The sequence below is a fragment of the Nicotiana tomentosiformis genome, chromosome 5 (assembly GCF_000390325.3).
Source record: "Nicotiana tomentosiformis chromosome 5, ASM39032v3, whole genome shotgun sequence".
NCBI lineage: Eukaryota > Viridiplantae > Streptophyta > Magnoliopsida > Solanales > Solanaceae > Nicotiana > Nicotiana tomentosiformis.
Window position 1 is genome coordinate 18,000,710 of NC_090816.1, and position 72,089 is coordinate 18,072,798.

Sequence of the window (72,089 nt, forward strand, 5' to 3'; positions counted from 1 at the left end):
ATTTTCAAATAGCAAAATAAGAAAAGTTTGATAATTTTAAGAGACATAGAACTAAAATATGAATCCTATGTTTAGATGTTCCTAAAAGATGTAAATTTTGGCTATTCCAATAATATTCATTTTTTGATATTTCCAATTAGCAAATATGTGATACTTTGACTCATTATTTTGAGTTATTCTCAATCTTCATATATATGAATAAAACTTTAATCATTCATTTGTTAGAAAAATTTGACAAGATTCTTCCTATGATCTTGCCAAATATATCAATATTAATTATTTTTAAGAGCATATATATATTTTTTAATATTTGTTTTATAATTTAAATGTATTATTTAATTTTAATTTTATAATTATTTATATAGACTCCTAAATTAGTAAGAATTAAAATAAATGAATAGAGGAAAAGCTATTTAGTGCCCCAAAGTTATTCTTTCTTAACCCTAAACGTTATTTTTTCATTTCTAAAAGTTTACATGAAAGCAAAATCCTTGCCCTTTTTGGTTTTCAGAAATTTTAAAAACTTTCTAGCTTCTTTAAAGCTCTTTATCATAAGAGTAGAAAATTCCCTATATCAGTATACTACTATTTGTCATAAATTTTATTAAAGCATTTAAATAATTGGAAGCAATGAAGGTTTATTTTAAGCAAGGAAAGCGGCAAGTCGATCCTCCATAAGCAGTAACCGTGGGAAATATCGAAATTATATTCTTAGGTTTTCTTCGTTTGTAGTTCTATCCCTCTTTTTTCTACTGCTTGTTATCCTTCGCTATATGAACAAACTGATATATAAGGAGTCCTTTGTGGGAATTCTTCACTCTGTCAATTTCTGGAATTAACTTTGTTTGAAAGAGCATTTGAAATTCTTGGAGTAGATTGGAAGTATAGTCAAATTTGAAGGTACCCGTGGACTGGAGGATTGCTTTTGGAGATATATTCTAAAAGGGTTCATGTTAATTTATTTATCATTTTTCAATGGATAAATCATGGATTAGAAAGCCACGGAACACAAACGAATACTTGCTTGGTTTGGATAAATTTCTTGATTTTGCGTTTAAGAATGCGGTTGTGGAAGATACAATTAGATGCCCATGTCCTAAATGTGGCTTTGGCAAGTGGCAAACTAGAGAGATAGTGCAGGATCATTTGATTTACAAGTCATTCCCTCAAAATTATGTTATTTGAAATCTTCATGGTGAGAAACAGGTAGTAGAGCCTTCTGGAGATAGAGACGTTATGCAAGAGATGTTTCACCCAGAGAATCCAATAGAAACAATGCTTAATGATGTATTTGGGTACGATAGGCACCAAGCGGCTGATGTAGGGATATCTCAACCATTGAGTTCAAATGAAATATCAAACGAGGGGCATAGGGAGCAAGTATAAAAAGCTAGAGTTTTTAATAAAATTGTATCATATAAAGGTCTATTGTGGATTAAGTGACAAGGCTATGACTATGATAATAGATTTATTGAGAGATGCATTTGAAGATGCAAAGTTACCGTCTTCCTTTTATGATAATAGATTCCCCATTCATGTGGAGGATTGTTGAGATTTTTGTTATTTAAGATGAAATAGTCTTAAAATGAGGGTGAATGGGAAATGGAGGGAAAATGAAATTTTTGAGTAAAATTTTAAGTTTTCCCTCTTGACAATGAGACATTGTCCCATATTGGAAGAGGAAAAGATTTTTGGTGGGTATATATATAATTGCTCTTCTTGTAGCTCTTAAAGAGTTAAGAAGAAAGCAAGCCTCGTGCCATCATCGTCGTCACTCGCTCGGCTCGGCTTCGGCTTCGGCTTCGGATTCGGATTTAGATTTGGTCAAATGATCGATTGATTGATTAATTTTTTGGACCAAATTTATTTGTTAATAGTAAATATTAACGTAAGATTATCCGCATTTGTAATGGATATGTTTCAATCCGTGTATTGACCATCAGCTGCAATAGCAGCAGCCTAATGCTCTTCCTACCATGGCCAAGTGCTTGCTCCACAAAAAAGCTAGTGCATGCTCCACCATAGAGGGTGGAAGGTCTTTCATCTTCAAAGCTGACTGCTATAAATATATGCAGCAGCTGTTGAAGAATAAAAACAAACACCAAACTGAAAACGCTCAACTTTGGCTATACATTGTACTCCTTCCTCGCAGTATTTCCATACGATTTTCTGAGTTTCTACTCCTTTGTTCTGCATTGTTTTAACTTCAAACAAAGCAACTGTAAGTGTGATTTGCTACCGAACTTTGTATTCGCTGAAACACTGGGGTTTGAAGTACCGCTACACCAGTGTATGATTCGTTCTATTCTGGGACCATAACCTTGGGTACTAGGAGGGGATTAAATTCTTTAAGGAAACACTGTGAATTCAGTGGGCTCGAATTAATTACTGTTTCATTACGATAACTTATATTTTTCAGAATTATTATTTACAAATATAGCAATATTGACGGGACTAACAATCTTAAGGAATTTAATATTTATTTCTGTATTTGTGTTATTCTTATTATTCTGCAAACTAAAACATTTGTGGTTTTGTGTACACCCGTCTTGGAGAGTAAAGCCTTCGTGACGTTTTGTTGGAGATTAAAATCTACTTGATTTTTACTCCAGTTTGAAAACGTTTATTAAACGTTTGTTTGTGTCATTCTTTTACAGAAAAAATGACGACTGAAAGCGAAAACCAAGCTGTTCCGATGGTGACTGCCAACGCATCGACAAGCCGAACACCAGCGTTGGCACCGGCAGAAAAACTCAGAAAATTTTTCGGGATTGATTTCAAGCGCTGGCAGCAGAAGATGTTCTTCTACTTAACTACGTTATGTCTACAGAAGTTCATCAAGGAAGATGTTCCTGATCTGCCAGATAAAACTCCAGAGAATGAACGCTTTATCGTGATTGAAGCGTGGAAGCATTCTGATTTTTTATGCAAGAATTATATTCTTAGCGGACTGGATGATAATCTGTATAATGTATACAGTGGCGTGGAGACGTCAAAAGAATTGTGGAATGCGCTTGAAAAGAAATATAAAACTGAAGATGCCGGGATGAAAGAAATTCGTTGCCGCAAAAATTTTTGGACTACAAAATGGTAGATAGCAAGTCTGTTATTACCCAAGTCCAGGAATTGCAAGTGATTATTCATGATCTACTTGCTGAAGGTCTTGTCATCAATGAAGCATTCCAAGTAGCAGCAATGATTGAGAAGTTGCCTCCGTTGTGGAAGGACTTCAAAAATTATTTGAAACACAAACGAAAGAAAATGTCCCTTGAAGATCTCATTGTTCGGTTGAGAATCGAAGAGGACAATAAAGCTGCTGAAAGGAGAGGCCGTAGAAATTCAACAATAAGGGGAGCAAATATTGTTGAAGATAACAAAAAGAGGAAGAAGGCTTCTGTTCTGAAATACAACCCAAACAAGAAGCGGTTCAGTGAAAACTGCTACAACTGTGGGAAAATCGAACACAAATCTACGGAGTGTCATGCTCCGAAGAAAGATAAGAAAAGGGGTCAAGCAAACATGGTAGTAAACCATGATGATGTTGATAACTTGTGTGCCATGCTTTCTGAATGTAACTTGGTGGGAAATCCTAAACTGTGGTGGTTTGATTCAGGAGCCACTCGCCATGTTTGTGCAGTTAGAGAAGCTTTTGCTACTTATGCTCCTGCTGGACCCGGAGAGACAGTTTATATGGGAAATGCTTCAACAGCAAAAGTTGAAGGATATGGGAAGATATTTCTGAAAATGACTTCTGGCAAGGTCATGACTTTGAACAATGTCCTTCATGTTCCCGAAATGAGAAAGAATTTAGTCTCTACTGGACTTCTTGTTAAGCACGGTTTTAAGTGCGTTTTTGTGTCCAACAAGGTTGTCATAAGTAAGAATGAAATATTTGTAGGAAAAGGTTACCTCACCGAGGGCCTTTTCAATCTGAATGTAATGGTTGTGGAAAACAATAATAATATTTCAGCTTCTTTTTACTTACTTGAGTCAAATGATTTATGGCATGTACGTTTGGGTTATGTCAATTATAAAACCTTGCGGAAAATGATTAACTTGGAAGTACTGCCTAATTTTGAATGCAAAAAATCAAAATGTCAAACATGTGTGGAATCTAAGTATGTTAAACATCCTTATAAGTCAGTTGAAAGGAATTCAAATCCTTTAGACTTAATTCACACAGATATTTGTGACATGAAGTCAATACCATCTCGCGTTGGAAAGAAGTATTTCATAACTTTTATTGACGATGGTACTCGATATTGCTATATTTACTTACTGAATAGTAAAGATGAAGCAATAGACGCATTCAGGCAATACAAAAATGAAGTTGAAACGCAACTTAACAAGAAAGTAAAAATGATAAGAAGTGATAGGGGTGGTGAATATGAATCTCCTTTTGAAGAAATATGTTTAGAATATGGAATTATTCATCAAACAACAGCCCCTTACACGCCCCAATCTAATGGGATTGCGGAAAGAAAGAATCGCACATTAAAGGAGATGATGAATGCGTTGTTGATAAGTTCTGGTTTGCCACAGAACTTGTGGGGGGAAGCCATTCTTACGGTTAATCGAATATTAAATCGAGTGCCCCATAGCAAAACACAATCCATTCCATATGAAAAATGGAAAGGAAGGAAGCCTAACTTGAATTATTTTAAAGTGTGGGGGTGTTTGGCAAAAGTGCAAGTTCCTAAACCCAAAAGGGTAAAGATAGGACCGAAAACCGTTGATTGTGTTTTCATAGGATATGCGACAAATAGTAAAGCATATCGATTTCTGGTTCATAAATCAGAAAATCCCGACATTCATAATAATACGGTTATAGAATTAGATAATGTTGAGTTCTTTGAAAATATATATCCGTATAAAAAGGAATGTGAGTCGTTTGGTGAAGGATCTAAATGACCTCGGGAAGAAACAAAAGAAAGTATATGTAATCAGGAAGATCCAAGACGTAGTAAACGTCAAAGAATGTCTACTTCATTTGGACCAGATTTTGTGACTTTCTTATTGGAGAATGAGCCTCAAACATTTAAAGAAGCTATGACTTCTTCTGAATCATTGTTTTGGAAAGAGGCAGTCAATAGTGAAATAGAATCCATATTGAACAACCATACATGGGAATCGATTGATCTTCCTCCTGAAAATAAACCTTTGGGTTCTAAATGGATTTTTAAGAGAAAAATCAAAGATGATGGCACTATTGATAAATTCAAGGCAAGACTCATAGTCAAAGGGTATAGACAACGAGAAGGTCTAGACTACTTTGATACATACTCTCCAGTTACAAGAATTACGTCCATACGGATGTTAGTAGCATTAGCTGCAGTGTATGGTCTTGAAATTCATCAAATGGATGTTAAGACGGCCTTCTTAAATGGAGAGTTGGAGGAAGAAATTTACATGGAACAACCTGAAGGGTTTGTGGTTCCAGGTAAAGAAAAGAAGGTATGTAGACTTGTTAAGTCTCTTTACGGACTAAAACAAGCACCCAAACAATGGCATGCGAAATTTGACCAAACAATGTTGTCAAATGGTTTTAAGATAAATGAATGTGATAAATGTGTGTACATTAAAAATGTTCCAAATCACATAGTCATTGTTTGCCTATATGTGGATGATATGCTGATAATGAGTAATGACATTACCAATATAAATGCTACTAAGCGTATGCTCAATAGCAAGCTTGATATGAAAGACTTGGGAGTTGCTGATTTAATTCTGGGAATTAAGATCCATAAGACTCCTCAAGGTCTGGCATTGTCACAATCTCATTATATTAAGACAGTACTTGAAAAATTCAAGCACTTGAGCTTTAAAGTTGCAAAGACTCCAATTGACGTGAATCTTGCATTAGCAAAGAACAAAGGCAAAAGCATATCACAATTGGATTATGCTCGTGTGTTGGGATGCTTAATGTATATCATAAATTGTACACGACCAGATATAGCTTGTGCTATAAGTAAACTGAGTCGATATACGAGCAATCCAGGCCAATCTCATTGGATGGCAATGAAACGAGTTTTGGGATATTTAGAACATACCCAGAACTTTGACTTGCACTACAGTAAATTTCCTGCGGTGATTAAGGGATACTGTGATGCAAATTGGATCACCGGTTCAACTGATTCTAAGTCCACGAGTGGATATGTATTCACTATTGGTGGAGCAGCGGTATCTTGGAAGTCATCCAAACAAACATGTATTGCCCGCTCTACAATGGAGGCTGAATTCATAGCCTTAGATAAAGCCGGTGAAGAAGCTGAATGGCTCCGGAATTTCATGGAAGACATTCCATTTTGGCCCAAACCGTTGGCACCAATATGCATATATTGTGATAGTCAAGCGGCAATTGGAAGGGCTGGGAGCGTTATGTATAACGGTAAATCTCGTCATATACGACGAAGACATAAAACCGTTAGGCAATTACTCTCTAGAGGAATTATCACGATTGACTATGTAAAGTCAAGTGATAATGTGTCGGATCCACTTACAAAAGGCCTAACTAGAGAGGTAGTTGAGAAATCATCAAGGGGAATGGGGCTATGGCCGAGAACAAGTCATTGTGGCGGTAACTCTACCTAGAAGACTGGAGATCCCAAGATCTAGGTTCAAGGAGATCAAACAAAGTCATTAATGACGGTTCAACATTGTCAAATAAAATTTTAGTCCGTTCTCGTGATGAGACAATGTTCAGTACCAAGGATAAAGCATTAAGACTTTTTAATGATTTCTAAATTTGATACGGGGTATATCAAATAGTGTATCTACAGGATGACACGTTTAGGAATCACCTATGTAAGTGTGAAGTGTTAGCCGCTTCAAGGAGAACTTTGTACGGCCAGTTCTCTACGCACTTATGAAATCAGGCGGTGTTCATGGCTGAAACGAACACAACAATGAGAACCAAAGACGTTTAAGGGTTGATTGTGTGACTTATGTTTGTCTAGGTATACACCAAAGATCGACGGTTCAAAGATATCAAATCTACTAATTGACCGAGTATATCCGACATAAGTTCACTATGGAAAGTTCAAAGGGAAACCTACTTATCCAGATGCGATTAATCCTTGCTTGCAAATCACACAGTTTTTCCATGCATACTTCCGTGATATAGCCATTCCCCATTCATGTGGGGGATTGTTGAGGTTTTTGTTATTTAAGATGAAATAGTCTTAAAATGAGGGTGAATGGGAAATGGAGGGAAAATGAAATTTTTGAGTAAAATTTTAAGTTTTCCCCTCTTGACAATGAGACATTGTCCCATATTGGAAGAGGAAAAGATTTTTGGTGGGTATATATATAATTGCTCTTCTTGTAGCTCTTAAAGAGTTAAGAAGAAAGCAAGCCTCGTGCCATCATCGTCGTCGCTCGCTCGGCTCGGCTTCGGCTTCGGCTTCGGATTCGGATTTGGATTTGGTCAAATGATCGATTGATTGATTAATTTTTTGGACCAAATTTATTTGTTAATAGTAAATATTAACGTAAGATTATCCGTATTTGTAACGGATATGTTCCAATCCGTGTATTGACCATCAGCTGCAATAGCAGCAGCCTAATGCTCTTCCCACCATGGCCAAGTGCTTGCTCCACAAAAAAGCTAGTGCATGCTCCACCATGGAGGGTGGAAGGTCTTTCATCTTCAAAGCTGACTGCTATAAATATATGCAGCAGCTGTTGAAGAATAAAAACAAACACCAAACTGAAAACGCTCAACTTTGGCTATACATTGCACTCCTTCCTCTCAGCATTTTCATACGATTTTCTGAGTTTCTACTCCTTTGTGCTGCATTATTTTAACTTCAAACAAAGCAACTGTAAGTGTGATTTGCTACCGAACTTTGTGTTCGCTGAAACACTGGGGTTTGAAGTACCGCTAAACCAGTGTGTGATTCGTTCTATCCTGGGAGGAAATAATCCATAACCTTGGGTACTAGGAGGGGATTAAATTCTTTAAGGAAACACTGTGAATTCAGTGGGCTCGAATTAATTACTGTTTCATTACGATAACTTATATTTTTCAGAATTATTATTTACAAATACAGCAATATTGGCGGGACTAACAATCTTAAGGAATTTAATATTTATTTCTGTATTTGTGTTATTCTTATTATTCTGCAAACTAAAACCTTTGTGGTTTTGTGTACTCCCGTTTTGGAGAGTAAAGCCTTCGTGGCGTTTTGTTGGAGATTAAAATCTATGTGATTTTTACTCCAGTTTAAAAACGTTTATTAAACGTTTGTTTGTGTCATTCTTTTACAGAAAAAATGACGACTGAAAGCGAAAACCAAGTTGTTCCGACGGTGACTGCCAATGCATCGACAAGCCGAACACCAGCGTTGGCACCGGCAGAAAAACTCGGAAAATTTTCCGGGAATGATTTCAAGCGCTGGCAGCAGAAGATGTTCTTCTACTTAACTACGTTATGTCTACAGAAGATAATCAAGGAAGATGTTCCTGATCTGCCAGATAAAACTCCAGAGAATGAACGCTTTATCGTGATTGAAGCGTGGGAGCATTCTGATTTTTTATGCAAGAATTATATTCTTAGCGGACTGGATGATAATCTGTATAATGTATACAATGGCGTGGAGACGTCAAAAGAATTGTGGAATGCGCTTGAAAAGAAATATAAAACTGAAGATGCCGGGATGAAGAAATTCATTGCCGTAAAATTTTTGGACTACAAAATGGTAGATAGCAAGTCTGTTATTACCCAAGTCCAGGAATTGCAAGTGATTATTCATGATCTACTTGCTGAAGGTCTTGTCATCAATGAAGCATTTCAAGTAGCAGCAATGATTGAGAAGTTGCCTCCGTTGTGGAAGGACTTCAAAAATTATTTGAAACACAAACGAAAGAAAATGTCCCTTGAAGATCTCATTGTTCGGTTGAGAATTGAAGAGGACAATAAAGCTGCTGAAAGGAGAGGCCGTAGAAATTCAACAATAATGGGAGCAAATATTATTGAAGATAACAAAAAGAGGAAGAAGGCTTCTGTTCCGAAATACAACCCAAGCAAGAAGCGGTTCAGTAGAAACTGCTACAACTGTGGGAAAATCGGACACAAATCTACGGAGTGTCGTGCTCCGAAGAAAGACAAGAAAAGGGGTCAAGCAAACATGGTAGTAAAGCATGATGATGTTGATAACTTGTGTGCCATGCTTTCTGAATGTAACTTGGTGGGAAATCCTAAACAGTGGTGGTTTGATTCTGGAGCCACTCACCATGTTTGTGCAGTTAGAGAAGCTTTTGCTATTTATGCTCCTGTTGGACCCGGAGAGACAGTTTATATGGGAAATGCTTCAACAGCAAAAGTTGAAGGATATGAGAAGATATTTCTGAAAATGACATCTGGCAAGGTCATGACTTTGAACAATGTCCTTCATGTTCCCGAAATGAGAAAGAATTTAGTCTCTACTGGACTTCTTGTTAAGCACGGTTTTAAGTGCGTTTTTGTGTCCAACAAGGTTGTCATAAGTAAGAATGAAATATTTGTAGGAAAAGGTTACCTCACCGAGGGCCTTTTCAATCTGAATGTAATAGTTGTGGAAAATAATAATAATATTTCAGCTTCTTTTTACTTACTTGAGTCAAATGATTTATGGCCTGTACGTTTGGGTCATGTCAATTATAAAACCTTGCGGAAAATGATTAACTTGGAAGTACTGCCTAATTTTGAATGCGAAAAGTCAAAATGTCAAACATGTGTGGAATCTAAGTATGTTAAACATCCTTATAAGTCAATTGAAAGGAATTCAAATCCTTTAGACTTAATTCACACAGATATTTGTGACATGAAGTCAATACCATCTCGCGGTGGAAAGAAGTATTTCATAACTTTTATTGACGATGGTACTCGATATTGCTATATTTACTTACTGAATAGTAAAGATGAAGCAATAGACACATTCAGGCAATACAAAAATGAAGTTGAAACGCAACTTAACAAGAAAGTAAAAATGATAAGAAGTGATAGGGGTGGTGAATATGAATCTCCTTTTAAAGAAATATGTTTAGAATATGGAACTATTCATCAAACAACAGCCCCTTACACGCCCCAATCTAATGGGATTGCGGAAAGAAAGAATCGCACATTAAAAGAGATGATGAACGCGTTGTTGATAAGTTCTGGTTTGCCATAGAACTTGTGGGGGGAAGCCATTCTTACGGCTAATCGAATATTAAATCGAGTGCCCCATAGCAAAACACAATCCATTCCATATGAAAAATGGAATGGAAGGAAGCCCAACTTGAATTATTTTAAAGTGTGGGGGTGTTTGGCAAAAGTGCAAGTTCCTAAACCCAAAAGGGTAAAGATTGGACCGAAAACCGTTGATTGTGTTTTCATAGGATATGCGACAAATAGTAAAGCATATCGATTTCTGGTTCATAAATCAGAAAATCCCGACATTCATAATAATACGGTTATAGAATCAGATAATGCTGAGTTCTTTGAAAATATATATCCGTATAAAAAGGAATGTGAGTCGTTTGGTGAAGGATCTAAACGACCTCGGGAAGAAACAAAAGAAAGTATATGTAATCAGGAGGATCCAAGACGTAGTAAACGTCAAAGAACGTCTACTTCATTTGGACCAGATTTTGTGACTTTCTTATTGGAGAATGAGCCTCAAACATTTAAAGAAGCTATGACTTCTTCTGAATCATTGTTTTGGAAAGAGGCAGTCAATAGTGAAATAGAATCCATATTGAACAACCATACATGGGAATTGGTTGATCTTCCTCCTGGAAATAAACCTTTGGGTTCTAAATGGATTTTTAAGAGAAAAATCAAAGATGATGGCACTATTGATAAATTCAAGGCAAGACTCGTAGTCAAAGGGTATAGACAACGAGAAGGTCTAGACTACTTTGATACATACTCTCCAGTTACAAGAATTACGTCCATACGGATGTTAGTAGCATTAGCTGCAGTGTATGGTCTTGAAATTCATCAAATGGATGTTAAGACGGCCTTCTTAAATGGAGAGTTGGAGGAAGAAATTTACATGGAACAACCTGAAGGGTTTGTGGTTCCAGGTAAAGAAAAGAAGGTATGTAGACTTGTTAAGTCTCTTTACGGACTAAAACAAGCACCCAAACAATGGCATGCGAAATTTGACCAAACAATGTTGTCAAATGGTTTTAAGATAAATGAATGTGATAAATGTGTGTACATTAAAAATGTTCCAAATCACATAGTCATTGTTTGCCTATATGTGGATGATATGCTGATAATGAGTAATGACATTGCCAACATAAATGCTACTAAGCGTATGCTCAATAGCAAGTTTGATATGAAAGACTTGGGAGTTGCTGATTTAATTCTGGGAATTAAGATCCATAAGACTCCTCAAGGTCTGGCATTGTCACAATCTCATTATATTAAGACAGTACTTGAAAAATTCAAGCACTTGAGCTTTAAAGTTGCAAAGACTCCAATTGACGTGAATCTTGCATTAGCAAAGAACAAAGGCAAAAGCATATCACAATTGGATTATGCTCGTGTGTTGGGATGCTTAATGTATATCATAAATTGTACACGACCAGATATAGCTTGTGCTATAAGTAAACTGAGTCGATATACGAGCAATCCAGGCCAATCTCATTGGATGGCAATGAAACGAGTTTTGGGATATTTAGAACATACCCAGAACTTTGACTTGCACTACAGTAAATTTCCTGCGGTGATTAAGGGATACTGTGATGCAAATTGGATCACCGGTTCAACTGATTCTAAGTCCACGAGTGGATATGTATTCACTATTGGTGGAGGAGCAGTATCTTGGAAGTCATCCAAACAAACATGTATTGCCCGCTCTACAATGGAGGCTGAATTCATAGCCTTAGATAAAGCCGGTGAAGAAGCTGAATGGCTCCGGAATTTCTTGGAAGACATTCCATTTTGGCCCAAACCGTTGGCACCAATATGCATATATTGTGATAGTCAAGCAGCAATTGGAAGGGCTGGGAGCGGTATGTATAACGGTAAATCTCGTCATATACGACGAAGACATAAAACCATTAGGAAATTACTCTCTAGAGGAATTATCACGATTGACTATGTAAAGTCAAGTGATAATGTGTCGGATCCACTTACAAAAGGCCTAACTAGAGAGGTAGTTGAGAAATCATCAAAGGGAATGGGGCTATGGCCGAGAACAAGTCATTGTGGCGGTAACTCTATCTAGAAGACTGGAGATCCCAAGATCTAGGTTCAAGGAGATCAAACAAAGTCATTAGTGACGGTTCAACATTGTCAAATAAAATTTTAGTCCGTTCTCGTGATGAGACAATGTTCGGTACCAAGGATAAAGCATTAAGTCTTTTTAATGATTTCTAAATTTGATATGGGGTATATCAAATAGTGTATCTACAGGATGACACGTTTAGGAATCAACTAGGTAAGTGTGAAGTGTTAGCCGCTTCAAGGAGAACTTTGTAAGGCCAGTTCTCTACGCACTTATGAAATCAGGCGGTGTTCATGGCTGAAACGAACACAACAATGAGAACCAAAGACGGTTAAGGGTTGATTGTGTGACTTATGTTTGTCTAGGTATACGCCAAAGATCGACGGTTCAAAGATATCAAATCTACCGATTGACCGAGTATATCCGACATAAGTTCACTACGGAAAGTTCAAAGGGAAACCTACTTATCCAGATGCGATTAATCCTTGCTAGCAAATCACACAGTTTTTCCATGCATACTTCCGTGATATAGCCATTCCCCATTCTTGTGGGGGATTGTTGAGGTTTTTGTTATTTAAGATGAAATAGTCTTAAAATGAGGGTGAATGGGAAATGGAGGAAAAATGAAATTTTTGAGTAAAATTTTAAGTTTCTCCTTCTTGACAATGAAATATTGTCCCATATTGGAAGAGAAAAAGATTTTTGGTGGGTATATATATAATTACTCTTCTTGTAGCTCTTAAAGAGTTAAGAAGAAAGCAAGCCTCGCGCCGTCGTCGTCGTCGTCGCTCGCTCGGCTCGGCTTCGGCTTCGGCTTCGGATTCGAATTCGGATTCGGATTTGGATTTGGATTTGATCAAATGATCGATTGATTGATTGATTTTTTGGACCAAATTTATTTGTTAATAGTAAATATTAACGTAAGATTATCCGCATTTATAACGGATATGTTCCAATCCGTGTATTGACCACCAGCTGCAATAGCAGCCGCCTAATGCTCTTCCCACCATGGCCAAGTGCTTGCTCCACAAACAAGCTAGTGCATGCTCCACTATGGAGGGTGGAGGGTCGTTCATCTTTAAAGCTGACTGCTATAAATATGTGCAGCAGCTGTTGAAGAATAAAAACAAACACCAAACTGAAAACGCTCAACTTTGGCTATACATTGCACTCCTTCCTCTCAGCATTTTTATACGATTTTCTGAGTTTCTACTCCTTTGTTCTGCATTGTTTTAACTTCAAACAAAGCAACTGTAAGTGTGATTTGCTACCGAACTTTGTGTTCGCTGAAACACTGGGGTTTGAAGTACCGCTACACCAGTATGTGATTCGTTCTATCCTGGGGGGAAATAATCCATAACCTTGGGTACTAGGAGGGGATTAAATTCCTTAAGGAAACACTGTGAATTCAGTGGGCTCGAATTAATTACTGTTTTATTATGATAACTTATATTTTTCAGAATTATTATTTACAAATACAGCAATATTGACGGGACTAACAAAAATACCATTAGCAAACTTGGCCTTGACTATACCAAAATACTTACATGTCCAAATAATTGTATGCTATACTGGGAAGGTGATTCAGAATTGGAAGCATGTAAGCATTGTGGTACATCTAAACGGAATCCTAACAAGAAAAAAAAAAAGCAAGCTGCTAAGGTTTTGCATTATTTTCCATTGAAACCAAGGTTGAAACGATTATTTATGTGTTGTAAGACTGCTGAACATATGAGATGGCATGCTTCATGCAATAATGTTGATGGGTTGATGAGGCATCCAAGGGATGGTGAGGCATGGAAGACATTTAATCGGACTCATTCTGGATTTGCTTCGGATCCTCGAAACGTGCACTTAGGCCTTGCTAGTGATGGTTTCAGTCCTTTTGGAACAATGAGTACTACCTATAGTATTTGGCCAGTCTTCTTGATTCCATACAATCTTCCTCCTTGGATGTATATGAAGCACACCTCTTTCATCTTATCAATGATCATTCCAGGAAAGCTTGCCTGGAAATAACATAGATCTGTACTTACAACCCCTCGTGAAGGAATTATGTGAGTTATGGAATGATGTTATTGAAACTTTTGACTCATCATTGAATGAAAATTTTAGAATGCATGCAGCTCTTATGTGGACAATCAGTAACTTTCCTGGGTTAGGTATCCTATCTGGCTGGAACACACATATTGATTTGCTTGCCCAACTTATAACTTTGACACAGAACCTTGTCGTCTTCGTCATAGTAAAAAGTGGTGCTTTATGGGTCATCGACGTTTTCTGAGAAGAAATCACAGGTTTAGGTTGAATCGAGTACGCTTTAATGGAAGTACAGAGGAGCGGAATCCATAATTAAAATTATCAGGGTCTTCCATTTTGAGACAAATCGAAGAAGGGAAAGGAGCAGGGTTGAATTGTACAGGGAAAAGATCTAGACGAGCAACTAAGCAATAGAACAAGAGAAGTATATTCTTTGAACTTCCTTATTGGAAATCTAATTTGTTGCGTCATAATCTAGACTTTATGCATATCAAAAAAAAAATATGTGACAATATCATATATACACTGCTCCATGATAAATCAAAATCAAAAGATAATATTAATGCCCGAAAGGATCTAAGAGAAATGGGCATAAGGCATGATCTTTGGCCGGATGATAGTGGAAAATATCACCTTTATGTGTTTTCACTTATGACTGATAACAAAAAGAAGCTGGACTCTAAAAAGTTGTTCCTTACAACTTTGAAGAATATTAAAGTACCAGATAGCTACTCAAGTAACATTTCCAGCTGTGTTGATTTGGTACAGAAAAAGATTTTTAGGCTGAAAAGTCATGATTGCCATATTATTTTAGAGCAATTGCTACCATTGGCGATCCGCAATGTGTTGCCCGACCATGTAGTTGCAGTTTTGGTGGACGTTTGCTCATTTTTCAGAGCCCTTTCTAGCAAAACCTTGAATATTTCAGAGCTTGATAAGCTCCAAGAGCGCATTGAAAGCACACTTTGCCACCTAGAGATACTATTTCCCCCATCATTCTTTATAGTAATGGTTCATCTGTCTATCCATCTAGCAGAAGAAGCAAAACTCGGAGGTCCAGTACATCATCGAAATATGTATCCCGTCGAGACGTAAAACAATAACATTTCTGATTTGAAGATACTTGTATTCTGGTCACTTGAAATATTTTTTACACTTATGGCATATTATTTTGGAAGAGAATTAGGCCATTTTAAGTTCTTTGTACGGAATAAAGCACAACCAGAGGGTTCTATAGCTGAGGGTTACTTAGCTGAAGAGTCTCTTACCTTTTGTTCTCGGTATATTGAAGATATTGAGATAAGATTCAATAGACCTCGGCGTATTCGTGATGACCCAAATGTCACTGAGCCTTCTGGAACGTCCTCTATATTTCCTCAATTAGGTAAACCCGCATCAGCTTCGATTACATTCCCTTTAACTGATATGCAGAAACTACAAGCTCATCGATATGTGCTTCTGAATTGTGCAATAGTCACGCCATTTGTGGAGTGAGTAACTCATACAAACTTTATATTCTTTATCATTGTAATGTTTGAGCGGGCTAGTCTTGTCCTTTAACATTAATGTAATTATTTCATATAGCAAATTTAGACAGTACATAAGGAGGAGTTCAAGAAGAAGACCTTCACCTACAAAGATAGAGAGGAGAGTTAATAAAGAGTTTGTTGATTGGTTCCAAAAATGGGTGAGTAAGTAATCATTAGTTATTGTTTACATTTGGTTTGAATGAACAAACTTCACTAAGACAATTTTATTTTGATTTAGATCATGAATCCAGACACAATAGATACAATGTCTATTGATCTAAAGTTTCTCGCACGAGGTCCATCGGTAGTTGCAAGACGTTTTACTGCATATAACATCCATGGGTCCAAATTTTGAACTTTGGCTCGAAGGGAGAACACAAAATAGTGGAGTTTTCTTAACCTCTAAAACCTCATGTGTTGCAAGTAGTATTGACGGAAATTTAAGGCAAGCAGACTTACCATATTATGGGAAGTTAGAAGATATTCTTGAGATTAATTATTATGGTCGATTCAAGGTTGTTCTTTTCAAATGTAGATGGGCTGATACTGTTCGAGATAGAGGATATAAAAAGGACAGTTGGAACTTAAATTGTGTTAATTTTGATAGATTGATTCATACCGGTGAACGTGAAGAACATGAGCCTTACATCGAAGCATCTCAAGCACAAATGGTGTACTATGTGGATGATGTTGTCAATAAAGGGTGGAGTGTTGCTATGCATCTAAAGCCAAGAGATCTGTATGATATGGGAGAAGTAGCGGAAGATGAAGTATATGAGAATGAACCATACCAAGAGTAAGAACTAGAACAGTTTTTTGGTGATGGTGATGAGTATGTACAACTAGCTACGGACCATATAATTGATGATGTAGTAGAGACAATTGTTGCTACTAACTTAGCAGCAGATACATACATGTTTGAATAGAAAATTTATTTAATATGTTGCTTTATCTGAAGGTAATAGTATTCCATAACTAAGTAGTGTTTATTTTATTTATTTGATGTATAAGTATGTTTAGAAATGGTATTCATATTTGGTTTGAAGGCATATTTAAAAATGATATTCATATTTGATTCACCTTTATTTATTTGATTCACCTCTTTTTAATCTATGGTATTCGTATTTGTTTGCCATAAGAGGATCTCTTGGAAAAAAGATGAAAGTATTGCAAGAACTGAGAAAGAGTAAAGAGGACAAAAAGAATAGTTGGAAGAACAAACGAGGTTGTTAAGAGAGGTTTGACTGTAGTTCATACTGGAATATGTGATTTGCATGGTGCAGGGTGCCTTTGTGCTTTGTCGCCTATTTGAGAAGAATGATTTGAAGCAGGATGAGCATATTGAGAGTTCCAATTTAGATGATGCTGAACTAAATGCTACAGTTTCTGATTTGGATTGCTGCAGGGGCTTTATACCTATGTGCGGATGATGCTCTCAACACAAGTAGGAGAACATCAGTATTAGTGAACATCAGTATTAGTGTGAGTTGCTTATGATATGAAAGGCTAATTTACCTGCTCAAACAAATATAGTCTCTTCTAAGTGCTATAGGTGTTGGTGAGAAATCCGCTACTGTTATTGGGGCAACGTTTCAGGTGAGTTCACATCTTTTTTTTTTCCATTGTAATTTACGTTTTAAACTAGTGTGATGACAATGGTTTTAAAAGATTTCAGTGGTTCTTGTGAGATTTAACTGGTATGGTTGGAGGCGTCTTGTTCACATGTTACCAGGTTTCTTTCGTCTTTTCTGGCTTAATTTTCCGGTATCATATTGATCCTATTGTGTCAAACAATGCATGCCTTGATTCTTTATAAAGACCGAAGCTACAGAAGCACCTCAGCCCTCCGAGGATAAATGGTTTCCCATCAGACTTACATTGATGCTAGTTTCTGTTTCCACTTGAAACTATAAGCCAGCCAAATGCTCCTTTTCCATAAAGAAAAGGAAATGATGATCTCTTTCCTATAATAAAGTTACCATGGCAGCATATATGGGGCGAAATAGAACATTCTTTGGGACAGTGATATTTTTGACTTGCCTCCTACTACCAGCCTCCTGTTAATGATTTTTGAATCATAAGTACTTGTTGGAAAGTGACTGTTGCTTTTGCTTTCTTTTTCAGGGTTCTAATTTAGACAGTAATGCCAAAATGTGGCGTTTAGTGGCAGATCTCATGAATGATCTCGGTATGCCCTTTCACCTGTATGTTGTGTGCATTATAGTCATTTTTGCGCTTTGTATCGAAATTATATAAAAAAGAACTTCTTTTCTCAGTCTTTTGACTGGCCAGTGGCCGGAGTTTAAGATGTTCTTTGACTTGCACTTGGTTTTCGTGACCCTAAAAAAAGAATAGTAAAGTTATGGTAGAAAAGATAGTTTGATAGCGAAGATCACATCCAAGGTTAATGAACAGTTTAACGAATTTGAAAGTTAAAAGTTGTATAGAAATTCAATGGTCAAACATTTTGAGACATTCTGAAAAGGAAAGAGTATTATATATGGCAATTCAAATTTTGGATATCCTTTTTGTCTCTTACAAATGGCAATTCAAAGAGTATTATATATGCCTGTTTGAGATCACAAGTGGCCACTCATTTGCATTTTGGATATCCTTTATGTCTCTTACTATGCTCCATATGTATGGTTAGTTATGCTTTGCTTTCAATTTCCTGTTTCCATGAGTTTTAAAGTGCAATGCCGAAGCATTCTTAATGCAAAATGTAGTAACTTTGTTGTATCTGGCAGCAAACTATATGGCTGTCTGTAGTCTTTCACTGAATACCCTGAACTTTGAAAGATGCTCCATTGTTTTATCACAATTCTTCAAGACGGGCCAAGGTGAGTTGTACATCTTAATATTTTCAGTCATAGAGTGAATAACTGTATCCATCTCCTAGATTATCATCTGAGTAGGAGTAGTATTTATGACACTGTGTTGCGATGCTAAAATGGCTTAAATTTTCTGTTGATTTTATCTTTTGCGATTGAACTATTAATTTAGAGTTCCTGCGTGTACTAAATGTTTCACACGAGTCGTTGACTAGACATGCAGAAAATATTATGTAAATCTTGAGCTTTATGACATAAGGTTGCTAATATGAAGGTTTCACACATTGGTTCCAGTTCTCTCTCCAAAACAGGTCTCCTCCATGGAGCATGTTCTACCTTCACAACTGACCTCATGGACCTCAAAGAGAGTGATTCTCTATACAAGCAAGTACATTAAGGTGTCAAAATTTCTTCATTTGGCAGCCTTGCTATGTGAGATTTTCACCTTTGTTATTACTAATTTGCACCCATATCTCGCTCGTGGTATTAGCAGAGAAGAATATTTGGGTAGTTGAGTAACGACTTGTCTTTTGATCGATAGGGTCAACCTCTTACAATCTGCTGGATCAAATACATGTTCTAAGACATGTTACTCAACTATTTGACTCTTACATGTTCTATAAAATACTCGGTCAAAATGGGCATAAGGCGTATATTGTTTTGTTTTTCTTGTTTGGTAGGGTTAGGGAGGGTGAATTGAAGCCCATGGATGCAGAGCAACAGAGAGTGTATGGTCACAAGATGGTTAATTTCATTGCTGGTAATTACAAGAACAATGAGATACGTTCTCAATCAAGTTCCGATTTTCACAACAACCTATCAATTTCTTTTTGTATCCTTACCATGCACTTGCCAAGAGTTAGTTGTTTCCTCCTAGAAGGTTTAGCCCTTGCATGACAATGTTATTTTGGCAGAGTTTGTGGAGACTTGGCTAGAAAAAAATACTCCATTATATTCTGAACCAAATTAGTAAAGCTCAATCTTTTAATGAATACATTTTTACTATCCTAGCTGGTTGGTGATCATATCATATATCATTGCTCATGATATAAAATTTATTTAGTTCCATGAGGATTTGAATTTGTAATGTTTGTCACTATGGTGATTATTTATGAAATTTGATTTATGTTGTAAATTATTTGATAAAATTATTTATTTAATCCTACAAATAAAAAAATATTCAAATAGAAAAAGAGTTTCAGCAACAAAAATATTGTGGCAGAAATAAACTTTTTTGGGGGTTTATAAAAAAAATAATACGCTGAAAGTTCATACACAGGTGCTTCAATATTTAAAAAAAAAATATTGTGGCAGAAATTGTGTTGGAAGTTGTGGCAGAAACTAGAAATTATGCTGGAAGTTCATACACAGATGCTCCAATCTCCAGTATATTATGCTGGAACTTTCCGTATGCTGGGGTTCTAGCATAATATGCTGGAAGTTCATACACATGTGCACCAATTTCCAGTATATTATGCTGGAACTTTCCGTATTATAGTAAAATAATGACTATTTTTCAATGAGTTTGCAAACGCTGGCTATTTTTCAATTACCAGTCCGAAAACTGGCTAGCCCATGTTATTTCACTTTTCAATCTTTTTTTTGTTGTTGTAAGATTTCCTTTAATCTATATTCGAACCTAAAATTCTGCAAAATTTATTTATATTTGTAATATATGATGATGTGTTAGTAAATTAAAATTGTAATGGCATAAAGTTTACAAGAAAATATGTCAATATTACATAAAGCTTCATAGTACTCGAGAAAATCAACTTTATTTGCAACAAGGGTTTAGCTGTTAATAAAACTTTAAAGTTGTCAATTAAATTCTAGGGTATTACCGATCAATAATCAAAATAATTGAAAAAATACTTCATAAAAAGAAACCTTAACCCAAGCCATAGACATATGTAAATAAATAAAAAGCTATACAATAGTCACATACATATAGAATATGGTTAATAGAAGAAGAAAAAAAAATAGAGGGTTCCCAATATAGCAACATGAACTAAATTATTATATTTTATTAACAAATTTTGTTACGTCTATAAAATACTGAGACTATTCAAAAACACAATAACTAATTCCAACTACGAGATACAAAATATTAAAGTCAAGCAAATTCATTTCAAGAAATTGTATCCCAACAACTCAACTGAAAAGACTCATTTAATTAAGTATTTTTTTTTTTTAAAATTAAGTGTTTATGAGTAAGACTCGTCCCTTTGACTCTTTTTAAATTTCAAATTTTAATTTTAAATTCGAATTAATTTTTTTGGTCCATGAACCGGCTCCGACCCAGCCTTCATCGAGCCCAAAGGGTCGGCGAGCTAACTTGAATCGGCCGTATAAGCCTCACTTTTAAATGGGCTAAAATAATCATAGCTCAACCTGCTCAAGCAGCAAGTTGGATTAGGGTGACCTTATGGGTCAAGACCATTTTGACGCCTTTAATTATGACTAGATCATAGAAGATGTTTTTAAGTAGTTGTACACTAAGCTAATCAAGTACTCCCTTGCTTGTCCATTATACTAAAAATATATTTTTACTTTTATTTGTCCGCTATATTAAATCAAGAGAAAGACAATCTTTTTTTTCTGTTTTATCCTTATCATTAATTATTTATTTCCCAAATCATTTTCCATGATTTTTAGATATGTTATTATTATTATGGGTAAAATTGAAATATCTACTTCATTTATTTTTTATTAAAGGGAGTGCAATGTCAAAAATGGACAACTAAAAGTGAACGGATAGAGTAAAGGATATTATTGGTCATTGATTTCAAAAAAATAACCAATTCATGATTAATTTACCTGATGGGAAATGAGTTGAGAATATAATATCTTACGAAAATTATTTAAGTCACTTAAATAGGGTGACGATAGAGGACCCCGATAATATTTAGAGGTTTTTTCTTATATACGCTAACATTGTAAAAATATTTATATTATTAATATAACTCAACATTTTGTAATATGTTACCTAACCTATTTCACTTTAAGTGCATATCGGTATAAAATTACTAGTATAGGTTGAAACTAAAATTTATGTCCCATCTTGTATATATATAGTTGAACTAATGAATTTAATATCTCACCATAAATATTTGCATTGTTGGTTCAACGTTTATTTTTTTTTTTCCGGTTAACACCAAGTTGAACCAAATATTTTCTGTTTTTTCCTTTCTTAATTGATTTTTGGTTGCAGTTGAGGTCGGCGATTGTAATTCTTGACACAACTGCCTATAAATAGACACCACGTGTGTATTGTTCAAGAATTCAGTTTTAACAAGATAATTTTCTTCTCGTTTCCCGCTCAAATTCTCTCCCAAATTTCCAAATTTAATCTTCCTTCCAATTCTTCAGCCATTGACAGTTCCATCAATGGCTGAAGAAAAACCTCTGATTACAATGAAAAAGACATTCTTTTACAAATTCATACCATCAAAAGCTGAAGAAGAAGCATGCAAAACTAGCAACACCGAATATATACCGACTCGTAAACTAATAGAGATAAGAGACATATACTCTGCCCCAAAAATTGATCTGAAAAACCCATGGCAAATCAAGAAAAGGATTACCCGCGATGAAGTTGTTTTTGGAAAGCTAGTGATTCCATTTTTCGACACGTTTGAGTACATTCTTCGTTACTGGAATTTGAGCAAGGCCAAAAGTTTGGTGAATGGGGTCGGTATTTTTGTTATCTTGTGGGATGTAACTGAGGAGAATGACCCTAAGATATATGAAAGTGGAAGTATTTGCTTTGAGATGATGTGTAATGATGACTATTCTCTATTGTGCATGCCATTGTTCAATGATCGTGGATTGGCTGTTGGTAATGAAATTGGGATATATTGGGATCCTAGGTGTTCAAGTTTTATGTTCAAATTACTTTCTCAGGTTCGTGTTTAGTGAAATACTGTAAACGATTCAAGAATTAGGACGCGAAAATGATAGTATATCATAGTATTTTTGTTAGGATTACTTTTCATATAGGAACTATAATTTCAAGGTTCAAAGATAATGATTCAATTCTGTATTAGGGGCAGTGACCAATTCGCTTTAAAAAATATCTAGAATATGATGATTCTTGCATTGCTATTCTCAATTTGGTTTGTGTAATCTACTTTTTATACTTATATTTTCATTCCCAAGTTGTTCTTGTAGTGCTCTTAACACCGTGCTATTCAGATCAATGGCTAGTAGTAACAATTAACTAAAATGTAATTATCAGACTGCTTTGCTCTCACTGTTGTTAGTATTTCAAATAAGCATTGGCTGATAGAACTTTATTTGGAACTTTCCGGTTTTATTCTATGGCTGTAAACTGTAATTGAAGTATGTATCTATGTCCAATCTTTTCTTGGATAACTTAAGAACTGATTTTGTGCTTCAATGTATATGCGCAGGCCACTATCCCGAATTCAGGGTGTTTTTCTGAATGATCAAAGCAATGATTCAATGTAAATGAATCAAGAATTAGGTCCAAAATGATGTATCATAGTGTTTTTGTTAATATGACTTTTGATTTTGGGGAAAAGAAAAGAAAAGATGCTGCTTCAGTACATGCTCATGTCAATAAAAACAACAACAACAAAATCTGTAGAGGGTAGTGTGTACGCAGGCCATAACCCTATCCTGAGAAGTAGAGAAGTTATTTCTGATAGACCATCGCCTCAAGAAAAATTAAAGAAACAATAGATTCAATGCATGCTCATGTTATTATTGGGAATTCATGGTTGTATATATTTTGAATGTCTTGGTTATGCATTTTAACATTGGCATAATGGAGCATCTCCTCATTAAACTAATGTGGTTTTACCTTCAAAGTATAAATGACTGTGACTGATCTTAAATAGTCAACAAATTCCTTCATGTGAGGTTTTCCATTTGGTAAAAAATATTAATAATCCTAATAATAGAGGAAAAAAGGCGTCGTTTTGCTGATGCAATCAGCAATATAATTATGTAAGTTGCAGTTTTAGTGCCTGAATAAGTAAGAATTGAGTTAGAAATGAGTAAAAACTGGCACTTCAAACTGTTTGATTACAGTTTTGCCCGGATTTGTCCTAGTGCAGGCACTCTCTTTCCCATTTACAATGATTCTTTTGACAGAACTTTTTCTGCAATTTTCTGTACAAGATAATTATCGTCGTCACAGTTCTTGAATCTGCTGTTCTTTATTTGCTTTGTACTTGAATTCCAGTAGCCGAGTGTCTTCTCTAAGCAATAGTCGTTGTAGTTTTCCGCATTCACTTAACAGAATATGCACAGCAGTTACATCAAGGAGAAGTTGTCTATTTTGTTGTTTCTGTGCTAGTGACTGCACTAAATGTCTTTGTTACTTGGAGTCAGAGCATATAAAGCATTATATTGACTTATTGAGTCATTGAGTACACTTTTGAAGCAGCAATCAGATTCATAATTCTGCTAAGCAAGTTAACCTCAAGAACTTTTGTATTGCTTATACTAAGGTATGAGTACAATAGTACTGGAGTGAAATATAGGAATTATCTCTCAATGAATTCTTTATTCATTGAATCAAATCCTTGCCCTTATTTTGATTTATCAAAGAAACTTTTTGATGTGTTCAGTTTCAAAACCACAGATGTTGCTTTACTGTTGATTAGCGAGCTATTTGGTGAATTAGTTAAGTGTCGTTATCAAAGAAAAAAGGAAATAACATAACTCCTAGTAACACTTGATAATCAGTTTTTAAACCACAATGGAATAAAAGAAATGGATTGAAATAACTGGAAGAAGGCTTATATAAATGTATATCATTTGAAGCCTCAACAGGTTGATGTATTGGCCAAAGTAAATTGTATGCCAACCTTTATATGCACTCTGCAAACAAGATTATAAGGTTAAAGTAATTGGAAAAAAAATATACTGAAAAGGAACTTAATCTACAAAAGAAGTTAATAAATTCATATATACTCACAGAGATGATCCCATTTCGCGCAAGAACTCACTACTGCATCACTGCAAGCTTGTCTTCTCCCGTCATATCTGCAACATATTCCTTAACCTTTAGGGCTGAATCTTTTAGTTGAGGGTTGCTCAAGACTATGATAGACTTTAATGAAGCAATATCTCCAAAACTTTCCGGGATCTCCATAAGATCGTGACAGTTTAGTATATACAATTCCTCGAGCACAGGAAAGGATTCCTCTCCAACCTGCCATTCAGAAAAAGACACATTATACAATGTTAGCACTTTGAGATTCTCGAAGGTGACTTGTTCCGTGTTCCATTCTTCCATGTTTCATTCTTTCCCCTGGATGATTGCGATTCATAGACACAAGTCTTGAAGGTTGGGTAATCTCGCGATTTTTAACAGTGAATCGGATGTCAGATTAAAGTTTGTCAACTCTAGTTCTTTCAAGCTCAAAGGGAAGTGAAAGTCACAGTACTGATCTTCTGGTGCATGTTTACTAAACGGAGAGCAATGAAGCTGTGCATAAACTTCTTCAAGTTCATTAAGGAGATCCAATCTTGGAAAAGACATCCGCTCTGATGAACAATCCCATGGTTCTCTGATGTTGAATTTAAGGCTTCGAATATTAGGAAACCTTTTGAAAATATCCTCATTCGAATAGGAATGGTTGAGCGAATGTAATATTCTTAAATTCTCTAACTTTGAGTCCTCTTCTAAAACTGTTGGTTCATCAGTGTACAAATCAAAGAAAGAACAAGTATAGATGTCCACATGTTGCAGCTTTGCAAGACTCCAAATGCTAGGTGATAGTACCATGTTTGATCCCCGGTTATCCACCAACAGAGTTTCTAGATTCAAGAGGTTTGAAAATGATGGAGGGAGAGCTTGTGCCTCCATTCGAATGTTTAAGTACCTCAAATAAACAAGCATTCCTATTTCATTCAGCAAAGAATCCGTCAAAATTATTTGGCGCAGCTCCAACCTTTTAAGAAGCCTCAAGTGTCTTAGGTGACAGTTGGAGGAAAGATAATAGCGCTTCCCATACTCGCCATCATCATTCATGTATACCTTCAAAGAGAGGATGTGTTTAACATAAGGATTTTCCTTTTCTGCATTAAACAGGACAAAATTTTCATCCGAATGAAGGAAATGTTGATCATAATGAATGGTCATTGCACGTGGCATTAGATCCGAAGAAGAAGAAGACGGAGCGCTTGAACTTATGAAGTCAAACAACTTTTCCTTTCTAGCTTTTCTAAAACAAAAATCATGAACAAGATCGTGAATTTGACAACTCGGATATGCACCTCTCTCATTGGGAACTATTACCAAGCTACTGGAAATTAACTCATCCACATAAACCTCCATCTCAGTCTGTTCCACAAGCCCTTCAGCACTCCATAAATCTGTCAACTCAGAGATTAGAATATGTTTGTCCTTTGGATAGCTTGCAAGGTAAATCAAACACGGTTTTAAGTGATCAGATAAATGGTCGTAACTTTATTGTATAACCTTCATCACTTCCTCTTCATCCTTAAAAATAAAGGAAGTCAAATTATTTAGAACTTCAAGCCAAAAAGCCTTAATCTTTTCCTTCCTTGCAATGACTCCTCCGATCAGATCAAGTACCAAAGGAAGCCCATCACATTTTCGGGCTATTTCTTCTCCAACATCCAATAGTTCACCTGGACAACGTTCTTCTCCGAATACCCTTTTCTCTAATAACTCCCAACTTTCCCCTAGTGTGAGAAACCGAAGATAAAGAGGATCACTGTGGCGTTTTCCTTGCAAAGCCACTTCCTTTTTCCGACTTGTTAAGATAATTCTACTTCTTTTCTGAAATTCAGAAAAAGGTCTTGTTAGCTCATCCCATGTTGCAGTATCCCACAAGTCATCCAAGACAATAAGGTACCTCTTTCCAAACAGTAGTTTCCGTAGCTTATCAGCAATGTCATCATCTCTGTGATCCTCACTGAATGTGTCTTTCAAACCAATAACTTGATTGAAAATTTTCTGCAACAACTTTTTCTCATTACGTTCTTGGTCGACTGTGCACCAAGCACGAACATCGAAATAATCAACAACAGTTTTATCATTATATACTCTATCAGCCAAAGTAGTTTTTCCAAGCCCCGGCATGCCAACTATGGAAATAACATCTACCTCAGCTGGTCCACTGGTGAGTTTCCTAACTATCCACTCTTTCTCCTCCTCAAATCGTGCAATTATTTTACTAGCTATTGATGACTTGCTTTCAACTGGCTTGTTGGGAGAGTTCACAACAACAAGGCCCCTATTCTTGGGGATCTTTTCTAGTACCTCTTCTTTGATAAGTTTGATCTTTTCTACTATATCAGGAAGTAAGAAGATAAGCTGCAAGAGACCATGATCTCTAGCAAGAATAGAGTTAATGGCATGTTCCGCCTCATAGGCCACATCTAGAACGCGAGTCCAAAGATCTCTATTCAATTCTTGCTCAACATTCCCGATCTTATGAATTCTAGATCTTCTTTCACATACCCAATTTCTTTCTTTATCAAAGCAACTGAATAAGCATTAGAATCGAACAAATCACTTAAGTTTCTGAGTAAAAGATTCATGAAGAGTGGTCCATCACTCTTGGAGAAACAGCGTTGAGATGAGTCTTCATGGGCTTTTAAGTAAATATGTTTGAGCTCTTCATTCAGAAGTTCAATATTTTCCAACAAGTCTAGAGTTGCACATTTTGTTCCATCCGTATTCTCTTCACTCCTTGATTTCTCCTCTAAGTCGCGAACAAGGATTGATGCCTCCTTGTTAAGTACTCCAACACGTGCCAAGAGAACAAACAATTTGTCTTGATGAATAAAATCCTTGGACAGATCGGTGAGAATTATCAACAGGAACTCTATCATGACATGAATGTTTCGAGCTGAAGTGCTAGCACAAAGAACAGTTACCATGTGCGCTTGTAGATGAATCAGATATTCTCTGAGAATGTCTGGAGAGGTTTCTAGAAGTTGCTTAATGAAGCGTCGAACTTCAGCTGACTTTGAAACTTCAAAATTTGTGGAACATACGTGCATAACCTCCAGTTCGACAGGAATAATCTCCACAAGTAGATGAGCTAGCATGGAATTGACTTGAGGGACTTCTTCAAGTTTATCATCAAGTTCATCTATTTTATCAAGTTGATACGCCAAAAGGACAGAACAGAAGTGTCCTACTCTCTCAGCCATAAGTTGAAACTGAGGTAAGACATAATCAACTATCTCATGCTCAACACAACCATTTACTTTTAACCCATGAAAATCTCTTACATTGCCACATACATATTGACTACGTCGTACTGAGTCATCAATGGAAAAATTAACTCAGCGCAAGGATTGGGAAGATCACAAAGATTTATGACGAGCGAGTCCAAAAGTTCAACCAACTTCTCCTCAGTCATGGTGGCATTTGATTCGGGACAACTAAGTGAGCTGATATACCTATCGATATTTTCCAAGAGGCAACGAACGACATGATCCATGCCATATTTAACCAGCATGTGTTTTCCACTCTGATGGAAAACTACCTGAACCAGATAAAAGACACGTTCTGCTTTCCGAGACATTTTGGCATTAAAACCATCCAATTTGGAATAAGAAAGCAGAGGAAATGTCGACATATAGGTCAGCTCCAATTTCAGCTTTTCAATTTGATCCATGTCAACATCAATTTGATCTTCTTCATTCTTTAACCTCTCTATGAAATCCAGAAGATTGAAGGGTAGATAACTAGATTTGACACTAAAAAAGTAACTAGATTTGACACTAAAAAAGTAAGGCGAAGAATAACAACAAAAACAATAACAACGTCTCAATCCCATAGAAGTTGGGACTGAGATGAATCATCACTAACCATGTAGTTCAATTTAAGCTCTACTCAGTCCCATACTACTCAAGATAAAAATAAAAATATACTAAAAGGTTCTTCATATTTTTTACTAGCATATAAATCTCTCACAAGACCAAAAATCTTGTAACTAACATAAGACCTAAAGTAAACATATTAACATGACTAAAACTTAATCCCGCCTAATTGGTATCGTTGCCTATAACAATCCTTTCTTTCACTGTACCCTATTTTTGGCTAGGTCTGCATAGATTCCAAGAGATTGTAAGTCCGAGACAACTTCCTTTCATGTCATATTAAGTCTATCTCGTCCTTTTTAATTTCTTCACTCACCATGATTTCACACCTAATGACTAGTACATCTAGAATTTATGTAGGACAAAACAAACCATGAAGCAACCGTCTCTTATTTTATCCTCAACGTATACTACTTACACCTTCTGTCAAATGTGGTCCTTTTGAATCTTGTCTAATCTTGTATGATCATATATCTAACTCAGCATTCACATTTGTGGGGCACTCATCTTGTGAATATAGTGGACTTTAGCAACCCAACATCCACTGTCATAACAAAATTGTCGGTCTTGTAGCTGATCTATATGACTAACCTTTCACTTGAGTAGGTTTTCTTATATCATATAACACTACAATAGCTTTTTTCGTTTTAACAATCTTATTTGTAATGACCAGACCGATCGTTTTGAGCATTTACGCTCTTTTCAACTATTTGAAGTGTTGAATAACTTCTTACGAGGTATTATGACTTGTGAATTGTCGGTTTTGGTTTTAAGGTATTTCGGAGTTAGCTTGGAAGAATAAATTTCATGTTGAAAATTTAAGTTAGAAAAGTTGACCGGATGTGGACTTATGTGTAAACGACCTTGAATCTGAATTTTGATGATTTCAATAGCTCCGTATGGTGATTTTGGACTTAGGAGTGTGTCCGAAAAATTTTTTGGAGGTCCGTAATGAAATTAGGCTTTAAATGTCGAAAGTCGAATTTTCGAAAAGTTTAACCGGGGGTTGACTTTTTGATATCGGGGTCGAAATCCGATTCTGAAAATTGAAATACCTCCATTATGTCAATTGTGACTTGTGTGCAAAATTTGAGGTCAATCGGACGTGATTTGATAGGTTCCGGCGTCGTTTGTAGAAATTGGAAGTTTCAAAATTCATTAGGCTTGAATCTATGTGTGATTCGGGTTTTTAGTGTTGTTGGATGTGATTTGAAAGCTCGACTAAGTTCGTATAATATTTTAGGACTTGTTGGTATATTTGGTTGAGATCCCGGGGGGCCTCGGGAGAGTTCGGATGCTTAACAGATCGAATTTGGATTTGGAGGAGGAGCCGATGCAGCTGGGCATCTGGTATGATCGCACGTGCGAGAAAACGGGCCGTAGGTGCGAGCTCGCGGATGCGAGGCATTAGTCGCAGAAGCGAAAATGCATGGGCTGGCCAGGCATCGCGGGTGCAAAAACGTTTTCCGCGGGTGCGAAGACTGCAGGCGCGAAGAAATCATCGCAGGCGCGGACACCGCAGGCGCGAGAGTTTTGCCGCGGCTGCAAAGACCGCAGGCGCGAAGAAATCATCGCAAGTGCGGACATCGCGGGCGCGAGAGTTTTGCTGTGGGTGTGAAGACCGCAGGTGCGAAAACCCTCGAGCAATACAAAAACAGAGGGGTTCCGAGCTTTTGCCATTTTTGGGAATTTCAAGCTCGGGTTGGGCGATTTTTTAGTAAGGTTTACACGAAAAAACTTGAGGTAAGTCCCTTGTGATCATTTCTGCTCCGTAATCTTGAATTATCATCGAATAATCCGACTAGATTATATGTTTTTGAGGTGTAAATCGGGGGTTTGAATTTAGGGATTTGAAAATAAGATTTGAAGATTTGGAGGCCAAGTTGAGGTCGGATTTTGGTAAAATTGGTATGGTTAGGCTCGTGGTTGAATGGGCTTTTGAATTTTGTAACTTTTGTCGGGTTCCGAGACGTGGGTCCCACGAGCGATTTTTGAGCTAAATTTCGAATATTTACGGAAAATTAATATTTTTTTATTGAATTAATTTCAATACATTTTATTGACTGAATCAAATTATTTGTGGCTAGATTCGAGGCGTTTGGAGGCCAATTCACTAGGCAAAGGCTTAGCGGAATAAGAATTTCACGGTTTGAGGTAAGTAACAGTTTTAAATCTGGTCCTGAGGGTATGAAACCCTAAATTTTGGTGTCGTGTAATTATTTTGGAGGTGACGCACATGCTAGGTGACGGGCGTGTGGGCATGCACCGAGGGGATTGTGACTTGGTCCGTCTTGTGAAACTGTAAAGTTGAATAATCTGTTGTTATCTGTACATTCTCCATGTAGTAGAGAAATTGAACCACAAATCATGTTTAGATTATATATTGGCACTGTAGGGACCCACAGAGGTCGTGTACATGTTGAACTATCTGCTTAATTATTGTTTTGTACTCAGTCACAGTTTACCTATTTATTTTATCTTAGTCTATATTGTTCATTATTGATGCACCATATCATTATTGTTTGGGCTGATTTCATGATTTCTAAGAGCCCGAGAGACTGGAGAGATTTATGACTGAATGAGGCCGAGGGCCTGATTGTGAGATATTATTATAGCACGTGAGTTGTCCGTGCATCACATGAGTTATCCGTGCGGATCTAGATATTACTATACTATAGCACGTGAGTTGTCCGTGCAGATCCCGATATTATAATATAGCACATGAGTTGTCCGTACGGATCCAGATATTGATATTGTAGCACGTGAGTTGTCCGTGCAGCACGTGAATTATTTGTGCAGATTATAGCGCTTGGGCTGTAGGAGCCCCTCCGGAGTCTGTACACCCCTAGTGAGCGTGAGTACCCATTGAGTGTGAGTGCTGAGGTCTGAGAGCCGAGTAGTTGAGCTGTTGTGACCAGTTGAGTGACTATTGCCCTGAGAGGTTGTACTTGCTTTTCATTTGTTGTTGAACTTAGTTTCTATCTGTCATTGTTGTGAAATTCTTTGAAAGATTTTGTATCTGGATTACATGAACTTGAACTGGATAAAATTGATTTTACTTATACTGCTGGATTTGAAAGCATGTCTATTCTTTACTGGAATTACTAAAAGTGAACTATAACTGTGTAGCTCGTCACTATCTTCAGTTCCTTACTTATTATTGTTACTTGCTGAGTTAGTTGTACTCATACTACACCCTGCACTTCCTGTGCAGATCCAGGTGTTTTCAGATATAGCGGGTGCTAATTCTCTCGCACAATTGATTTTTCGGAGATTCAGATGTAGCTGCCTGGTTTCGCAGACCTTGTCTCTCCTTCCCTATCTCCTTGTTTACTGTATTTAGTCTTAGACTATTATGTACCGTATTTTTCAAACATGTATTCATACTAGATGCTTATGTACTCAGTGATACCAGGTTTTGAGAGTATTTATATTTGTACTTGTGAGATTTCTTCCTCTGAATTTAATCATTCTATTTTCAAACTTAAAAGAAATTGTGGTTTATAGAGATTGTCGGTTTGCCTAGTTTTGAGATAGGCGCCATCACGATGGGTGAGATTTTGGGTCGTGACAAATTGGTATCAGAGCACTAGGTTCACTTAAGTCTCACGAGTCATGAGCAGGTTTAGTAGAGTCTTGCGAATCGGTACAGAGACGTCTGTACTTATCTTCGAGAGGTTACTGAACCCTTAGGAATTTTTCACTTTCTTGTATTCTATAGTGCAGAATTGATTCAGCTTGAAACATAACTCTTTGAATTCCTTTCGTGTATTCGCGTGCGCATGTGAGCGCTCGATATCAGTTGTGCATCGCCGGCTTATGATTCCATGAGCGAGGTTCGAGATGTGCATTTTGTATTTTGGTGATGAGTCAGTCTGGAGGACTTGAGGCCAAGGTTAAACCACAACTTAAACTCAGAAATTTCGATCGTGAGAACTTGTACATTTGGACTCACATGTCCGGTAATGCCTCTATGAGTGGAATTTATGGATCGATGAGCGGTTAAATGGCCATATGATAAGTATGATGTGACAGCGGGATGTGTTTAGATAGTTTGAATGTGACGAAAACAGTTTCTCGAGATGTAAAAAGGGGCATCAGATGCATGATTTCTGTCTTGATTTGATTTATAGTCTTGAGTTACGAGAGTTTTGGAGGATCTTTCACGTTGTTAAATTGTAGGACAAATTAAATTCTCGTGTCTTGATAATAAGTTTGGACTCAGAAGGAGTAAGTGATTGTGTAGTAATTGTGGTTGTGAAAGGGTATAACAAGATGCCAATTTGAGGCTAAGCAGGTAGGTTATCTCCTGTAGAGTAATCTATGTAGGTGTGTTTCTTATAATGTTGAGTGGAGAGTTTCTTTTCTACCAACAGGGCGTATGTGTTGAGATTTGAATTTGAATTTGGTTGAGAAAGTTGACTTGATTGTTGCGAGAATAAATGTGAACTTAGCGGATGATTGAGGTATTTTATGGTGGGTGTTGCATAAGCTTGAGAAGAATTTTCGTTGAACTGACTGCAGTATTATGGCAGTAATAAAGTATGGGTATTATGAGTTATCGAGTGTTTTGTTCTATGACTTTGAGCCAAGTGGGGGAGTCTGCTATTGACAATTCAATTTCATGGATATATGTTAAATTTTAGTTTTGGTTTGAGGCATACTTGTGGGTTAGTTATGACTTACAGAGGTGGAGATCAAGGATGGCTTGGGTAAGTAAATTTCTAGATACGGGTTAGATTGGACTTATGAAAATATGAAAATTATGGAATGATTAAGTTGTTATTTTGAAGGATGAAGTGCGCACGAAGTATGAATTCGATTAGTCGTGTTAAGATAGGGTTACTTCTTTGAGTGTTGATTGTGCTAAAGGTGCACATGTCTTTCGGCCCGTTTGGGGCGGAGTAAATTAGATTTGAGTAGAGTGGATGACTCTCGAGAGGGTTCTAATGGATTCAAAATGTATATGTGGAAATTGATTTTTTTTTAATTTGTATATCACTAGAATCAGTTACTTACATTGGATGGTATCGGGATGTGCGGTAATTCTGTTTGACTATGGATTCTATATTTCAGTATAAGAAAGGAAAGAGGAACAATTTTAAATTTGCATAAGGTATTTTCATAGTGAGTGTTACGATTGGGGTATTTATAAAGGTGCTTAAGAAGAATACAATGGCTTATGGGCCTTAGGGCGATGTGGTTTTATGTTAAGATGTCTTGTAGTGAGCTTTGGGTAAGGATAGTAGTGTTCTGACAAGGAGAAATGTCAACTTAAGGGTAATTCAGAAGAAACTTGGAGAAAATAGGAAAAATGGGTAACATGTTGGATCAGTATGGTAATGGTATGCTCGGTTCTTTTGGTTCTTATGATGAGGTGGGGCTTTACGGGTGTTTTGTGGCAATACTCTCAGATTTGGAAACCTGTGTGGCTTGGTGAAGTTAGAGGAATTCAGTTCTGATAGATTGGTTATGTGCAAATGGATTTCAAAGTGTTCATGATGGTTTCTACCATGGTTTGAACCAGATATTTTCTACCGGTGTATGGAACGTATTGTGTATTGTGATTTCCTCCTGGAAAGAAGTAAGAGAGAGGTTTCTAACTAATAGGGTATGTAATTTGCTGGTGACTTAGAATTTATAATGAGATTCTTGTGCCTTTCACATGATAGATGTGGAGTGTTATGCGGGATTTAGATTTACTTGCACAAGGTGGCAGTTCATTCTTGAAAGGAAGATCACGAATTTTGGACAGAATGGTCAGTTTCAGATATTTAGATGAATGTTATAACTGCTCGATGATCCATGAGAAGGGTGCGCATTTCAAAAGGTGTATCGTGTTTTGACTTACGGATGTTCATCAGTATTGCGGTACTCACCTGGTTAATAGACTGCTGATATTCAAATTATTGCTATGTGGTACGGAAGAATTATGAAAGTATTCCTCGTGGGATGATCGTGAATGGAAGATGTGTTAGTCATTCTAGTGCTGGAGTTAGGATTAGTACGGTGATTCATGTGTTCGATTAATTTGGAGACTGGGAGTTCTCAGAAGTATTTTGTTTTGGGTTGCGGCCTGTTTGAGGTGAGTATATTATTTTAACTTAGTTGAGGCACTAGTTGCATTACTTATTTGTGATAGCTACGTGCTATAAGTGTGCATATATGTGAGGTTTGAGCCAATGTGCGAGCATCAGGGAAAGTATTCATACTCGAAAGAATGCTTAGGCTATGATATGGCTAGAGTTGACTGTTAAGCATAAAGTTATAACGTTTCTCGTATTCATACCTTTGTTGAGAACTATCTAGGCTACATTTGAGGTTACAAAGAGGCTAATTCCCCTGAATAAATTGGGTAGTTACTATTTATGCGTTAAATTGCCGATTTGAAGTGTGATAGCATACTTTGCACATACTTACACTATGGCGTGTTATTTATACCAGTCCAGAAGCATGAAAATCTTATTTCATTATTATATACAAGTGTACTTGTTTAATTACCCCTGTATGATATGCTGGGACTGGAGGCCTGTGATCATGCCAGGCGATTCATATTATTGGCACGTAAGTTGTCCGTATCGCGTGTGGGAATTTTATTTCTATGATAATTCATCTGATTCATTAATTTCCTTCCTCTACAATTGTACACATGCGCCTACGGTTATCCTCTTCACGAAATTTGAGGAGTTGGTTATAACATTGTGGTTGTGGTGGTGCTTGTTGAACTTGCAATACGATTCTCTTCCTTGAGACATCTCCCATATTTGGGTACATAGATTGCGCAGTTATGGCTTGAGTTATATTGATGTGGCGTGTCTGTGAGATAGTTGTATTTAATAAAATAAGGTAATTGGACCTAGAATGGGTACTATCAGACTTAATTATGGTTTATTCGGGAGGATAATATTGAAAGTCGGCTTAGGAGAGGATTGTGGTTCTGGTTGGGGCGAGAGAGTTCCATGGCTAGTTGATCTAATGAGTGGTTATGAGTTTTTGATTGTTTCTTTCATCTTTGGCAGCGTACAAAGGTTTTGGAATAGGGTGGCATGGGATCACCCCCGGTACGTGCGTGGTAAGATGGAATAGTTATTTAATGGCTTAGGAACAACTCTTGGCACGTTCGAGGACGAACGTATATTTAAGTGGGGGAGATTGTAATGATCCAACCGATCGTTTTGAAAATTTATGCTCTTTTCAACTATTTGAAGTCTTGAATAACTTCTTACGAGTTATTATGACTTGTGTGAATTGTCGGTTTTGATTTTAAGGTATTATGGCTTCTTACGAAGAAATCACCGCGGGTGCGAAAACCCCCGGGCAATACAAAAATAGAGGGGTTCCGAGCTTTTGCCATTTTTGGGCATTTCAAGCTCGGGTTGGGCGATATTTTAGCAAGGTTTTCAAGGGAAAACTTGAGGTAAGTCCCTTGTGATCATTTCTACTCCATAATATTGAATTATCATCGAATAATCCGACTAGATTACATGTTTATGAGGTGTAAATCGGAGGTTTGAACTAAGGGATTTGAAAATAAGATTTAAAGATTTGGAGGTCAAGTTGAGGTCGGATTTTGATAAAATTGGTATGGTCAGACTCGTGATTGAATGGGCTTCCGGATTTTATAACTTTTGTCGGGTTCCGAGACGTGGGCCCCACGGGCGATTTTTAAGCTAAATTTCGGATTTTTATGAGAAATTAGTATTTTCTTATGGAATTAATTCCAATAAATTTTATTGACTGAATCGAATTATTTGTGGCTAGATTCGAGGCGTTTGGAGGCCAATTCACGAGGCAAAGGCTTAGCGGAATAAGAATTTCACGGTTTGAGGTAAGTAACAGTTTTAAATCTGGTCGTGAGGATATGAAACCCCGGATTTTTGTGTCATGTGATTATTTTGGAGGTGACGCGCATGCTAGGTGACGGGCGTGCGGACGTGCACCGAGGGGATTGTGACTTGGTCCGTCCCGTGAAACTGTAAAGTTGAATAATTTGTTGTTATCTGTACATTCCCCATGTAGTAGAGAAATTGAACCACAAATCATGTTTAGATTATATGTTGGCACTGTAGGGACCCACAGAGGTCGTGTACATGTTGAATTATCTGCTTAATTATTATTTTGTACTCAGTCACAGTTTACTTGTTTATTTTATCTCAGTATATATTGTTCATTATTGATGCATCAAATCATTGTTATTTGGGCTGATTTCATGATTTCTGAGAGCCCGAGACACTGGAGAGATTTATGACTGAGTGAGGTCGGGGGCGTGATTGTGAGATATTATTATAGCACGTGAGTTTTCCGTGTAGTACATGAGTTGTCCGTGCGGATCCAGATATTATTATACTATAGCACGTGAGTTGTCTGTGCAGATCTAGATATTATATTGTAGCACATGAGTTGTCCGTGCAGATCCAGATATTGATATTATAGCACGTGATTTGTCCGTACGGATTATAGCGCATGGGTTGTAGGAGCCCCTCCGGAGTCTGTACACCCCCAGTGAGCGCGAGTACCCATTGAGTGTGAGTGCTGAGGGCTGAGAGCCGAGTGGTTGAGCTGTTGTGACGAGTTGAGTGACTATTGCCCCGAGAGGTTGTACTTGCTTTTTATTTGTTGTTGAACTTAGTTGCTATCTGTCATTGTTGTGAAATTCTCTGAAAGATTTTATATCTGGATTACATGAACTTGAACTGTATAAAATTGATTTTACTTAAACTGCTGGATTTGAAAGCATGTCTATTCTTTGCTGGAATTACTGAAAGTGAACTATAACTGTGTAGCTCGTTACTATCTTCAGTTCCTTAATTATTATTGTTACTTGCTGAGTTAGTTGTACTCATACGATACCCTGCACTTCGTGTGCAGATTCAGGTATTTTCGAACATAGCGGGTGCTAATTCTCTCACATAGTTAATTTTTCGGAGATTCAGAAGTAGCTACCGTATTTCGCAGACCTTGTCTCTCCTCCACAATCTCCTTGTTTACTGTATTTAGTCTTAGACTATTATGTACCGTATTTTCCAGACTTTTATTCATACTAGATGCTCATGTACTTAGTGACACCAGGTTTTGAGAGTATTTATTTTTGTACTTGTGAGATTTCTTCCGCTGAATTTAGTCATTCTATTTTCAAACTTAAAAGAAATTGTGGTTTATTGAGATTGTTGGCTTGCCTAGTATTGAGATAGGCGCCATTACGACGGGTGGGATTTTGGGTCGTGACACTATTTTAGACTTTTAGTTCTTGTAACATATTCATCTCACATATCATTCTAACTGGAACATCAAGCTTAGATATCTAAATTATTTGTATTTAGTCATAGTAATCCTATCTAATCTGACCTAAACTTAACTCTTCCTATATTAATTAAACTTGCAGTGCATATAAAATATTCTTACTTCTACAGTATCATAGAACTCTTGCTATCTAATTTGCTTCTTCACAACTCAAGCTTTTGGTTAACACCTCACCAATTTCATCAATTAGCACATATCGCAACAAGTAGCATACACCTTATTTTAGTGTGTAATTATGGCCAATATTTTGGCTAATGAAATTCATCTCATGTAAGCATAAGTATCTTTGCAAAGTGTAGACTTTGTTGACAATATTCTTTGGAACCCAAAAATATTGCATTGTGTGGTGGACATCATTTACACAAGTTGTATCTCTTCTTTTATACCTAAGAGGCCAAGGCTTTTTTGCCTATAAAAGGGAAGGCCATTAGTTCATTTTAGACACACTAACAAGGCTTGAGTCTTCATTTATTGTTTCTTCCTTTCCTCCTTTATTAAGAGTGTTTTGTATGAGAGTTAAGTATTGAAAAGCACTTGTGTGAACCCTTTATTTGGAGTGATCTTGTGAGTTTATTCCCTTAGGGTATTTGGGATTAATTAGAGTATTTACTCTAATATTGTACTCTGTTTTGTACTCTTGTTGCTATAGTGAATTTGCTCTTCTCCGCTTGTGGATGTAGGTCACACTGACCGAACCACATTAAATTGGTGTCTTCTTTATCTGCTTTAATTGTCATTATTATCAACTTGCATTATCTTTGTTATTGTCACTATAACATTGTTTGGCTAAATTCTTCACTACCCGAGTTCCCGATCCTTATAAATTGGTATTAGAGCTGGATCTAACTGAATTTGTTTTAGTAGCCAATATGACTTTAACAAAGACTTATGTTGAGAAATTTGATCAAAGTGCAAACTTCATAATATGGTAATTAAATATGGAAGCTATCCTAATTCAGGATGGCTTAGATTTGGCATTGCAAGGAAAGGAGAAGAAGCCAGATAAAATGACGGACGAGGAGTTTGTCATCATAGACAAAAAGGCAAAAGCAAGTATCATTTTAAATCTCTCAAATAAGGTTTTACGTGAAGTTTCTGTAGAAACCACAACCAAAGGCATGTGGGAAAAATTGAAAACCTTATATATGAAGAGGACAATGGAAAATAGACTTTACCTAAATCAGAAGCTTTATACAATTCGTATGGGTGAATCTACCTCTATTCTCTCTCATCTTGACATCTTTGATTATATTCTTATGGATTTGAGTAATATAGATGCTGAAATTAAAGATGAGGATCAAGTCGTGTTACTGCTTTGTTCTCTACCCCATCTTTTAAGCATATAAGAGATACTATGCTTTATGCAAAGGATAATATCTCTTATAAGGATATTAAATCTATCTTAAAATCAAAAGAACAGATAGATAGTGATATTACTGGGGAAGCTAGTGGAACTCAAGCGGAAGTTGGCTTGTTTGTTAGGGGCAAATCCAACTTCATATCTAGATACAATAATTTAGAGTGTCTCTATTGTCATAAGAATTGTAACATTATCTATGAATGATATAAACTGAAAAATAAAGAAAAGCATAAAGAAATAAAAAATGAGAACAAAAATACTGACACCACCGAAGCTAGTGTAGCAACTGATGAGATTGGGGGAACTATATTTTTAGCGACGGAAACTAGTTTCGGATTAGACAATGAGTGGATTTTAGATTCCGGTTGTTCATTTCATATGTGTCATAGCAGGGACTTATTTTCTACATATGATTCAGTTGCAGGTGGAGTTGTCCAACTGGGTAACAATGTTACTTGCAACATTATTGGCAAAGGTACAATTCGAATCAGAATGCACGATGGTGTGGTGAGAACTCTCACCGATGTAAGATATGTTCCTGAGTTGAAGAAAAATCTCATCTCTTTAGGAACTTTAGAATCCCTTGGGTGCAAATTCACCGGTGAAGGTAGAGTTCTAAAAAAATTTCAAGGTGCTCTTGTGATCATAAAAGCACACAGATCTGGTTCGTTGTATAATTTATTGGGCTCCACTGTTAAAGGCCCTACTACAGTTTCGGTATCAGACAACTTGTCTGATTTTGATGGCATTAAAGTTTGACATATGCCCATTGGGGCTTTTGCGGAGAAGGTGGATCAAATTTACTTTATCAGCCAAAATTAGGCCAAGGTGGAGATTTGTAATTATGGCCAATATTTTGGCTAATGGAGTTCATCTCACATAAGCATAAGCATCTTTGCAAAGTGTAGACTTTATTGACAATATTCTTTAGGACTCAAAAATATTGCATTGTGTGGTGGACATTATTTATACAAGTTGTATCTCCTCTTTTACACCTAAGAGGCCAAGACTTTTTTGCCTATAAAAGGGAAGGCCATTAGTTCATTTTAGACACACCAACAAGACTTGAGTCTTCATTTCTTGTTTCTTCCTTTCCTGCTTTATTAAGAGTGTTTTGTATGAGAGTTAAGTGTTGGGAAATACTTATGTGAACTTTTTCTTTAGAGTGATCTTGTGAGGTTATTCTCTTAGGGTATTTGGGATTAATTAGAGTATTTACTCTAATTTTGTACTCTCTTTTGTACTCTTGTTGCTATAGTGAATTTGCTACTCTCCGCTTGTGGGTGTAGGTCACACTGACCGAACCATGTTAAATTGGTGTCTTCTTTATCTGCTTTAATTGTCGTTATTATCAACTTGCATTATCTTTGTAATTATCATTATAACATTGTTTGGCTAAATTTCGCACTACCCGAGTTCCCGATCCTAACATAGTGCAAGTGACTTTAAATGATATTTTAGTTATTTTAGCAAAAGAAATCAAACACATCAATTACTTATCAGTTTTATATGTAATTGTTTATTCTTAAAAAATAATTACAACCTCATCAACTACTTTAAATAAGTTAACCAGATTTTAGGCAAGTCATAGTACTGTTTAGAGTCTAAATTAATTATTATCAAAAATATTTTCAAAACAGTATTGATTTCGGCTTACAAGGATTTCTAGAAATTGTTGTTGGATGGTAGTATGCTTATTTATTGTATGACATACCGATGAGCTGTTTCCTTCCCCTTTCTTTCTTTCTCCTTCATTTTCGTTTCCTCTATCCATGTATGCAGTCTTCACTAGTCAAGCCAAAGTAGCTTTTCCTTCCCTTCCTTTCAAGTTCTCGAGATCTGATGTATAAAAAACACATAAAACTTTATCAAGAGAAAGCAGTAGCAAAATGAACACAAGAACTTGAAGGAATTAAGAAGCATAAAGCATATCGCTTGAAACAAATTACTATGGGACTTACGGGTAGAAATGATACTAGGTACTATTTAGGAATTAGTCACTACGTCTTGATTTCAATTTTTTAGTTCAATGTTTTTGGGATAAAGTTATTCTGAAGTTAAGATTTTTAGTTTAAAATTTCAAAACAAAATAAGTACTGATTAATTTCTAAATAGCATCCCTGAGAATGACAGAGTAGATGACTCCAAAACAATAGAAATACAAGTATTGCACTTCAATCTTTGAGTCTGTTGAAACATTGTTATTGGGTCGGGTCCACCCACAAGGGGTGCTAATTAGCTCCTTAACCTATTAGCTAGTCCTCCTAAAACCCTAGTACTAGCTTATATAAGCACCACTACGGGTGTAGAAAGGTAGGCTTTTCACCATACTAGATACGACTTGGGTTAGTTCTCTCATACTTAGGATAATTAGGCTGTGAAAATATTAGGTCCGTCCGCCAAGTGAGGATTCCCAACGACTAGTAATTCGAACCTTGGTTACTACAGACGATCCTTCCGCAAGGAGAAACTAGTAAGTCTCCTATACTCCCAACGACGATTCTCAACGATCAGTAATTCGAGTCGTGATTACTACTAACTATCCGCTTCCGCAAATAGAAACCCGTAAGTCTCCTATACTTCCAACGACCAGTATTCCGAGTAGTGATTACTACGGACAATCCGCTTCCACAAGGAAAAACCCGTAAGTCTCCTATACTTGTTAAATATTACAGAGTCATAATGAAAATCCTCTTAGATTTCCATTAGAAGACACAGAGAACACCAAAAGAAGGAAATTAAATAAGAGACATTCTACATAAGTATTCCTTTTGACCTCTTAAAGTTCAACAAAAACCAAGATTAAAGGTGTTAAATAGGTGAAGGGTGTTTAAGAAAGTAAGCTCTGGGATTCAGAAAGATATGTGAGAGATGTTGAGGTAATTAAATTAGCTAAAGACAACTTGTAATGTTTCCAATAGAATGAATAATTAAATAAAGATTGAGAATTGTAGGCCACCAATTCATTGACTTCTGAATTAAACTCTTTTTTCTGATATTGATTGTCATCTATGTCTCTGTAATCAATTATGAAAATTATGTACACGTCCCTTGTTTTGAGAGCTGGCTTATAATATTATATACTCCAGATGGAATGAGATTAGCAATTCCAAGATTAAAATACAATTCATTGACTTATTATCATCTTAGCCTTAGTAATCAATTGTGAAAATTCTATATATACACGTCCCTTGTTTTTATAGCTGGCCTATAATATTATATACTACACCTGTCTTATTTTGAGTTTTATAATATTTGTTCAAAAATCATTGATGGTCTCGTTATGTTGTTTGAACAAATATAATAATTAAGTGTATACACATGTTTATGTTAGGTGTGTTCGTGCTGATGCAACTTCAGTAAATTGCATGTCTTGATGTCTGAATCAGGAAAGTAGCTAACCTTCGAGATACGGGTTCGCCACTTCTTTCGCTGACCCTATCCACCTCCTTTGCGGAATACCAGAAAAAGAGATGAATTAGCGGACTATAGGGCTAAGTCGAAGCATGCCTGAACCTTCTTCGCCGGAGACTGAGTTAATATACAATCCCACTTTGGAGGTTGTTAAATTACACTTTTGAAGCCGTGACCTGTTAGTACTTTCTTGCTTTAGTTTTAGTCCGAAAGTATTGATTTTTGTTCCCAAAACTAATAAAATTATGCAAATTGCAAGAATATTGAAAAATTGGACCTTAACGAAAAAATTTAACTCAAAAAAGAGTGTTCCGGCTCATAAAGTAAGAAAGAGTGCAGCAGGCCAAAAGTGCAGAATCCACAGAAGGAATTCTGCGGCTGCAGAAAGTGCGGACCGCAGAATTATCTCTGCGGCCGCAGATCTAGTGCTGAGAGGATGATTGGAAAAGAATTCAAAAAGTTCAGAGAGTGTGCAAAACGATCAAGTGTGAAGTCTTGCCAAAAGTGCAGTCGCAGAGGGAAAAGTGTAGCCGCATAATAAATTGTGCGGTTGCAGAAATCCTCCATCTGCAGAGCCAAGAAAAGTGTGGACCCCACATGGAATTGTGCGGCCGCAGAACCTCTCGAAGGGCATTTTTATCAGCGAATTTTGGGCCACTATAAATAGACGGGAAACACTTTATTAGGGTAAGTTTTATACTCCCTCGTTTCAATTTATGTGAACCCATTTAACTGGATATAGAGTTTAAAAAACATAGAAGACTTTTGAACTTGTGGTGTAAAATGAGGCACATATATTTTGTGTGGCTATAAATCATTGTATAAGGGTAAATTATTTTCAAATAACGAAAGAGGTCATCCTTTTTGGCACAGACTAAAAAGGAAATAGGTTCACATAAACAGAACGGAAGAAGTAGTTTTTAGTGTTGTAGCCGTTATACTTTACTATTTTGGGTAATTTGTGACCATTTTGGGTGAAGAAACATTAGTTTTAGCGATTTAATTTTGTATTATGGCTTTAATTAGTTCTTCTTCTTTGTTTTCTTCAATTTCTATCATGAGTAGCTAGATTTTCTCTAGGGTTGTGACCCAACCCTAGTGTATAAACCTTATGGGTTGTTAATCTAATACTTGTTTATGATTAGATGTTTATTACTTAGCCTTGTTCATGCATTATTTCTAGAATTAATAGTTGCAAACATTGATTCATGCCTAGTTGACTTGGTTCTTACTTGAAAAAGATGGACTTAGTCTAGGAAATTTTGGCTAACAAGAAATTGAGCAAGTTAAGGTTTCGACTAGCCAAATTAAATGGTTTGAACTAGAGATAGGGAAAACCTGACTTGAGCTCATATCAACTATTTGAATTGATACCCAATTGGGCTTAACAAAGTCAATTTGGGCAAAATCACTCTATAACCGAGAGATATTTAGTGGGTAATTTAAAGTTGAGAGTTATAATACACCCTGATCACTAGAACAAATATTAATGTAATTTGCCCATTTGGCTAACACCTAGGTGAAGATTATATCCCTGTGCATTTTACCATTTGATAACAACAACAAAAGTAATTACTAGACTTCTCCTTAGTTGATCATTGCTAGTGTCAATTCTAGAAGTAGATAACAATACCCCCTTATTTAGAAGTGTAATTGAGTTATTTCATCTACGCTCATCAAGTGTACACCCTAACACCCATATTTAACTCCCTGTGGAAATCAACCCCAACTCTTGTTGGGTACTATTCTTTCAATGACCGTTTTCACTCATTATTGAGTGTGGATTGGGAGGATCAATTTTTGGCGCTGTTGCTGGGGAGTTTTAACGGTATTAGCTATATATTTGAGTGTGTTTTTGAAACATCTTCTTTCCCTTCTGTGTTACTAACTTGTTGAAGAAATCATAGGTACAAACATGACAAACAATGAGCTCAGAAATATGCCATTGGGGGACTTGGACGGTGAGGAGGAACAACACAATGAGGTACCTCAAATGCCACAACCTAATTGTCGAGGCGGAGTGCCACAAGACAACATGCCCGTACCACTCTCACATCCACCACCTCAACCACAAGCGGCACAACACCGGATATTGTCCAACGAAAGTTATGCTAGTACAATAGTCCCCCCTCGTATTAGGGCGAACAACTTTCAAATTACCAATGTGATGCTCACTTTGCTTGAGCAATGGGGCTTTTTCACCGGCTCGCCAAGTCAAAACGCCTATAAACATTTGAAGGGCTTTGTGAATACGTGTTGGGGGAGGGGAGGGGGAGCAAACTAATATTTCTGAGGATGCTTTGAGGCTAAGAATTTTTCCCTTATCTCTACAAGGTAAAACTTTAGATTGGTTGGAACATTTGATGAATCATTCAATACATACTTGAGATGTATTGCTCGCAAAGTTTATTGCTAAGTTTTTTTCTCCCAGGCACAGGGCTACTCTTAGGGATGAAATTGTGGCATTCAAGCAAGAGTCCAACGAACCTTTGCATGAGATTTGGGAGAGATATCAGACAATAGTGAAAGAGTGCCCAAATAATGATATGACCGACAACATGATTCAACAAACTTTCTACAGTGGTATCAATACTACGAAGCAATGTGTGATCAACCAATTGGCCGGTGGCAACTTTATGACAACACTTTATGCGGAGGCGTATGAAATGTTTGATGAGATGGCGGACATGTCATCGGCTTGTCAATCCCGAGCTAATATTCTACAAGATTATCCTAACATGATGCACCTCCAGAAAGAGTTGCAAGACCATGGGCAAGCCATTGCATAATTAACAACAACCATGACTCAGCTAGCAAAGAAACAACTTTCAAGGATCAAATCAACAACAATGGCGACCACAAAATAACCAAGGCAATTAGAGTTCTAACAATCAAGAAAATTGGCATAATAACAACAATCAAGGAAATTAGAGTGGAAAAATCCAAGGAAATTGGGGAGACAATAATTAAGGTGGTTGGGGACACAATCAAGGAAATGGGGGGGGGGGGGTCGTGTTTTCAAAGGCTCCCAATGTATCAACAACCGAGCAACCCACCTCCTTATCCTTCCCATAGTTCAAGTTCTTCAAACAATGAGATAGGTCGTATTTAGAATATGTTTAAGCAAATAATGGAAAGGAATGCCGATTCAGATGCCCAACTTGCCTCACACAATACATCAATCCGTAATCAAGAAGTTCAAATATGGAAAATCTCTCAAGCTCTAAATTCTCATCCTAAGAGTGCACTACTACGTGAAACGATGGTGAACTCAAAGGGTGATAATAATACGGGGCATGCTATGACGGTTATCACAAGAAGTGGGAGAAGTGAGAATGCACCCACCTCAAGTGAAATGCGACTTGTAAATGATGACCAAGTGGTACAAGAAGAAGAGAACCCAAACAATGTTGTTCAAGCAAATGATGAGGTTCAGATAGATATTAATGATAGTGTTGAAGAGACTCAAGATGAGGTGAACCTATCTAGGGAGAACATCATTGACATACCAGAACCGGTAGTGCAAACGGATAGGGCACCAATGCCTAAACCTCCACCTCCCTATCCTCAACGACTTGCCAAGAAAAATGGTGAGAATCAATTCAAGAAGTTCATTCAAATGATGAAGAGTCTTTCAATCAATGTTCCATTGGTAGAAGCTTTGGAACAAATGCCCGGTTATGCAAAGTTTATGAAAGATCTTGTGACCAAGAAGCGGTCAATGAATTTGAAGATATCAAGGTCACTCATCAAGTGAGTGCATTTGTTCATTCCATGGCTCCTAAGTTGGAGGATCCCAGTGCTTTCACGATTCCTTGTACAATTGGGAGTGCCGATTTTTCTAAAGCTCTTTGTAATCTTGGGGCGAGTATCAATTTGATGCCCTATTCGGTTTTTAAAACTTTGGGAATTGGGAAACCAAGACCCACTTCTATGAGGCTGCAAATGGCTGATCGTACCATGAATAGGTCGTTGGGGTGTGTTTGAAGATGTTTTGGTCCGGGTTAATAAGTTAATTATTATGGTGTTGTTGTTAGGTGTTGTTGTTTCTAACTTGATTTGAAGTGTGCTACAGGGTTGCGTGTAGTTATGTGTTGTTTTGTGCTACAGGGTTGATTTGAAGCCAAATAACATTTCCTATTTCTTTTGTAGTTAGGTGTTGTTGTTTCTAACTTGATTTGAAGTGTGCTATACGATTGAGTGTTAAATGCAAGAAGGGTGGACAAAAATGGCTAAGTGTTGAAGGAAATGCGAACCGCACATTCTAATTGTGCACCCGCAAAATTAATTATGCCACAACAAAAGAGCTTGTGCGGCCGCACATTTTACATGCGGATCGTACTTCTGGAAGCTCGACAAAGTGCTAAATTTCACACACTCTGAAGTTTGAGCCTATGAATGCAGGGCTATTCTACGACCGTAAGAGAAAATGTACGGCCACATTCAAAATTGTGCGAACCGCACAAGTGATATAGAGCACTGCTACGCAGGTGAAGGAGTGCGGACCACACTTGGAATTGTGCGGCCGCACTCAGTCCTTTTCGCTTTCAAAAAGCTTGAGTATAAATAGAAGTTTTTCCTTTATTTTACACTTTTCACCCACCATATAATCATTGTTGCTCTACAAGCTTTACTGATATATTTTCACTGTCAATCGCACACACCTACCTGTGCTCACACACCTAGTGCTCTCACTTCATCTGGTATGCTTCACTTTATGTTAGTTTAATTTTTGAAATTTTAGCTTCTTTTTAGGCCATCTATTATTAGAGTTCATCCATATATCCATGTGAGGTAGATCTGTACTGGGTAATCATTAATACATGCTAAAATGAAATGGGATAGTTAGATTTGATATGTATACCACGTTGACATATTGAGTTGTACAAGTAATTGCAAAATCTCAGTGAAAAGACTGTCTGTTCTTTACTTTTTAAATCTGCGGCTGCACTTGAATTTGTGTGGTCTGCAGTTTGGCTGTGTTTGGTAACTGGTGAAGGCAAGTGCTTTTGCGGCTGCACTTTAATTGTGCGGACTGCAGAATTTTTAGAATGGACACACTTAGGTCCGCACTACCTATCAGAGACTTGTCTCTTGAGAAAGCAGATGTGCGTACCGCACTTAAAATTCTGTGAACCGCAGATAAATTCTGCGGCCGCACTTTGCCATCGCACTGTCTTCAAAGAAGAGGCAACCGAGCCTCTGAACTTTCCTGTCAGAAGTGCGGCCACACAGGAAAATGCGGACCGTAGATCCCATATTCTTCAAGCATGTTATACATTTGAAACCCTACTGTATCCATAATGTTCTTCCTTACTTACATAAGTCCTAGTTGTGTTGATTGATGACGTGAAACTAATAATCCTCTTTTTTTAGATACAGACAATGGTTCGATCACGAGGCTGCGGCGAAACTACCAAGGGTAGAAGAGACTCTTCTAGTGGTCGAGACAGAGGTGCCTTGCCCCTTAGTGTGCCCAAAACTATTCGGAAGAAGACCACAACAGGCAGAGGGAGGGGTGAAGACCTCTCTGAGTCTAGTTCTTATGCCCTATCTATGGAGGATTCCAAGGGCACTCCGTGTCTATTTCAAAGGAGCAGGAAGCTGCACAGACCAGGCCACAAAGGCGATCTGAGCCCTGTATGAGGTTTCATCATCTCATAGCACTTTCGAGGGTTCGAAAAGTGCTAGCTATGATTCCTAGTCAGCTGCTCCAGAGTCCGATGAGCAAGATGTTTAGGATGTTCCAAATGATGGAAAAGGGGGAGAAGGTACATCTACTAGGGTTGAGAAAACAAAGAAGAAGGAAGCATGGGAAGATAGATTTGTGAGTTTGGCTGCTTTTACTAACTTTCGGATCTGGTGGCCGGTGAGATCATTGACACATGAGAGGTAGTTTCTGTTGAGAGATCTTGATAGATTTAACCCTACAGTGTTGGAGAAGTTCAGATCGAGAAAAAGATGGATGTTGTTTACTGAGAAGGTCGTAGATGTCAAGGGAAACCTTGTCCGCGAGTTCTATGCCAATATTTCACACATTCGCAAGGGGACAAAGGTGACCAAAGTACGCAACCTTAATATGAAGTTTGATCAGAACACGCTGAATGCGTACTTCGGTGTTGAGGACTTAAATCCAAAAGATTACCTAGAGAAGTTGGCCTTGAAAGAAAAGGCACAACCATGGCTTGCTGAGATCTTAGTACCGAGACAACCGAGACCATGGATCAATGGTAGGGTACCCATTCAACAAAGTACATTGAGCTTTGAGGCAACATGTAAGCAGACCTTTATGTCTAGCAGGCTTGACCCGTGCCAGAATGAGAACAATTTTCCTAGTCCACATGCAGTTCTAGTGGCTTCTATTATGGACGGGTACTCGATCAATGTAGATCCCTTGATGTCGGACAACATCTCATTGGTGGCACTGTAGACTAACACGGCTTACCCCTACCCCCAACACTATCATAGAGTACATCATTGATGCAAAGGTAGAGCTAAAGCCATTTGCTAAAAAGGTGAAGCCAAAGAAGCCATTTGAGTGGTACTCGCTGCAGGATCCGACCAACCCCAAGAAGAGTGCTCAACCTTCTACTATTACAGGCCAATTTGATGAGCCGATAGAGGTAGTTTCTGACACAGTTGATATTCCATCTACATCAGTCGAACCCTCTACCAGTGCAACAGCTATGCCTCCTCCACCATCTTCAGTTCCGTCCACAACTCCTAGTGCAGTCCCTACTTCAGTTCTGAGGCCAGTGCCCCTGTATATAGGCCCACTTTATACATTGCGAGTCTCAACAACTAGATGCAGGCAACTACTTCAAAGTTGTCTGAGATATCTAGTACTGTTACATGGCAACCATCCACACATGCACCGCAAGATTCTACTGAGCTTGATGAGAAGCTGCCCAAGATTTTGGACAACCAGAAGTTGATCATGGACACTCTGGTACAACATGGTTCAGTTATTGAGGACTTGACCAATGTAGTGAAGAAGATGAGAAAGCCCCAAGCCAGCAAAAATTCAGTGGATAATCTTAGAAAAGAGGTGACCCGACTAGTGACAGCTGGGGATTTATCATTTGATATACCGCTTAACCTAGACCAGTCCGCCCCAGATCCATCTGCACAGGTTGCACCAGCTGGCCAATCTGAGGAGCCATGCCTTGCTGCCAACGTTGCTGATGCAGTGAGTGTGATTTTTGCCACTCCCGCCACTCCCATATATGACGATGATGATATACAGTTGGCTGAGCCAACAAGAGTTGATGCTACTAGGGACACTGAGATGTCCAAGGATGATTAGCGAGTTTCTTTGCCCTGTCTCCTTTCACTCTTATTTTGTTAGGCATTAGGGATAATGCTTACTTTTATTTTGGGAGGGGAGGGGGAGGAGGGGGGGGGGAGTTTATTTGATACATTTTACATATTTAGATATATTTGGACTGTAATAATTGGATAATTCTATTTCTTTTTAGTTTATCTATCTATCTATCTTTAGTTAGTTATTTCTTTCTTTCATTAGTTTCTTTAGTTGTTTACTTTGAATTTTGTTTTGTTAGTAGCTTCTTTTTATGTTAGTAGTTTTCATGTTCTTTGTAGTAGTATAGATAATAAGCCTTTAGTTTTTTATTGCCACGGTTCTTTCCAAAGGTGGTCTTTTATGTGAACCGGGTGACTCTTCCCGATAATGGATGGTGTGACAACCTTATTAAGGGAATGAGTCCAGTTTTGTGTTTAGGTAATAATAATAGTAGTGGTAATAAATAAAAGCCCTAATCAAGTCAACAACAATAACAACAACAACAACAACAACAACAACAACAACAACAACAACAACAACCCAGTAAAATCCCACAAGTGGGGTTTGGGGAGGGTAGTGTGTACACATACTTTACCTCTACCTCGAGGGGGTAGAAAGACTATTTTTGATAGACTCTCGGCTCAACACACTTAACTGCGTGCTTATGGTTTGAAACAAGGGTTTTGAAAGAAATAGCTCTAGTTAGTGACTTTGAGACTCTTGAGTTGACTTTGATAATCATTGAGTGATTAATTGGACCATAGTGATCTTTAACTTGATTGTGATTGTTGTAGGCTTTAGACTCTATCCTCTTTTACGGTCTAGTTGTATGAGGGGTGAGGTGATTTTTGTTGCTAGTACAAGTATTGGTGTGAGTGGTCTAGAACTTGCCCCAAATGTGCTTCAAGGCGAAATGCTAAGTTTGCTTAGTTTGAAAAATAATTGTAGGCTTTTCTTCGTCCGTTTGAGCTTTCTATTGCCACCCAATTCTTGTTATCGCTAGTCAACCCCCTTTGAGCTTTTAATATTTCTTAATTGGTAACCATGTTACAAGCCTTTACCCATTTTGTTATAATCCTCTCTTCGCACCCTGACCTTCCTTAACACTCTTATGAAATAAGTGGCTTAAGGCATAAGTTTGGGGGGACGGGAGTTGAGGAATTTGAAAGAGGTATCAAGGCACCAAAAAACATAAGGCAAGAAAAGAACAAAAAGAAAATGCCAAAAAGAGAATTAAAAGGAAGGTTGATGAAATCAAAAAAGGTAATTATCTCTTGTACGAGCATCAAGGGAGAAAAAGAATAAGAAGAACAAAAAAGAGTGATATCAAGTCTCTCTAGACCCTAAGAAAAAGGAAATGCCTCTAAGAGTTAGTAAATATGAACCAAGAAATGAAAATGTGGAGTGCTTAAGGAAGGGCGTAACCACTTATCCTATACGGTATCCTACCCCAGTCTAAAAGCCTTCATTACAATCCGAAAGAAATCCTACTTGATTTTTAATCGAGTAAAGTTACATTAGTGGTGATCTACATGAGAGGCAAACCTATGGTACTTGAAGTCTTACTTGTGACATTCTTTTGTGAGAGAAGAATGAACCTTTCATTGATCTAAAAATTGAGTGCTAACTCTTGAAGTGAACTTGACAAATGAAAGGTAGAAGATGAAGAGTTTGGAGCCCACCATGATCTACATGATAGAGCAAGAGTCCTTGATAAGTAAAGTCAATTCTTGAAGCTCAAATGTCACATTAAAGCTATATGTACATAATATGTGACTTGTCACCTTGTTGAAAATACATGAGTATTGTAGGTAATTGTTGGTCCCAACTGAGTATGAATGGCTTATAATTGATTCTTTGAAATGACCTTTCACTTTGAGGAGGTGGGAACTAATCTATTTACTTGAGGACAAGCAAATACCTAATTTTAGGAAGTTGATAAGTGTAGATTTTAACCACTTAATAGTACTTTCTTGATTTAGCTTTAGCCCAAAAGTGTTAATTTTTCTTCCCAAAAATAATGAAATTATGCAAATTACAGGAATGTTGGAGAATTGGAACTCAATGAAGAAATCTAGCTAAAAAATGAGTGTTCTGGCTCATAAAGCAAGAAGGAGTGCAGCAGGCCAAAAGTACGGTCCGCAAAAGGAATTTTGTGGCCGCAGAAAATGCGGACCGCAGAATTACCTCTGTGGTCGCAGATCTAGTGCATGAAGCTCATAGGATGATTGGAAAAGTGCGGACCGCACACAATTTGTGTGTCCTCAAATATTGGCCGTGCTGACAAGAATTCAAAATGTTCAGAGGGTGTGCGAAACGACCAAGTGTGAAGCCTTGCCAAAAGTGCTGCCGCAGAAGCTGAAGTGTTACAAAAATACCCTTCAGGAGGTTCTACAATAATTCCATGTGCGGTTCACACTTTTATTGGACACAAAGATATGTGAAAAGTTATGAAGGCATAAAATATATAAATCTTATGTTTATAAGATTGAATGGATGGTTATAAGAGGAGAGGAGTAAATTGGAATCCATTGGAGTTGTTTAAGGGATGAAAATTACCTTAGCTGCACATGACCTAAGTTTCAATGAGCATATCTATCAATATATAATGAATTGACATTTGATCTATATATAAAAAAGAAAGCCTTGAAGTTTAGTTTCTAACACTTTAAACCGTTCGTCATTTCGATATTCCTATAAAAGGTTATAGGCATTTTACTAAAGACTATTCTGTCAAAGGCGCGGATCAAAATGCCAAAATCAGAAGTAAAATTTTTGGGGCGTTTTGGGCGGCGCTGGGCGTGGACCGTGACGCTGAAGGCGTGAAATTGAAATAAAAGGGATGGGGAGAGAGAAAATAGCCTCATTCTGTAAAGATTAAACCTCCTCTCTCATCCTCAATTCATCCAAGGGTTCTCATACTATCTAAGGTGAGTTTTCAATGCGATTAATATTAGAATACTACTTCCAAACATCAATTCTAACAATATTCCATTTCAAAATCGCTAGATTCTCAACAAGAACTCAAGGACAAGGTCTCTCCGCTAACCTAGGGTTTTGCAATTCAAGGTAAGTTTCGTAACCACTTTCAACCACCTGTGATGACCCAAAATATCATCTTTAAATTTAATAAGTAATTCTGTGTTCTAAAACCTCAAAAAGTACCATTTATCATTCCTCGACTTGCGTGCGCAGTCCGTACAATTGTCCGAAAAGTTTTTATGTGAAAAATGAATTAAAATGGGAAATAGAGCTTTAAAACTCAACCAAGTTGACTTTGGTCAACATTTTGAGAAAACGGATCCGGATCACTGTTTTGAAAATTCTGGTAGGTCCGTATCATAAATTTGGGACTTGGGAGTATGCCCGGAATCAAATTCCGAGGTCCCTAGCCTGAGTTATAGAATTTTGATAAAAAATTAAAAGCTTGAAAGCTTAATGATTTCTAAGAAATTACTGATGTTGGATTTATTGACCTCGGGTCCGTATTTTGGTTCCGGAGCCCGGTATAGGTCCAATATAATATTTATGACTTGTTTGCCAAATTTGGTGAGAATCGAAGTTGATTTGACGTGATTCGGACGTCCGGTTGAAAGTTTTCTTGAAAACTTCCTTTGATTTGGTGTCTGATTCGTAGTTCTAGGTGTTATTTTGGCGATTCGATCGTGCGAGCAAGTTTGTATGATGTTTTAGAACCTGTGTGGATGTTTGGTTTGGAGCCCCGAGGGCTCGTGTGAGTTTCGGATAGGCTACAGGATGATTTCGGACTTAGGAAATCTAGTTTTCTGCAGACTTCAGGCTTCTGGTATGTTCTTCTTCGCGTTCACGAAGGTACTCTCGTGAACGTGAAGAGAAAATTGGGCTGGCACGTTTTGTGCTTCGCGTTCGCAACATAGTGACCGCGTTCGCGGAGGCTTGAGGTTCAAAGCTTCGCCTTCGCCTTCGCGAAGGCCAAGCCAGGCATGCATCACGTTCGCGAAGTAGCCCTCGCGTTCGCGAAGAGTAAAATTCGATAGCACATAATTGTGCTTCGCAAATGCGAGGAACTGACCGTGTTCGCGAAGGGTAAAAATCCCAGAAACAGAACTTAAGTTCTGGAAATGGGGTTTCGACCCATTTTCAATTCTTTCCCATTTTGAGCTCGAGTAAGGCGATTTTTGGGTGATTTTTACGGGAAAACATTGGGGTAAGTGTTCCTTATCCTATATTGATTATATTTCATGATTCCATACTCGTTTATATCATGAGTCCGTAAATTTATGGAAGAAAAATCAGATTTTTCTAAAAGCTTCCAAAAATAAGAATTTTAGATTTGAAGGTCCATTTGATATCGGAATTGGACAAATTTGGTATGGTTGAACTCGTATCGGAACGGGCGTTCGGATTTCGTGAGTTTTTCTGGGATTTTAGATGTTGGTCCCACTGTCGAATATTTTAATGAATTTTGGATTTTTATCCGGAAAATTTGTAAATTCATATGGAATTAATTCCTATGATTAGTATTGAATATATTAAATTATTTGTGAATAGATTTGAAGCTTTCGGAGGCAAATTTAAAAGGAAAAGTTGTAGTTGAATAATTGATTGAAATTTACAAAGCGAGGTAAGTGTCGAGGTTAACCTTGACTTGAGGGAATAGAACACTTAAATTATTTGTTATGTGAATTGCATGTAAACGACGTATAGGCGAGGTGACGAGTGTCTATACATCGTCAAATTAATTATTTGCCTGCTTACTTGAAAAATCATAAATTGTTTTTAGTCATAAATTAATTACTATAATAATTGTTTCTCTTTTATTCCTTGTCAAAATATTAATTCTTGAATTCCTGCATTAATTGTTACATGCTATTTGAATTATGTGTTTTAATTGTTATTTGACATTTAGCATATCAAATATTAAACTGCCTATTTTCTCCCTGATTTCTATAATAAATTGTTAATTGCCATTGTTTGTTTCATAATTAAATTATAGTTGTTGTATTCTTGTTGTCTTATGATTTTATATTAATTGTTGCGTTTATTGGGGAATTTCTTCTATAAGAATTGATTGAAATGGAAATATTGGAGGATCGGGTTGCACGCCGCAACAGACTTGTTAAAAAGTTAATATTGGAGGATCGGGTTGCACGCCGCAACAGACTTATTAAAAGTTAATATTGGAGGATCGGGTTGCACGCCGCAATAGACTTGTTAAAAACTTAATATTGGAGGATCGGGTTGTACGCCGCAACAAACTTATTAAAAGTCAATATTGGGGGATCGGATTACACGCCGCAATGGATTTAATGAAAAGTCAATATTGGGGGATCGGATTGCATGCCGCAATAGATTTATTTAAAAGTCTATATATATACTTGATTGAAATAAATATATGACAGACTTGATTAAAAATGGATATATTGTGAGAGCGGGTTGCACGCTGCAACAGAATTGGTTGAAATAATAATGGATTATGACTTCTGGGTTGGTTTCAATTATTATAAATGAGTTACCTGATTTATTTATATTATTTGTTGTTATTATCAATATTGCATACATGTTAATGTAAGTGAACCGCCTTAGCCTCGTCACTACTTCGTCGAGGTTAGGCTCAACACTTACCAGTACATGGGGTCGATTGTACTGATACTACACTCTGCACTTCTTGTGCATATTTTGGAGTTGGTCCCAGCGGCGTACCATAGACTTGCTCGGATTTCAGCTACCAGAGGAGACTTGAGGTATAACTGCATGGCGTCCGCAATTCTGAAGTCCCCGTCTATTGTACTTTAGCTATGTGTTTATTTCCAGACAACTTTATTTTATTCAGACCTTTATTTATATTTATTCTAGAAGCTCGTGCACTTGTGACACAAATTCTGGGATGGTATTTAGACACCGTTATTATTATAGATTATTTCAAAATTGCTTCCGCATTTGCTTCCTTGTTATTAATAAATTTAATTTTTTTTTAAAAATGGATAATGTTATTCTAACGTTGGCTTGCCTAGCAAGTGAAATGCTAGACGCCATCACGGTCCGAAGGTGGAAATTTTGGGTCGTGACAGTTGGTATCAAAGCACTAGGTTACATAGGTCTCACGAGTCACGAGCAAGCTTAGTAGAGTCTGAAGGATCGGTACGGAGACGTCTGTACTTATCTCCCAGAGGCTATGAAGTTTAGGAACAATATCACTTCTTTCTTATTCTGTCATGCGATTTTATTCTATCATCGATGATTAAACCATTCTACTCTTATTCTCTCGCAGATGGTGAGAACACGTAATACCTCTACCGATGGACAGGGATCAGAACCCCCGATGGCAACTATGGCCGGGGTAGAGGTAGAGGTTGAGGTCGTGCTAGAGGCCGAGGTAGAGCTCAGACCAGATCTCGAACAGCTGCACCTATTGTAGAACCTCAGGAGGACCTTCAGGAGGAGGTTCCAGTTCAGAATGTACCAGTTGGACCAGTTTAGGTCCGGAAGGATTCATAGGCACTCTAGTACTTTAGGACGCTCTAGTCCGTTTGGTAAGTCTTATGGAGGGCATGGCCCAGAATGGTACATTTCCAGTGGCACCAACCGTCTCACAGGCTAGGGGAGGAGCACAAACTCCCACTACTCCCGCTCCGGAGCAGATGGCTCCCCAGAATCAGGCTCCAGCAGCCCCGCCAGTTGGGGTAGTTCAACCAGTTGTTGCGGCACAGACCGGTAATAGGCCCTCCATGTCTTTTGAGGCCTTATTAAGACTGGATAAGTTCACTAATCTCTTTCCAGTTCACTTCAGTGGTACACCTTCAGAGGACCCACATGATTATCTTGAACGCTGCCATGAGGTGATGCGGAACATGGGTATAGCTGAGACCAATGAAGTTGATTTTGTTGTATTCCAGATGACGGGTTCTGCCAAGAGGTGGCGGAGAGATTACACATTAACCCGACCAGTCGGATCACCTGCACTTACATGGGAGCAGTTCTCTCAGCTATTTCTGGAAAAGTTCCTCCCTATCACACTGAGAGAGAAATTCCGCAAGCAATTTGAGCATCTACAACATGGCAGTATGACTGTTACTCAGTATGAGTCCCATTTTATAGATTTGACCTGTCATGCTCTCCTTTTACTACCTACGGAGGGAGAGAGAGAGGAGGTTTATTGAGGGATTCACTCACCCTATCAGACTTCAGATGGCCAAGGAAACCAGAAATGAGATTTCTTTTCAGGCGGCTGCTAATGTCGCTAGGAGGATTGAGATGGTACTTGCACAGGAGAGAGTGCAGAGGTCTAATAAGAGACCTCGTCAGTTCGGTGGTTTCAATGGTGCCTCGTTTGGAGGCAGAGGTAATTTTGGTTGGGGTCATCCTCCCAGACCGTTTCATTCAGCACTTCATGTATCTCCCGGTGCTTCAGGGAGTCACGGTCCTATTATGCCTTGCCCTGGGCAGCCAGTATTCAGTGCACATTCAGCTCTTATTAGTGTACCACCACTCCAGAGTTACTACAATGGTTATCCGGCCTATTTGGGTCAGCTTCAACTTCAGCAGCCACGGCATCAGGATGGGTGTTATGAGTGTGGGAACAATGGTCACATTAGGAGGTATTTCCCTAGATTGGCAAGTAACAGATCTCGGAAAGATTCTCGTGCCATCATACCGGCACCGGTTGCTTCACCGCCTGCTCAGCCAGCTAGAGGTAGGGGTCATGCATCTAGAGGTGGAGGTCAGTCCATTAGAGGTGGAGGTCAAACCGTAAGAGGTGGAGGCCAGCCAGTTAGAGGCCGTCCCAGAGACGCGGTTCAGAGTGGTGGGGCCCAGCCCCGATTTTATGCTTTTCCATCTAGGCCTGAGGCCGAGTCATCTGATGTTGTGATTACAGGTATTATTCCAGTTTGTCATAAAGATGCTTCAGTTCTATTTGATCCAGGATCTACTTATTCCTATGTGTCCTCCCATTTTGCTTCATATTTGGTTGTGCCTTGTGATTCTCTGAGTGCTTCTGTGTATGTATCTACACCAGTGGGAGACTCTGTTATAGTAGATCATGTCTATCATTCGTGTGTGATTACTATTGGTAATCTTGAGACTAGTGTGGATCTTCTACTTCTTGATATGATAGATTTTGATGTCATCTTGGGTATGGATTGGTTGTCACCTTATCATGCTATATTGGACTGTCATGCCAAGACAGTGACCCTAGCTATGCCGGGGTTACCTCGGTTAGAGTGTAAAGGAACTCCTGGCCATTCTGCCAACAGGGTTATTTCTTATATGAAAGCTATGTGTATGGTAGAGAAAAGGTGTCTAGCCTTTTTGGCTTATATTCGCGATCCCAGTGCGGATGTCCCTTCTATGGACTCAGTACCAGTTGTTCGTTGAATTTTCAGAAGTATTTCCTGCAGATCTGCTGGGGATGCCACCCGATAGAGATATTGACTTCTGTATTGATTTGGCTCCGGGCACTCAGACCATTTCTATTCCATCATACCGTATGTCCCCCGCCAGAGTTGAAAGAATTGAAAGAGCAATTACAAGACTTTCTTGATCATGGATTCATTAGACCCAATGTCTCGTCCTGGGGTGCACCCGTATTATTTGTAAAGAAGAAAGATGGCTCGATGCGGATGTGTATAGACTATCAGTAGCTGAACAAGGCCACTATCAAAAACAAATATCCGCTGCCAAGAATTGATGACTTATTTGATCAGCTTCAGGGTGCCAAGGTATTTTCGAAGATTGATTTGAGATCTGGTTTCCATAAGTTGAAGATTAGGGCATCTGATGTCCCTAAGACAGCTTTTCGGACTCGGTTTGGACATTACGAGTTTCTAGAGATGTCATTTGGGTTGACAAATGCTCCAGCAGCATTTATGGATTTGATGAATCGGGTGTTCAAGCCTTATTTAGATTCTTTTGTGGTTGTATTCATTGATGATATCTTGATTTACTCCAGCAGTCGAGAGGAGCATGAGTAACATCTTCGAAGTGTGCTTCACACCATGAAGAATAATCAGTTATATGCCAAATTTTCAAAATGTTAGTTTTGGTTAGAATCAGTTGCCTTTTTGAGACATGTTGTATCGGCAGAAGGCATAAAGGTGGATCCTAAGAAGATTGAGGCTGTTCAGAATTGGCCTAGACCTACTTCAGTTACAGAGATCTGGAGTTTCCTGGGTTTAGTAGGTTATTATCGTTGGTTCGTGGAAGGGTTTTCATCTATAGCAAGCCCCTTGAGCAGACTAACCCAGAAGGGTGTCCCATTCATATGGTCAGACGAGTATGAGTTGAGCTTTCAGAAGCTCAAGACCGCTTTGACTACGGCGCTAGTATTGGTATTACCCATCAGTTCAGGATCGTATACAGTATATTGTGATGCATCTCACATTGGGCTTGGTGCAGTATTAATGCAAAATGGCAAGGTAATTGCATATGCGTCACGACAGTTGAAAGTTCACGAGAAGAATTATCCTATTCATGACTTAGAATTGGCAGCCATTGTTCATGCGCTGAAGATTTGGAGGCGTTACCTCTACGGTGTCTCGTGTGAGGTATTTACTTGTAAGGCCCCGGAAAATTTTTCTAACGATTTAATATTTTAAAGTACGCCAACGGTATTTGGGAATAACGTGTTAGAGTATTAAAGGAGACCCATGGGATAGAACCACATTATTTCTAAATGAAACGTATATGTTTAAGGTGTGTTTAAACATACTAAGGAGTTTTGTGAATGGAAAGAATTCGTGTGGAACAAGTAGGATACATTAAGTGGAAAGGATATCTTAATTCGCACAAGATCCTACTTCAAACATATGCTGCTACCAAAGTATAATGACTTATGTGGTGATATACCTATCAAATTAAAGCCCTTTGTGTCTAGTTTCTAACGCTTCAGACCGTTTGTCATTTGGACATTCCTACAAGAAGTTATGACCAAATTAGAAAAGGCTGGCGGAGGAGCCTGCAGATGCGAAGCATTCGAGGCCGCGTCCGAAAGAGAGGCTGGCAGTGAAGTACTGCCATAGCGTCCAGGTTCGCATCCGAGCTTCAAAGAGGAGTGAAGTGGGGGTGCGAAGCATCCAGGGCCACATCCGAAACCCAAAAATCTGGGCCTATAAATACAAGGTCGGGGAAGGGGGATATTTTGAGTATTTGGGGGTTAAGGTTCTTGAGGTGAAGGGACGATTTTGAGCTCAAATCAAGTCCAATCAACCAAAGTAAGCTGTTAATGATGTTTTGGGTTGATTATTACTCAATATACATGATTTCTAACATCATTCTTATATCCAAATACAAGATTTCATCATCAAATCCTCAAGAACACCAAAATGACCAAAGTTGTGATTTTTCGAGATTGATCTACTAGAGGTAATTCCAATGCTTCAAACTCGTTTAATATGAGTAGTTAGAAGTATTTGAAGCATTTGTTGCAAGTTTTAATGGTTAAAATATTGGATTATAAAAATCTAGTTCATGGCATGAATAGTACTTTTGAGAAAATAAGAGAGAAGGTGAATGATAATCTTGGCGATGAAATTTATGAATACATTGAACCTATGGGATTTGTTACTAACATTGGTCTCATTAGATGTTGTTATTGTAGATTAAAGTTGATTAGTGTAGTGCATCGTTGTAGTATCATTAAGGTAAGAATTTGAGGTATGTTGGCTAAACACTTCTTTAAGAATTGGAATTCCCAATATCCTTGTAAGTTCTGAGATGTTGATTATAAATGGAGTATTCCGATAAGTTTTGTGATGAAGATATATGTTCAATTAGTGTTTCAAATGATCTTATCATATTGCATTATAAATTGAGGATGTGTCCCAAACTATGGATAATGTATCCACATGTTATAATTTCTAGTCATGATTTATGTGAAAGTTATTATGCCAAGTTGTGTAGAGATTGTGACTGTGATACACCTCCACCCGCATACATTGGGGTGAGGCGGCATGACCACTTTGTTTGGGGATTATGGTATTGAGATTTAGACTGTGATACACCTCCACCCACATATATTGGGGTGAGGCGGCATGACCACTTTGTGTGGGGATTATGGTATAGAGATTGTGACTGTGATACACCTCCACCCGCATACATTGGGGTGAGGCGGCATGACCACTTTGTGTGAGGATTATGGTATAGAGATTGTGTCTGTGATACACCTCCACCCGCATACATTGGGGTGAGGCAGCATGACCGCTTTGTGTGGGGATTATGGTATAGAGATTGTGACTGTGATACACCTCCACCCGCATATATATTAGGGTGAGGCGGCATGACCGCTTTGTGTAGGGATTATGGTATTGTGGGACTGCACCTCCACCTGCTAACATTGGGGTGAGGCGGTATGACCGCTTTGTGTATAGTTTTGGTATTGTTGTGGCACCACCACCCGCATACATTGGGGTGAGGCGGCATGGCCGCTTTGTGTTGGTATTGGTATCGTTGATGCATTTCCACCCGCATACATTGGGGGGGAGGCGGCATAGCCGCTTTGTGTAGGTTCTTGGTACTGTGGTTATACATCCACCCGCATACATTGGGGTGAGGCGGCAGGGCCGTTCGATTAGATTTGTGGTATTGTACGTACACCTCCACCTGCATACATCGGGTGAGGCGGCAGGGCCGCTTTGTGTGAAGATGGTTACATAGGATTTCATATTAAATCCTATAAATTTTGTTGATAGCTTTTAATAAGGTTGCTATGGTTGAGACAGTTATCTATATTATTCTATTTCTGCACTGGTTCATCATAATTATCTTGTATTTCTAAATTCTTAAATTGGTGTTTAGTTTTCATACTAGTACTATTCGACGGTACTAACGTCCCTTTTGCCGGGGGTGCTGCATCTTTAAATGGATGAAGGTGGTTCCACAGCAGGAGAGATTGATCAGTGATAGCAGTACACCTTCTTCCCATCTGACTTGGTGAGCCCCACTTCGTCTCGGGGTAATAAATCCTTTGTACTTTGTGTATTCTGTTTGGGGTATAGCCGGGGCCTTGTTGCCAGAATTATCATTGTACTCTTCTTTATCTATAGAGGCTCCGTAGGCATAGTATGGATTGTGTATTGGTGCTGGGGAAGACAAAATATTTTATGTTGTGGTTGTATTACCTGTCCATTGAGACTTTAAAAATGATGAAACTATTAGAAATGAATTGGACGTGAACACCATTTTGTCTAATTAATGAAAACAAGTATTATCTCCATTTGTGAATGAGATTGGGTAGAATGAAATCTAATAGGCTTGCTTAGTCGGGTTCACTCGGTTGAGCGGCGGTCGCGCTCCTCAGTTTTGGGGCGTGACATTACTGATCATCGTATCCTTCAGTATCTGTTCAAACAAAAAGATCTTAATTTGAGGTAGAGAAGATGGTTGGAGTTGTTGAAAGACTATGATATCACTATTTTGTATCACCCCGGAAAGGCCAATGTGTTGGCCGATGCCTTGAGTAGAAAGGCAGTGAGTATGGGCAGTCTTGCGTATATTCTGGTTGGTGAGAGGCCATTAGCTGTAGATGTTCAGACTTTGGCTAATCAGTTCGTGAGGTTAGATGTTTCAGAACCCAGTCGGGTTCTAGCTTGTACAGTCGTTCGGTCTTCTTTATATGAGTGTATCAGAGAGAGGCAGTATGATGATCCTCACTTACTTGTCCTAAAGGACACGGTGCGGCACGGCGATGCCAAACAGGTTGCAGTGGGGGAAGATGGAGTTCTGTGAATGCAGGGTCGTATTTGTGTGCCTAATGTGGATGGGCTCCATGAATTAATTCTTGAGGAAGCACACAGTTCCAGGTATGCTATTCATCCAGTACCGCTAAAATGTATCATGATTTGCGGCAACATTATTGGTGGAAGAAAATGAAAAAGGACATAGTTGCACATGTAGCTCGGTGTCTGAATTGTCAGCAAGTTAAGTAAGAGCATCAGAGACCTGGTGGTTTGCTTCAGAAGTTAAAAATTCCTGAGTGGAAGTGGGAGCGTATCACTATGGATTTTGTTGTTGGGCTCCCACGGACTCAGAGAAAATTTGACGCAGTTTGGGTCATTATGGACAGGTTGACCAAATCAGCCCATTTCATTCCAGTGGCAGTTACCTATTCTTCAGAAAGGTTAGCTGAAATTTACATTCGTGAGATTGTCCGCCTTCACGGTGTGCCTATATCTATTATTTCAGATCGAGGTACACAGTTTACCTCACATTTCTGGAGGGAGGGCTGTACAGCGTGAGTTAGGCACGCGGGTGGAGTTGAGTATAACATTTCATCCACAGATAGACGGACAGTCAGAGCGCACTATTCAGATATTGGAAGATATGCTTCGCGCTTGTGTTATAGACTTTGGAGGTTCTTGGGATCATTTCTTACCACTTGCAGAGTTTGCTTATAATAATAGCTACCAGTCGAGCATTCAGATGGCTCCATATGAGGCATTATACGGAAGGCGATGTGGATCGCCAGTTGGTTGGTTTGAACCGGGAGAGGCTCGGTTGTTGGGTACCGATTTGGTACAGGATGCCTTGGATAAGATCGAGATTATTCAAGATCGACTTCGCACAGCTCAGTCTAGGCAAAAGAGTTATGCCGACCGTAAAGTTCGTGATATTGCATTCAAGGTTGGAGAACGAATATTGCTCCGGGTTTCACCTATGAAAGGTATAATAAGGTTCGGAAAGAAGGGCAAGTTGAGCCCTAGGTATATCAGACCCTTTGAAATTCTTGAAAGGGTGGGTGAAGTAGCCTACAGGCTTACATTACCACCTAGTTTATCAGCGGTTCATCCGGTGTTCCATGTGTCTATGCTCCAGAAATATCATGGTGATCCGTCCCATGTATTAGATTTCAACTCAGTCCAATTGGACAAAGATTTGACTTACGAGGAGGAGCCGATGACTATTCTAGCCCGGCAGGTCCGACAATTGAGGTCTAAGAGTTATCCTTCAGTTCGAGTGCAATGGAGAGTTCAGCCAGTAGAGGCATCTATTTGGGAGTCCGAGTCGGACATGCGGAGTAAATATCCACACATTTACTCCAGCTCAGGTACTTTTTCTAACTCCGTTCGAGGACGAACGTTTGTTTTAGAGGTGGAGAATGTGATGACCCAAAATATCATCTTTAAATTTAATAAGTAATTTTGTGTTCTAAGACCTCAAAAAATACCATTTATCATTCCTCGACTTGCGTGCTCAGTCCGTACAATTGTCCGAAAAGTTTTTATGTGAAAAATGGATTAAAATGGGAAATAGAGCTTTAAAACTCAACTAAGTTGACTTTGGTCAACATTTTGAACAAATGGTCCCAGATCATTGTTTTGAAAATTCTGGTAGGTCCGTATCGTAATTTGGGACTTGGGCGTATGCCCGAAATCGAATTCCGAGGTCCCTAGCCCGAGTTATGTAATTTTGATAAAACATTAAAAGCTTGAAAGCTTAATGATTTCTAAGCAATTACTGATGTTGGATTTATTGACCTCGGGTCCGTATTTTGGTTCTGAAGCATGGTATAGGTCCAACATAATATTTATGACTTGTCTGCCGAATTTGGTGAGAATCAGAGTTGATTTGACGTGATTCGGACTTCCGGTTGTAAAAATATAAGTTTTAAAGTTTTCTTGAAAACTTCCTTTGATTTGGTGTCCGATTCGTAGTTCTAGGTATTATTTTGGCAATTCGATCGCGCGAGAAAGTTCGTATGATATTTTAGAACCTGTGTGCATGTTTGGTTTGGAGCCTCGAGGGCTCGGGTGAGTTTCGGATAGGCTACGGGATGATTTCGGACTTAGAAAATCTGGTTTTCTGCAGACTTCAGGCTTCTGGTGTGCTCTTCTTCGCGTTCGCGAAGGTACTCTCTCGAACACGAAGAGCAAATTGGGCTGGCATGTTTTGTGCTTCGCGTTCACGACATTGTGACCGTGTTCGCGAAGCTTGAGGTTCAAAGCTTCGCCTTCGCGATAGAAGCCTCACGTTCGCGAAGGGAAAGAGACTGGCTAGGAAAATTAGCCTTCGCATTCGCGAAGGCCAAGCCAGGCATGCATCGCGTTCGCGAAGTAGCCCTCGCATTCATGAAGAGTAAAATTCGACAACACATAATTGTGCTTCGCGAACGCGAGGAACTGACCGCGTTCGCGAAGGGTAAAAATCCCAGAAACAGAACTTAAGTTCTGGAAATGGGGTTTCGACCCATTTTCAATTCTTTGCCATTTTTGAGCTCGGGTAAGGCGATTTTTGGGCGATTTTCACGGAAAAATATTGGGGTAAGTGTTCCTTATCCTATATTGATTATATTTTATGATTCCATACTCGTTTATATCATGAGTCCGTGAATTTATGGAAGAAAAATCAGATTTTTCTAAAATCTTCCAAAATGAGAAATTTAGATTTGAAGGTCCATTTGATATCGGAATTGGAAAAATTTGGTATGGTTGAACTCGTATCGGAACGGTGTTTGGATTTCATGAGTTTTTTTGGGATTTGAGACGTGGGTCCCACTGCCGAATATTTTAATGAATTTCGGATTTTTATTCGGAAAATTTGTAAATTCATATGGAATTAATTCCTATGATTAGTATTGAATATATTGAATTGTTTGTGAATAGATTTGAAACTTTTGGAGGCAAATTTAAAAGGAAAAGTTGTGGTTGAATAATTGATTGGAATTTGCAAAGCGAGGTAAGTGTCGGGGTTAACCTTGACTTGAGGGAATAGAACCCTTAAATTGTTTGTTATGTAAATTGCATGTAAACGACGTATAGGCGAGGTGACGAGTGTCTATACATCGTCAAATTAATTGTTTGCCTGCTTACTTGAAAAATCATAAATTGTTTTTAGTCATAAATTAATTACTATAATAATTGTTTCTCTCTTATTCCTTGTCAAAATATTAATTCTTGAATTCCTGCATTAATTGTTACATGCTATTTGAATTATGTGTTTTAATTGTTATTTGACATTTAGCATATCAAATATTAAACTGCCTATTTTCTCCCTGATTTCTATAATAAATTGTTAATTGCCATTGTTTGTTTTATAATTAAATTATAATTATTGTATTCTTGTTGTCTTATGATTTTATATTAATTGTTGCGTTTATTGGAGAATTTCTTCTATAAGAATTGATTGAAATGGAAATATTGGAGGATCGAGTTGCACGCCGCAACAGACTTGTTAAAAAGTTAATATTGGAGGATCGGGTTGTACGCTGCAACAGACTTATTAAAATTTAATATTGGAGGATCGGGTTGCACGCCGCAATAGACTTGTTAAAAACTTAATATTAGAGGATCGGGTTGCATGCCGCAACAGACTTATTAAAAGTCAATATTGGGGGATCGGATTGCACGCCGCAATGGACTTAATGAAAAGTCAATATTGGGGGATCGGATTGCACGCCGCAATAGACTTATTTAAAAGTCTATATATATACTTGATTGAAATAAATATATGACAGATTTGATTAAAAATGGATATATTGTGAGAGCGGGTTGCACGCTGCAACAGAATTGAATGTGAATATATTGTGAGAGTGGGTTACACGCTGCAACAGAATTGGTTGAAATAATAATGGATTATGACTGCTGGGTTGGTTTCAATTATTATAAATGAGTTACGTGATTTATTTATATTATTTGTTATTATTATCAATATTGCGTACAGGTTAATGTAAGTGAACCGCCTTAGCCTCGTCACTACTTTGTCGAGGTTAGGCTCAACACTTACCAATACATGGGGTCGGTTGTACTGATACTACACTCTGCACTTCTTGTACAGATTTTGGAGTTGGTCCCAGCGGCGTACCATACACTTGCTCGAATTTCAGCTACCAGAGAAGACTTGAGGTATAACTGCATGGCGTCCGGTTCTGAAGTCCCCGTTTATTGTACTTTAGCTGTGTGTTTATTTCTAGACAGCTTTATTTTATTCAGATCTTTATTTGTATTTATTCTAGAAGCTCGTGCACTTGTGGCACCAATTCTGGGATGGTATTTAGATACCGTTATTATTATGGATTATTTAAAAATTACTTCCGCATTTGTTTCCTTGTTATTAATAAATTTAAAATTATTTTAAAAATGGATAATGTTATTCTAACGTTGGCTTGCCTAGCAAGTGAAATATTAGGCATCATCACGGTCCGAATGTGAGAATTTCGGGTCGTGACACTACCATTGTTAGAGAGGTTTATGGTTGTTAATTGTTCTTAGAAAATACTACAAAAACTTAGATTAACGATGAACAATAGAAGGAGAGAAGAGTCAAACAATGGTGAGTTGAATCCATTGGATTGGAGCAAACGAAGGTATTCAAAAGCAAGGAATCAAGGTGGGTAGAGACAATACTTTTACTAAAGTTACCTTCTTATAAAGATCATGACATAGGTATTGTTGGACTATATAGGACGTTAATGTGGGATCTGAATGAAATGAGTAGACTCACACTATCCATTAAAATTATAGAAGAGATGTTAGATGATTATCATGGATAATAACTCAAGAATGGCATATTGTTCTGCAAATCATGTGTCTCATGCATCCATGACTTGCATATATTTCTTTAATGTATAAACTATTAAAATTTCTTTTACATGATTTTATGTAATTGTTTTGATAAGAATTGTGGAGATATATCGTTGTTTTAAATTTTGTAATACAAGAATCACTTTAAAGAATATTTTGGGAGTTTCCTTAGATCTCTGAGAAGGGTTCATTGCCTCTAATGGTTTATGTTACCCCGAAACTACTCGTGTCAGAGTAGGGGATTAGTGTACTGTTGGTTCGGACACTATGATAAAAGTGCCCTAGTAAGGCATAAGAACGCGAGCATGCTAGAACCTTGAACTGTGAGGCACCACAGGAATAAGGTCCAGGCGATCGGGCTAGGATCGTCCACCATACCGATCATATGGTGACATTTTCAGAATCAGAATAAGAAAAAATATCAGAATCATTGTTACTTCCCAGAAAAGAAAAGAAAATGACATCAAGAAGAATTTTACAATATATATATGAGTTGTCTATTTCAACTATTTATCAGAAACTTTTAGAATTTTCCTTTATCATGCATATATACTTCTTTTAGAGTCTCGTTCCAGCTTTAGTGGGAGGATTGTTTTACTTACTGAGTACCGGTGTGGTGTACTGACGTTCTCTTCATGGGAACCTACATTGACACATATCAATGTAGGCACAGATTTTGCAGGTAAGCAGGCTACGAACTAGGTTATTCTCCTTCCATTACCAGAAGATTTGATGAGCTCCATTGTAGTTCGAGGAGTTCATTGATTCCAGAATCTGGTCTTATTATTCAGTATTTCTTAGAGGCTTCATAGACAGAGTTAGAACGGAGTTATGGGTGTCCACTTTGCATTACATTTATCTTTCAATGTATTCAAGCCAACATAATGAATTTCTTTTTCAGACTATTATTTCAATTAAAGATTCAGAAATGAATTTGCTTTAAATTATATTGAATTGTGTTGAGATGCATTGCACAACAGAAATAGAACAGAATAAAAAAGCCTATATGGTTCGCTCAGTCGAGTTAAGGCATCTAGTGTCGGTTACGACTTAGTTAGAAATCGGATGGTGACAAACTTGGTATCAGAGAAGCAGTTCAGAGAGTCATGGGGGTCTATGAAGTTGTGTAAGTAGAGTCTCGTTTATCGTTGTGAGGGCTCCACTTCTATAAATGAGGGTCTACAGACATTTAAGAAAAGTTTTCCATTCTTCCTTACTCTAGATCGTGCGTTAAAGCTTAAAGTGAGAATCAGACTCCTATTTTCGTCAATCAATAGAATGATTAACATACCAATTCGATTAAAGACTTTAAGAAGAAAATCTTGCGAGACATCGTCGTCTATAAATGAGGTGATTTATGGTGCTAATTTCCTCTAAGGGAGAATCAAGTCTATATCGGGAACTGACCAAGAAAAGTAACCCCGAAAGGGAGAATGAGGTAAGACTGAGATGACCTGATTCAAGACTGTAACAAATTAGAGCTATCATAAATAAGCCAAAGACTTTGTACTGAATAGATGAGGTGATGATGTCTTCAATAAGGTCAGAGTTGTCATAAAACTCACGAGGAGTTGGTGCTAGTAAGGTTAGTAGTAGCACGACAAAAGACTATATCCCTAATCTATGTCCACATTTAATTTAGATACCAAGAATGTCAGTCATGGTATATGCCATTGTTAACATGAAGAGATTAGGCAGAAGAAAGACATATCAGGATTTTTGTCCCTAAGTTGAGATCAATTTTTTGTTCAAAATAACGAGGCTAATAAGTTATGTACAGGGATCAGAGTAAAACCTTTGGTAGTTGCACTGAGTACTTTATGGCTCCTATCAAAGAATGTCCTCTACATAATGAAGATGATAAGAAGAAACAGGTAGTTTATTATTTTTATGAGAACCTATGAGTAACACAATGAATAGATCTTTTGAAGCGCATGCATGGTATACTAGAGTTTAAGAAGTACAAAAAGACTTGACTTCGGGATTTTGAAGTTGAGATAAATTACCACCATGAGGCGATCCACGACAGAATGGTAACACCAAACTCTTTGAAGATACTATTCCTGGTAATGAAACCAAAGAACAAGAGGAGATATAAGAGAGGGGAAATATAAATTACAAGGCGTACTCCTAAGGGAAAAGAAAAATCACAAAACTCAAAAAGTCACCCTTGCAGTATGGAAAGAATGAATGCTATAGAAAATGGATGAAGGAACAATATACTTCCTATAAGATACAAGAGTGATGGGTTGGCTTAAGGCTATAAGGTTCTTAAAGTGATACTGATATGTTTTGAAGCTAGCATAGATATGAAAGATCTAGAGATATGTTATGAGGTGACTTGAATCTCAACTCTATACTGTTTTGATCATCGCCAGGGTGCCTAATATGACTTGAGGTAGAGCTTGAGAATAATCACATGTCAACAAGTTAAGCCCGGAATTTATAGCATGTAGGAATATACATAATGAGAATATATGATATTTATATATTTTAATAAGATAGATGTTCAGTCTGGCTAAGGTACCATAATACCACATAAAGATTTAGAAAAGTCAGGACCTACGGGGAAAGATATCATAAATGTTAGCCTTCGCGCTAAAAGTTTAATTTCGAAATACCCCAAAAAATTAGGTAAATGTATGATATCAAAAAGGGGTAAGATTACATAAAACATATATTTTTTTATGGTGCACACAAATAGTTTACCAATGTAGAGTGGATTTTGAGAGTTGGCATATTAGTTCCTCGAAGAGCCTCACTTTCTCAAGTTCGGCTAAATGTGACTCAAAATAGAATAGAACATTACAAGAAATAGTATCAAGGTGAGTTGCATGTGAAATGTGCAATATATTACAATAAATTGGATGGTACATGATGTCTTAGACAAAATGTTAGTAGTTTTGAAGTGCCGTAAAGTTCAGATTCAATAAGGACCAAAAGGGTCTAGGATGAGTGAGCCAATTGATCAAATAAGTGATAAGGTGTTAGGTATTACACGAGCTAGACGATGAAATAAGAAAGTATATCCTAAAGAGATAGATAACTAGCAGAAAATAAGCCGATAGATGAGATCATGACTAACTAGTGGTATTAAGAGATGCAGTATTGAATCGAGAAATGGTTCATCTATAAAGTATTAAATCGAGGAAGTCTTGGATATTATGGAAGAATTAAATGTGCGTGAAAGAACATTTAAAGAGATGCTGATGATACTAGAATAAATCTAGACCAATGATTAGTAATCAAAAAACCTATATACGAGGGAAGTATCAAAGTAAATGGAGGATACTTTACTCCAAGAAGATGGATGCATGAAAGAACATATCTCCTTACGAGAATAGTGATTGATTACTAGGTTACTGAAGTGAAACATCCGCAATTAAGGAAGAATCCTAGGAAGCACAAAGAGGGTACAGAACAAGCTCAATCATTTGGAAGTTTAATTGACCTATTTCATCTACGATCATCAAGTGTACACCCTAACACCCATATTTAACTCCCTGTGAAAATGGACCCCGACTCTTATTGGGTACTATTCTTATAACGATCGTTTTCACTCATTATTAAATGTGGATTGGGAGGATGAAGCAGCAATCACATTCATAATTTCCTTCAGGAAAATCTTTGGCTCATTTTATTTTCTGCAAAGTAAGTTAAATTCAAGAACTTCCTATTGCATATGTCTAACGTGTGAGGTACAATAGTACTGGGGTAGTTTGAATGGAGGAGTTTGGCCAAATGAATTCTAAATTCATAGAATTAAATCCTTGCATATAATTTACCAAAGAAATTTTCCACTTTATATATGAGAAGCCATTTGATGCGCATTTCTGCAGTTACCAAGTGTCCGCTCTAAGCACTAGTAATTGTAGCTTTCCGCATTCACTTAACAGACTATGCACAACAAATTGTTGGGGAAATAAATATATCTCGCCCAGGAATAATATCCACAGCCAATAATAATAATACAAGAGAGTAACAATAACATCAAAATTTTTAACGGGGTAAAATACAATACCCGAGTAAAGCAATATTACCACTATAATATTATAACTTAGTAGTGTCAAGAGACTACTACAACTTCAAAATAAATAACACTCTTTATTTTAAAAACCTCACTACAATACTACTCACACTCACTATTTATCTCACAGACTACAATCCGTGGATTACTCTCTCTAACTTATATTGATTCTCTCTTATTTTTGGTGTGCTTATATTGATTCTCTCTTATTTTTGGTGTGCTTACATTGAAGAGGAAGCATCTCTATTTATAGAGTCTTGTTACTCACCAAAACCAATTAAAATTGGTTCCGCGCCTACTTAGCAGATTTGCAAGATTGAAAAGTTGGTCTTGCTCCACCGCCCAAGCAGCAAATCAAACCAATTTGATTTTTTGCTTCCTTTTCTTAATTTCTTTTTATTCAAATGGTTCCCACAAATTGCATTCCTTTTGCTTTTGCTTTTCAAAATCATTTTCTCTTTCTTTTATTTATTCCTTTTTTATTTAAATAGGTCCCACAAATTTCCCTCTTAATTTTGATTTTTCTTCTTCATTCCAAGATTTGATCTCAATCTCTGGAAATCTTCAAATTTGAGAGGCTTTGTGAAAATATTTGCAACTTGATCATAAGACTTTATATATTTGAGCTCGACTTCCTTCTTGACAGTGCATTCTCTGATGAAGTAATATCTTGTATCTATATGCTTGCTTCGATCATGATACACCGAATTCTTGGCAAGTGCCTATGCGGATTTGTTGCCAATACAAATCTCCGTA

General features: G+C 37.6%; 1 protein-coding gene, 2 long non-coding RNA genes and 1 pseudogene across 3 annotated transcripts; 3 read left to right on the forward strand and 1 right to left on the reverse strand.

The window, feature by feature from the left end:
- The first annotated feature begins 17,169 nt into the window (after positions 1-17,169).
- On the forward strand, positions 17,170-17,962 carry LOC104095487 (uncharacterized). The gene is made up of 4 exons (XR_011408083.1): positions 17,170-17,213; positions 17,303-17,365; positions 17,445-17,501; positions 17,894-17,962. It is a non-coding gene; the product is annotated as an uncharacterized lncRNA (long non-coding RNA).
- A 391-nt stretch (positions 17,963-18,353) lies between these two features.
- Positions 18,354-19,172, forward strand: LOC138891445 (uncharacterized). Its single transcript, XR_011408084.1, has 3 exons — positions 18,354-18,609; positions 18,895-19,032; positions 19,142-19,172. It is a non-coding gene; the product is annotated as an uncharacterized lncRNA (long non-coding RNA).
- A 2,815-nt stretch (positions 19,173-21,987) lies between these two features.
- On the forward strand, positions 21,988-22,515 carry LOC138891981 (B3 domain-containing protein At5g26805-like). Its single transcript, XM_070175670.1, has one exon. It carries the CDS (start codon positions 21,988-21,990, stop codon positions 22,513-22,515), a length of 528 nt encoding a protein of 175 aa, XP_070031771.1.
- Positions 22,516-24,283: 1,768 nt separating this feature from the next.
- On the reverse strand, positions 24,284-35,589 carry LOC104095486 (putative late blight resistance protein homolog R1B-17; annotated as a pseudogene).
- Between the last annotated feature and the right edge of the window lie 36,500 nt (positions 35,590-72,089).

Coding starts and splice junctions, on each gene's coding strand:
- LOC138891981 (XM_070175670.1), top strand. CDS start 21,988: ATGGCTGAAGAAAAACCTCTGATTACAATGAAAAAGACATTCTTTTAC.